At 45.3% G+C, this 65,138-nt stretch overlaps 1 protein-coding gene across 1 annotated transcript; it reads right to left on the reverse strand.

The window, feature by feature from the left end:
* Positions 1–8,720: 8,720 nt before the first annotated feature.
* LOC115466931 (p53 apoptosis effector related to PMP-22-like) lies at positions 8,721–40,877 on the reverse strand. The gene is made up of 3 exons (XM_030198522.1): positions 40,514–40,877; positions 15,072–15,209; positions 8,721–10,450 (listed from the first exon to the last, which is right to left on the reverse strand). Exons 1-3 carry the CDS (start codon positions 40,722–40,724, stop codon positions 10,218–10,220), a joined length of 582 nt encoding a protein of 193 aa, XP_030054382.1. The 5' UTR covers positions 40,725–40,877; the 3' UTR covers positions 8,721–10,217.
* Positions 40,878–65,138: the final 24,261 nt, after the last annotated feature.

The following is a 65,138-nucleotide window of genomic DNA, read 5'->3' on the forward strand; positions in this document are numbered from 1 at the left end:
GGTCATAGGTAGCGTATCGCAACATTTGCAAAACAACTCTTAAACTTCTTGTTACAACACTGTCAATACATCAAAGTGGGGCATCCATTCTGCCACCCACTTCCAACAAGAATACAAGACAAGCATCAATAGAGTAACAATGGCTAGCACCATCCCTGGCCCACCTCATTTTCTTTTCCTCCCCCCTCCCTGAGAGAAAGAAAAAAATATATATATATATAAATAAGTAAATGATAGTACCTCCCTCCTGATGCCTCCCCCCCCCCCCCCCCCCCCCGTCCACTGAGTTGAAGCCCTCTGTACCTGCTCGCTTAGTGTGCCGACCCGTACTCATCCCGTCCATCCCGCTGACCCCTCTAACATCTAGGAGATATACTACACGCCTGAGGTTGTGCTAATGGTCCAGCATGGGTACATTGTCAACCCTTTCCCACAACACTCTGTACTGCCGATGCCCCAAGGCCGTGGTGAACTGAAGGGCCATCCTCACCCAAATTAGCACATATGCTAATTGTGTAGGCGCCTATAGGGATAGTATAGGCGCGTACACAGTTAATGTGCATTTATGGTTAACACGTGTTAAAGATGCTAATGCGCCTTTAACACTGCTTAGTAAACAGAGCCCTGAGTCAATCCTCCATATAAAGAATTACAATAATCCAAATATCATAGAAGAACCAATTGAGCTATAGTATGAAAGCATTCCATGCTCATACTAGACCGTATGGCTCTTAACTGACATAATCTAAAGTTAAATTTTTTCACCAATGCTGTAATTTGATCGTCAAAAGAACTGAGTTGAGTCTAAAACTACTCCAAAAATTTTAGACTTATTAGTAACTAGTAAAAAAGGCCCGTTTCTGACACAAATGAAACGGGCGCTAGCAAGGTTTTCCTCGGAGTGTGTATGTTTGGGAGAGTGTACGTGAGAGTGACTGTGAGTCAGAGTGAAAGTGTGAGTCCAATGCATGCTCCTCTGTCACCTGGCCCCTCCATTCATCCCTATCCAGCAATTCCGCTCTCTCCCTGAGGCCTGCCCTGCAATCCATATGCATCCATGGCCATCTGTCCCCTCCATTCATCCCTATCCAGCAATTCCCCTCTCCCTGAGTCCTGCCCTTCCAATCCATGGCCATCCATGCTCCTTTGTCACCTGGCCCCTCCATTCATCCCTATCCAGCAATACCCCTCTCTCCCTGAGGCCTGCCCTGCAATCCATATCCATCCATGCCCATCTGTCCCCTCCATTCATCCCTATCCAGCAATTTCCCTCTCCCTGAGTCCTGCCGTTCCAATCCATGCTCCTCTGTCACCTGGCCCCTCCATTCATCCCTATCCAGCAATTCCCCTCTCTGCCTGAGGCCTGCCCTGCAATCCATATGCATCCATGCCCATCTGTGCCCTCCATTCATCCCTATCCAGCAATTCCCCTCTTCCTGAGTCCTGCCCTTCCAATCCATGCTCCTCTGTCACCTGGCCCCTCCATTCATCCCTATCCAGCAATTCCCCTCTCTGCCTGAGGCCTGCCCTGCAATCCATATGCATCCATGCCCATCTGTGCCCTCCATTCATCCCTATCCAGCAATTCCCCTCTTCCTGAGTCCTGCCCTTCCAATCCATGCCCATCCATGCTCCTTTGTCACCTGGCCCCTCCATTCATCCCTATCCAGCAATTCCCCTCTCTCCTTGAGGCCTGCCCTGCAATCCATATCCATCCATGCCCATCTGTCCCCTCCATTCATGCCTTTCCAGCAATTCCCCTCTCTCCCTGAGCCCTGCCCTCCCAATCCATGCCCATCCATGCTCGTCTGTCCCCTGCCCCCTCCATTCATCCCTTTCCAGCAATTCCCCTCTCTCCCTGAGGCCTCCCCTCCCAATCCATGGCCATCCATGCTCCTCTGTCCCCTGCCGCCTCCATTCATCCTTTTCCAGCAAGTCCCCTCTCTCCCTTCCATGACCCCCCCTCGCATCCATGCTCCTCTCTCTCCCATGTCCCAGCCTGGCCCGCCCTCTTCTCCCCCACCCCCCCCCCCCCCTTGGCATCCATGCTGTCGTTTCTCCCCTGCTCTCCCGCTCCCATTGTTGTACTTTACTGGCCACCCTCTTCTGTCCCCCCAACATGCATTTTTTTTTTTTCTTCTTGTAAAATTTACCTCCGTGGCAGTTCCGGCAGCGAAGCGTCAGGGAAGGAGGCGGCGCTCTCGACGTCTAGGTTTCCCTTCGCTGTGTTCCGCCTTCTTTTGACGTCAGAAGAAGGCGGAACACAGCGAAGGGAAGGCTAGACGTCGAGAGCGCCGCCTCCTTCCCTGACGCTTCGCTGCCGAGCGATGCGATTGGTTGTGTCATTGCTCCGCCCTCGACGTCATCACGTTTGACGCGTGGGCGGGGCAGACACAATGCGATCTCACCCCCTTCACTTTGCTAAGAGAGCGAGGCTTCATTAGAACGTTGGAGGTGCGTTTTATATAGAGAGATCTGTAACATTTCTCCTGTAATTGATTTTAAATATTTATGGGGTAGTGAATCATAATCAACAAACAACACAATATTTGTCTTTTGCTTATTCAGGTTCAGAAAATTAGCACCAGCCCTTGAGTCAATGAAATTAATATTTTCAATTAGCATAGATACAGTATCGTCAAAAGTATCCAGAGCAGGGCAGAGCAAAAACATGTCATCTGCATATGTCATTATTTGTAACCCAAGAGACGATAATCAAGCTCCTAAGGGTCTCATATATACATTAAACAATAGAGGCGACAGTGGAGACCCCCGGGGCACTCCACAACCAGGGAACCAAGACTCAGAAAAGACTCCATTCCTGCATACCAAATAAGATCTTTTTCCCCAAAATTCTTAAAAATGAAATTTTTTTTTCATTTGTACCCCGCGTTTTCCCACTCATGGCAGGCTCAATGCGTTTCAATACTTTTCCACCAACACCTAACTCAGCAAGCCTGATTTCCAAATTCTTCTTTTCTCTTTAATGTTGGGGACGGCCCTTCTTCTTTTTCAGGAGACCTTCTGAATATGGGACTATCTGTACACAAAAATAGAGGAAAGAAAGCTACCTTTGTATCTATATGTGTGCACATTAGCTCTGTGTTCCTGTCAGAAATCTGGATTCCTAACTATGGAAAACCTAATAATATATCACTTCCTTAATTATGTTTCCTGCTCTATTCTTTACTTATAGTCTCTAGTCTAATCTATCCATCTTCTGTTGGAACTAGATTCTTCAGAGAATTTCTTCTCCACATTCACCTATCATACTGATCACATGTAATCCTATTGTCTAACCAGTAAATTCCAAAAATTCAAACCTGATTAATAATATTTTCCTCATATTAATATAATAGGAAAATAATTAGTCAAAAGTATTTCCAGAGAAGAATATTTTGTTTACTCAAATCTTTAATTTAGATTCAGTCAGAATCAGTAATCTGATTTATAAATTTCTTCACTTCCGATTATAATCTTTCACTGGTGAAGATTTCTTTAACAATCATCTTTTAATTTTCATCAAATTCCTTTCAATGTCTGAATTTTTTTAAACAGACATTCAATTTTCTTCAGAGAACTTCTAAACAACTATATCAATTTTATATGAAATAACTTTTTGTTCTGTGCATCAAAATCCTGAAATACGTTCATTGTTTAAGTGGACTTCACTATTTTAAATGCCAGTCCAATATTTCTCCCACACTGACAAACTTCTCAGACTTCACTTAACTTCTCTGATGTTACAGAATATTATTTCCATTTTCATCTACTGGAAATTATAAGCAATCTCTATTAAACATCCAAAATGTATCCATGAATTTACTCTCAGCCTTAGAGACAATAACTTTTCAAATTCAGGAGTCCTTTTGCAAAGGCGTGTAAGGACCTATGCACATCCAGCATGTGCCAAATCGGCATTACTGCCTGGCTACCGCCTGCCCCGGGCAGTAATTCTGAATTTGGCAGACGCCAAAAACACAAGGTAGAAAATATTTTCTATTTTCTACTGTGTGGGGCTTACCCGGCAGTAAACAGCAGTGGGCGCATGCTGCATGCCTACTGCCCAGGTAGCACATGAGACCTTACCACTAAGTCAATGGGTGGCGATAAGGTCTCAGGCCGAAAATGGATGTGCGCTAGTTAACTGGCCCGGTACATGCCCAAAATACATGCTCGCCCTGCTGCAGGCCACTTTTTGCCATGGCTTAGTAAAAGGGCCCCTCAGGGAAGAACCACCCTTTCCCTGCTAAACACTTTCCTTAAACACAAATTTCACTCTCTTAGTTCTTTTCTCAATATAAGTTTTAAAACTTACTTTTACTCAAATTTCCTCAGACCAAACACACACAAACAGCAACCTCACAACTTCCTTCTTCTTTCCAATCCAACGGTCTTCTTCTCCCACGATGCTCTAAAAGTCCCCTTAGAAACAGGTTCTTTCTGAGAGGTTTGCAGCCAATCAGACCTCTGCTTTCATACACACAAACACTTCTGAATATTCCATTTCTTAGAAACTGGTTCCTTCTGAGAGGTTTGCAGCCAATCAGACCTCTGCTTTTATACACACAAACACTTCTAAACAATCCATTTCTCTAATTAATATTTAAAATAGCCTATAAAACCCTCGTTATTTTTTTTATTTTTAACAATATAAATCAAGTCAGAGCAATGCCCTTCTCTGTTTTATGTAAAATCTGCATTTTCCTAGGCTTCTATTTCCCCAAATGGAACACTATAAATTTACAGCGATCTGCATGAAAACGGAGCCCCCCAAAGGAAACCATGGCACATGTCTGCAGGCTCCCTACATCTGAATTCTTTATTTGGAAACTTTGAAAACCACTTTAAATTAAACATTTGTTTAAATTTGCAGAGGTTCTTACAGGTCTCACAAGATCACTGTGCATGCGTGATTCTTCATGCCATTTCTGGCTGTCTCTGGGATGCCTTGCCCCCCCCCCCCCCCCCAGTAAACAAAAACTATATATTTATATATAAAACCAACAGGTTACACATAGACATCCAAATCCCAATTATACAAAGGCAGTATATGGACCTCTAACACTGCAGTATGTCCAGATGACAAGGGGGCGTGTTCTGGGCAGGGTTGCCATGTGGAAAATTTTTTGCCCACCCAATCCAGCCTAAAAACAGCCCAAAACCCGCCCAAACTCAAACCCCGCCCCTGACACCCCCACCCCCGCGTCATCACCCCCGCCCCCGCCGTCATCACCCCGCCCCCGCCGTCATCAGCCCCGCCTCCCCCGTCATCGGCCCCGCCCATAACGTCACTAACCCCGCCCAAAACATCACTAACCCCGCCCCCGCGGCCGAAAAAACCGCCCGAAAAACCGCGGAAAAGAAAAAAAAGAAGCCCAAAAAACCGCGACCCGCCGCGGGCAAAAATTTCCCGCGGCAGGTCGCGGAAAACCGCCCAATTGGGCGGTAAAACCGCCCACCTGGCAACACTGGTTCTGGGTAGGACTAGGGAGGACCCAAAATATGGATGTCCAACTCCGATCACAGATGTCCATATTTAGACCTGGTACATGTCGCATCCAGGTTACAGAAAGGTGCTCTGATTGATCAGCTGTCCACTGGAAGGATTAAGCAAAAAGGTGTGAGCAAAGTATAAATAAATTAAGGCACAACACCTCCTTAATCCCCCTGTGGTTATTGTCCCTCTCCCTCTCCCCTGACTGTGAAACCTGCAAAGCATAACAGCCTGTATGACAGCTTCAAGTACTATGGACATTCTTAACAGAACAGCATACAACCTGAGGAGTAGCCTAATGGTTCATGCAGTGGCATTAGAACTGAGGGACCCAAGTTCAAATCCTACTTTTGCTCTATTTTTTTTATTGTGAGCCCTCCAGGGACAGAAAAGTACCTACTGTACCTGAATATATAAGACACCAGCAAGACTGAAGGCTATTAAAGGGGTATACATTTAGATACAGTAGGTATCTTTCTGTTCGTGGAGGTGTCATAATTTAAAAAAAAGACTACAAACAGCTGAAGTGGAATTGGAACCTGAGTCCCCTGATTCCCAACCCACTGTGTTAACCATAAGGCTACTCTTCTACTCTGCATTGACATCTGTGTAGCCATTTTATAAGATGAACATTCCTATGCTGCCATACAGATGCCCATATCCTTCTTTTCCCCTGTTCATAATTTGAATGTTTCACTTTGTAAACTGGATGTTCATGCTGGACATTTCCAGAACATAGACATCCATCTCACATGTATTTTAGAATAGGCTATATCCTATTCTTTCTAAAATACATGTGACATCCTTTCTAAAATGCCCCTCCACATTAAGCAAGTTCATTGTAGATTTCCTAAACACCAGACTGGGTGTGTCCAGGGCCACTGAGAGGGCGGGGGGCAGGGGGGCAAGATTCCCTAGGTCCATCCTTGGGCCCGAAAAAAACGCTTTTTTTCAGTGATGCTGCAATCAGCTTGATAGCCTCGCTCAGTCAGATCCAGGGTCTTTCCCTCCCTTCCAACCCCCCTCCCCCAGTCCTTAGAGTCATTGACTGGCAGGCAGCAGCGATCAAGAGAGACTACTCTGCCGGCCATGGGTCCTTGCCTTGTCCTGCCTATGCGGAATCAGGAAGTTACTTTACTGGAGGTGGGATGAGACAGAAATAAGGACCCATGGCTGGCGGAGCAGTCTCTTTCGATCACTGCTGCCTACCAGCCAATGATTTTAATTTTGACTGATGGTGTGATGGCAGGGGAGGCAGCAGGGCCATTAAGATTGCCCCAGGCCCAGTTTTGTCTCTCGGCGGCCCTGGGTATATCCCAGGGACTGAGCTGAGAATCACTGTCATGGATAATCTTCCCAAAAAATGAAAAATAAAAGAAGGAAATTTCACCTCACTATCTACTTTCTTGGCAAGATTCAACATATTTTGTCTCCAAGTTACTTCTTTATATATTCTTCCAGTTCAATTTAAGAGTCTTGTTTTATTTAATTCAAAACTGTTTATTGTTCAAAAGAAAACAAAAAAAAAAAGTAACAAGAGTCAAATATATCTGTACATGCATATAAAAGATATTAAACTCCAACAGTACAGTTACTATCGTTTCCATCAAACACAGGGGTATATCCTATCCAGAAACAAAGACGGTGACGGGCTCCCAGGTTTTAGGAAAGGAGGACAAGCAAGACAAACAAGGGGACCCTTTTACCAAAATGCGGTGAAAAGTGGACTTTGCGCATGCTTACGTGGGTCATTCCCGCATGCTAAAGCCATTTTTCCACATGGGTAAAATAGTCAAATTTCCTATTTCTTCAGTTAATGGCCACATGTTCATTTTCCCATTAGCGTGTGTCCATTAGCACGTGACCCCTTAGCACCATATATTTTGTAGGCGGTAAGGGCTCATACACTAAGCACGCACTAATCGGTTAGTATGCAGCAATGCATACTAACCGATTAGCACTGAATACGCCTACTCTGCACCCCAGCACTAAAAAACTAAATTCTATTTTGTGAGAAGCATGCGCCAATGCCAAAATTACCGTGTAACACCTGAGCACACCCCGCAGTAAGGCATTTGAAGCTGTGGTAAGCAAGCGTTCGTGCTTGCTGCAGCTTAGTAAATGGAGCCCAATATTCTGCCATATCTTAAAATGGTTTTGCAGAATATGGGCCCCTTTTACCAAGCTGCGGCAAAGGGGGGCCGGCACTGGCGTCAGCGTGTTTTTTACATGCATGCCAAGGCCACCTTTTACCACAGCTGGTAAAAAGGAAGTCTCGCCTTCTTGCAGGAAATGGTCGTGTGGCAAATAAAGCACTTGCCGTGCAGCCATTTTGGGGGGGAGCCCTTAACGTCACCCATTGAGGTGGTGGAAAGGGCCCCTGTGTTAACCCGGAGGTAACCGTGCAGTTCATGGCACTGCCCGATTACCACCAGGCAGGGGCATAGCCAGACACCGAATTTTGGGTGGGCCTGGGCCCAAGATGGATGGGCAGAAGAACCCCACCCAGTCCTACAGGTGATTTGGTCTCTCCTTCTCTTGCCTGCATGCCATATGGTCTCAAACATCCCCCCTCTCCCGCATACCTTTTAAATAACAGATTTTAACTGGCAGTGAGAAGCAACTAATACACACTGGTCATGTTGGCCCTACAGCCTTCCCACTGTTGCAACTTCCTGTTTCCGCATAGGCGGGAATACATCAGAGGGAAGGCTATGGGGCCGGTGTGAGCATTATGTATCAGTCGCTGCTTGCTCCAGGTGAAGATCTGCTATTTACAAGGTATGCAAGAGGGACAGTTGTTGGGAGTTTTCAGCTAGTGGGGCTTCAGAATCCCTGCCAACCACATTATAGATGTGCTGCTACTGGGTAGGCCTGAGTCCAAAATGGGTGGGCCTAGGTCCACCCAGGCCCACCCTTGGCTACGCCACTGCCACCAGGTACACTCCGGCGCTATAAAAATAAATAAAATTTTGAAGCACCGGAAATGACAGCAACAAATAAACCTTTGAAGCACTGGAAATGACAGCATGCTAAGGTAGCCCAGCGGTACTTCCTGTATAGTGAGCAGTAAGACCGCGTTGGGATTACCACCACTTAGTAAAAGGAGCCCTATCTTTGCAATTACTGAAAATAAGCTTCAAAGCAAATGAAATCAAGGTATCAAATAATTTTTTTTCTCACACATAGATAAATCTTGTGACAAAAACCAGAGATTTTCAAACATGTTTAAATTTTAGCTTTATTTTGAAACTTGCTGAATGTGTTAATTCCCAGCAATTGATATTCCAACAATAACATTCTGTAGCTTTTAATATAAATAATACAGTTCGTGCTTTGGACTCCATGTAGTTGATGGGTGGAAGGGGTACTGGTGGCAATGCCAAGTTACATAAGCAGTGACTGAACGTTTTTACCCCATTAGTAAGAAAAAAAGAGTTTATCAATAAGTTACTGCCTGATTAAAGAAAGCTTCACAGAGCAAATAAAGCTTCACAGAGCAAATATTTAAATACAAACATTTGTAATATGTTGTTATAATATGATTTGTATTGTGATGTATATTGTGTTTTACTGGGTTTTATATTGTGTGTTTTTTTGTTATTGTAATATTTTATTGCAATTTTAATTGTTTTATAAGGTATACATCACTTTGTATGTTCCAAAGAATGAAAAGGCAGATGGCAAATCTTGAAACTGAACCAAATTAAGGGGTCCTTTTATCAAGCTGCAGTAAAAAGTGGCCTGAGGTAGTGTGGATGTGTTGAATTGTCATGCGCCAAGGCCACTTTTTACTGTGGCAGTAAAAACCCTATTTTAAATTGAGGTCTTTAATGGCCTTACACTAATTTTACAATTAATGAGTGGCCATTTACTGCCTGAGACCTTACCGCCACCTATTTAGAAGGTGGTAAGGGCTCGTGTGCTGATCCAGCAATAACCGAGCAGTGTGCAGCTTTGCCAATGCACTGCCTGATTACCACTGGGCATATCTACTCCCCATCCTAGAAAATAGAAATTATTTTCTAGCTTGGGAAATGGTGCATGCCAAAAACACGCCCAGCAGTAGTGCTGTTTTCCCATACGCTAACCGTGTGGAAGCCCTGCCACCCTTTTGTAAAAGGGCCCCTAAATGTTATCTAAAATTGTGTTCCCTTGAAGTGCATACACTGTTACTTGCTGAGCTTTTCTGATAACTCAGTAACAATGTCAAGGTTCAAACTCAATTTAAAACAAGGGGATAATACTTCAGGAAACCAAATTTGCATATGGTTATGATGCCTATCCAATGGCAGGCCAGCTTTCAAAATGCAGGATGACATCACAAATTGCTAGGATTGCCCTGGGATTTCAACTGTACTGTTGTGGCCTGTTTTCTTAAGGGCAAGAAAAAGAAGCAGGGTTTTGAAGTGTAGGTGGAATCAAGAGCAAAGGAAAAATGTGAGCCATTATCACTGGGTAATCTACTGTCTATGGCAGAAATTTGCACTAAATTGAATGAACAGTTCAAATGTTAGTAGTGGGGACAAACACATGCAGAGATGATGATCTTATAAGACCAATTTCCATGTAGAAACTAGTCTAAAAATCAAGGTATTCTTTTCTGCTGTAGCTGCTCGAGGCTACCATGTGTCCAGGTTGCCTTCTCTTATTGATTCCATGGCATTTAGTAATCAGATAACTAAATATTAAGCCGAATTTGAAAGGATTCTACCTGTGCTCAGGGAGAAGTGTAGAAATATGTGGGCTTGGTGTTTCCTAAGATTTCATCCTCATACATGGGGATGCAGCAGAACGCAATGGCAGCACCAAACATGACAATCACAGTACCCCAGCCAAAGCCATAGCTCCAGCTGTAAACATAGAATGTTTCTGCCTTTGTATTTTCGTCACTGTACAGTTCCTGTGTGAGCATTATTGGGTAGATGATCAGAGCAATAAATTGAAGGATGACTGAAAAAAAAGAAAAAAGGGGAGGGGGAGACATGAGCACAAGTGCTGTTAGTTCATCACATTGTAATACTGTCCATCACAACATCTACAGATCCTCTTTGAAAACTGAAATAACTATATTTGCCTGGCTTAGATTTTCAGATCTAGACTTTGACACAAATATTTGCAGTCTCTCTTCCTATTAAAGTTTCAGGAGCATAAAACCACAATTTTCTGTAAAACTTTATTACATTTATTATCTGTACATAATCACATCATACATTAAAGAACTGTAGCTCAAATGTCATTCATAAAGAAAGGAATGGTCAAGCAGAGAAAAGGAGGTGACATTGCCTCTGTATAAGTCACTAGTGAGACCTCATTTGGAGGTCTCAGTAAAGACCATACCTTCAACAAGAAATAGGATGGATTTGGTCCAAAGGACAGCTACTAAAATGGTCAGTGGCCTTCATCATAAAATATATGGTTAGAGAAGTAAAGATCTCAATAGGTATACTTTGGAAGAAATGTAGGAGAGGGGAGATTTAATAAAGACATTTAACTACTCTGTGTTATAAACATACAAGAGGTGAGCCTCTTTCACTCATTATCTGCTGTATTTGCAGTTAACATACAGTAATAACCTCCGTGATAACTGTAGGGTGAAGTCCCTGCCCATAACACGCCTCCTAATAGGAGTTTCCATATTAGGTGTTTGACACAACAATTAGCATGCACTAATTGTTAACGTAGAGGTTGCACTGGTGGTACACATTAAAAGCCATGTAAAACACTTACAGAAGGACATAAGAACTAAAGGTCCATCTAGCCCAGTATCCTGCTTCCAACAATGGTCAATCCAGGTCACAAGTACCTGGCAGAAGCCTAAATATTAGCAAGATTCCATGCTATCAACCCCCAGGGATAAGTAGTGACTTTTCCCATGTTTATCTTAATTGCAGATTATGGACATTTCCTCCAGGAACTTATCTAAACCTTTTTAAACCCAGCTAGCTAACTGTTTTACCACATCCTCTGGCAACAAGTTCCACAGCTTAACTATTTGTTGAATGAAAAAATATTCTTATAATGAATAGGGCACAAAAGTGTGCCCTAAATGACCAGAAAACCACTGGAGAAAATCAGGGGTGACCCCCCAATACCCCCCAGTGGTCACTGAGCCCCTCCCACCCCCAACAAATGTGAATACAAATATGATTTAGCTGTTTCTATGACAGCCTCAGATGTTAGAGCCAGATCTAGTAGAGCAGTATGCAGATCCCTAGAGTAGTGTAGTGGTCAGTGCAGTGCACCATGGAGTGGGGGCTCTGGTCCCTATCTCCCTCTACCAGTCATATTTGGGGGAGAAACTACGAGCCCGCCAAAACTCAGCAGAAACCTACTATACTCACATTTAGGTGCCCCCTTTACCCATAAGGGCTATTATAGTGGTGTATAGTTGTGGGCAGTGGGTTTTAGGGGGCTCAGCAGACAAGATAAAAGGGAGTAATGGTGAGATGTGTACCTGAGATCATTTTTTTGAAGTCCACCGCAGTGCCCCCCAGGGTGCCCCATTTATCTCCTGAGATGTCTCGGAGACCAGTCTACTAAAAATACTGGCCCCTCCTACATCCCAATGGATTGATTTTCTATGTTTTTCACTTGGACTTTTTTTTTTAACCGACCAAAAAACAAAACGTCCAAAGCACAAAACCTTGTTAGAAACAGTATTTTCAAAAACAAAAGATAGACATTTTTCTTTCCTATTCAGATTTTGGACATTGTTTGCAAAACATCTAAAGTCGGACTTAGACGTCATATCAAAAATGCCCCTCCATATAAATTTTTGAGATGTGGTGACCAGAATTGCACACAATACTCAAGGTGAGGTAGCACTATGGAGCAATACAGAGGTATTATCACCTTTGTCTTATTTTTTTATTCCTTTTCTAATAATTCCTAGCATTCTGTTAGCATTTTTGGCTGTAGCCGCACACTAAGCAGAAGATTTCAATATATTGTCCATGATGACACCTGGATCTTTTTCTTAGGTGGTGACTCCTAATATAGATCCTAGCATCAGGTAGCTCTAATTTGGGCTTTACACTTGTTCACATTCAATTTCATCTGCCAGTCTTTCAGTCTCGTAACAGCTTTATCAATGTGGTTTTTGCATGGAAATTTAGACACTGATTAAAATAGGGAATGACTGGTGCAATTTTTAAGATGTTATCTGAAAAGGTAAGACTGAAACAAACTAAGGGGCCCTTTTACTAAACTGTGTTAAGTGCTAATGTACACGTGGAGGAGCATAATCGAACGGGGCGCACAAGTTTTCCTGGGGCCGTCCTCACAGGACAGCTCCGTGAAGGGGCGGGGAAACTTGTATTATTGAAATAAGATGGGCATTCATCTTTCGTTTCAATAATACGGTCGGGGACGCCCAAATCTCAAAATTTAGGTCAACCTTAGAGATGGTCGTCCCTAGGTCGTCCTTAGAGATGGTCGTCCCCGGCTTTTGGCGATAATGGAAACTGAGGACGCCCATCTCAGAAATGACCAAATCCAAGCCATTTGGTCATGGGAGGAGCCAGCATTCATAGTGCACTGGTCCCCCTCACATGCCAGGACACCAACCGGGCACCCTGCAGTGGACTTCAAAAATTGCTCCCAGAAACATAGCTCCCTTACCTTGTGTGCTGAGCCCCCCCCAAAAAAACCCACTCCCCACAACTGTACACCACTACCATAGCCCTAAGGGGTAAAGGGGGGCACCTACATGTGGGTACAGTGGGTTTCTGGTGGGTTTTGAAAGGCTCACATTTACCACCACAAGTGTAACAGGTGAGGGGGGGATGGGCCGGGATCCGCCTGCCTGAAGTGCACTGCACCCACTACAACTGCTCTAGGGACCTGCATACTGCTGTCATGGAGCTAGGTATGACATTTGAGGCTGGCATAGAGGCTGGCAAAAAAAAATTGAAGTTTGTTTTTAGGGTGGGAGGGGGTTGGTGACCACTGGGGGAGTAAGGAGAGGTCATCCACGATTCCCTCCGGTGGTCATCTGGTCAGTTCAGGCACCTTTTTGAGGCTTGGTTGCAAGAAAAAATGGACCAAGTAAAGTCGGCCAAGTGCTCATCAGGGACGCCCTTCTTTTTTCCATTATCGGCCGAGGACGCCCATCTCTTAAGCACGCCCCAGTCCTGCCTTCACTACGCTGTCGACATGCCCCTCGTGAACTTTGGTCATCCCCGCGACAGAAAGCAGTTGAGGGTGCCCAAAATCGGCTTTCAATTATGCCTATTTGGGTGACCCTGAGAGAAGGACGCCCATCTTCCGATTTGTGTCAGAAGATGGATGTCCTTCTCTTTCGAAAATAAGCCTGTTAGTGGTCCTTTTACCATGCTGCGGTAAAAAGGGCAGTGGGGGCCATTTTTCCCACGTGCCAGGGCCCTTTTTCCTGCAGTGGGTAAAAAGCCCCTTTAAAAAATGGTCTTGCAGTGGGGAGCACTTACCATCACCAGTAAGGGCTCCTGTGATAACCCAGTGGTAACCGGACAGCACTGCCAGGTTAGCACCATGGTAAAAATTACAAATATATTTTTTGTTGCACTGGAAATGGCACACACTCAAAGCAGAACTACCACTAGAAACTGCATTGGGCTGGCAGTAGTTCTGGGTTGCCACGCGGCAACCCTTTAGTAAAAGGGCCCCTTAATGTGGGAAAAATGTCCTAATGCAGGATTATTACCATTTACTGGTGCTAATAGTGCAGCATTTATTTGGGGGGGGGAGGGGCTTGTCAGGAGCAGAGTGTTGAAGCACTATTCAGCCAGTGTACTGACATTAATGCACACTAACCCCCAAATTCTATATAGTGTGATGAGTTGCGTGCACAAATCTGAGCGTATTCTGATTTGCATGCGCAAATCAATCGGTTAACAAGCCAATCAGCGCTTGGAGGTCCATATTCTGAGTAGGACATCCTTTCTAAAATGCCACTCAACATGTATTTAAAACTAAAGAACTGGATTTTAGCAATACACAAAACACAATCAGTGCCGGAGAATGTGGTTAAGGCGGTTAGCTTAGCAGAGTTTAAGAAAGGTTTGGACGGCTTCCTGAAGGAAAAGGCCATAGAATGTTACTAAATGGACGTAGGGAAAAATCCACTATTCCTGGGACAAGCAGTACAAAATGCTTTGCTCCGTGGATCTTGTCGGGTGATTGCGACCTGAATTGGCCACTGTCGGAGACAGGGTGCTGGGCTAGATGGACCTTTGGTCTGACCCAGTGTGGCAATGCTTATGTTTTAGTGCTTTTTTCATAACTATAAGCTACAACTGGCATAGTGTCAAGTAACTCATGATAAAATTAAATGATGGATGAGGGTTTTATCTCTTTCAAGGGACTATCCTGTTTCTATGTGGAGGGAAAAAACCTTTGATAATTCAATTCTTTAAGGGAGAAAATTATCAATATGGACTACTGTTAAGATGTCTTGATTAGCAACAAGGTCTCATTGTATAAAATGGAATTTGTGTTAAAATAGCACGAGTTAGTGGTAAAATAACCCATCTTAATGGTAGCTCATGTTGACAACTACAACCTTGAAAGGTAGTACAAAAGGACCAGGTCTTACCAGCAAGAAAGAGCAAAGCTCCAATTGGTCTTGCCAAGCGAAGCTGTGGTACACAGAAGGCCACTAAGGAGAGGAGGAAACAGATGACAAGGAATATGAAGCCAAGTACCATCAGGGCAGCTGTTGCTCTTCCCCAAGCTATGAAAAAAAAAAAGAACAGACAAATTATCATATTAAAATTACATAAACTCCTCAGTACTGTGAGTTCAGTGACAATTTCAGTTTAGTGTGTGGTTTTTATTTCTCATACCAAATTTTTAGTCAACACAGTCATTGCATCTTCAAACTTTGCATAAGGCTCCATCATATGCTTCCTTTTAGACAAGGTACAGACAGGCCAGATAGAATCCAGTTTTCTTTAAGACTATCTCTAATGTTTATGAAATGGTGATAAGTTGAAGAACAGGCTCACACCCTTGTAGATAATGTTGATGACATAAACAACCCAGCAGGCTTCACTCACCACTAGTACCTACTATTCACTTTCTATAAATCTCATATCACAAAACGCAAGCTTGGATTTGAAACTGGCAAATAAATAAAGAGGGGGAGTTATCAATGTGGGCTACCATTAAGATAAGTTATTTTACTGTTAACCTGGGTCATTGCTAACTAGGTGTGAGTGCATAAAATGGGACGTGTGCTAAAACAGCACAAGTTGGGGAAAAATAACCCATCTTAATGGTAGCCCACGATAATAACTTCCTCCCAAATCTCAAATCCAAAAAATGCACCTGCTAAAGAGAATACGCTCTTTCCTTCAGGTTCATTACATTTCACAGTAATTTGCAAATAAAGAAAGCAGAGTTGGCCTTAGGCTGAATGAAGAGCCAATGCAGTAATAATCTGTGAGGCTTAAGCTCTAATTTCTCCTTTCAATATGTACTAAAATACAAGCAAATGGGTACATAAGACATGCCATGTTCTGTCAGACTTTGGATCCATCAAACCCTGTATCTTGTCTCTGACCAGTCCTGGTCCTTAGGACGTATCCAGCAGTTTCTTGAAGCTCCTTTCTAGAGATGAGTGATAGCTTTCCAAAGTCTAATTGGCTAATAATTATTTATTATACTTATTATAATAATTTGTCCAAATTCATTTAAAACCCAACTATGCTGGATTCCTTCACCACATCTGTCAATAAATTCCACATATTTCTTGTTTATTGAGTGAAAAATCTACTTTCTCCATTTTATTTTAAATCTGCTATCTGTCAGTTTCATGGAGTTTTCCTTTTCCTGGTATAATTTGAAGGCATAAGGAGTAGCCTAATGGTTAGTGCAGTAAGCTATGAACTTTGGGGACTGGGTTCAATTCCCACTGTAGTTTCTTGTGACCCTGGGCAAGTTACTCAACCCTCAATTACCCAGGTATAAACAAAACAGATGGTAATGCCACTAGGGACAGAGAAAAAGTGTCTGATTTAAATATGTAAACCACTTTCAGTGTACCACAAAAAGGCAATATACAAAATAACTATTCTCTATTTGCCTGTTCCTTCCTACTTATAACTTTCTAACCTCTGTCATATCTTGTCTGTTTTTCTTTAAAATGAAGAGCCCTATTTAGTTTAGCCTTTATACATAAGGGAATCATTCTATCCCTTTATCATTTTTGTTGCCCCTCTGAGTATTTTCCAGTTCCACTATAATATATAATGGAATGTTCCATTAAAAAGCCTCCACAAACAAACAGAAAACAGAATGCTCTGGAGAAAGTCAAGTTATATGGTTTTAACTTGGCAGTATCCTATGCATCTGGAATGAAAAGGCTTAGGATGAAGGTGAAAGGGGATAGAGTCTGGAGTAATCTAAGGAAAGGGTGGTGGGTGCATGCAATGACCTTCCAGTGGAAGTGGTGAAGACGAAGACTGTATCTGAATTCAAGAAAGCATAGGACAAGCACATAGTATGGATGGAAAGACTTGATAGGCTATGTGGTCTTTATCTGCTGTCATTTCCTTTTTCTATTTTTTGTGAAATGGGACAACTAGGAAATCATAAGATATCATCTATATAGTATAGATGGTACTTCACATCTGAGAGAGGCTTGATAAGCAATACCCTGAAATTTGTAGATTTATGCAGGAAAAGGTGTGGAGATATGGAGTTCATGATGCATGCCTTTTAGAGATGTCCAAAAGTAGAGACCTTCTGGAAAGCAAGCTATAAAGGAAACCATGAAGACTCAAAGCCTGTGGAAGTTGCAACATTTTGTATTGGGCCGGCCAGTCCCAGAAATTAAGAGGGAAGCTGGGAAATTCCTAAAGCAGTTGCTTGCAGCAGTGAAATGCTGGCATAGCAGTAAACGGGAAAAGAGAAGAGGCACTGGAAAGGTATTGGAAGAGGTAAACTGGAACAGCAGTGTGACAGATTGAATAAATATGGCACAAGAGATCCTAATCAAAAACAAAATTTATATGCAAGGGAGGAACAACCAATGAATAAGAACTGAGTGAGCTTTTGCAGTAATTTGCAAACTGGCATGGATAGTGGAAACAGTACTTCAGAGATCTGAAAGAAAGGGACACAGAGACACCAGTGGGATATGTGAAGCAGAGGAACATATGAAACAAACACATAATCAGTATACAGATTCTGCCCAACATTCAGCATGCAGCAGTAAGTGGCATCTGAGTCACTCACAGCTCACAGCCTCAGATATTCATGAATGTCCAAAGTCTCAGGAATCACCTGGAAATTAACCGGGTGCCGGACGATATTCAGACCAGCAGCCATTTAACTTCATCACATAAAGTTAGAACAGCCTTTTTGCTATCCTAACTTTCCCCCTGTTTACTAAACTGTGCTAGAGACTGCCATGTGGCAATGCCAACGCAGCCTATTCAAACTGAATGGGCTGTGCTGGCAGCACACTGCAGCTGCTAGCTCAGTTTAGTAAATGGGAGTTCATGTGGTTACTTAGGAGGTTAGTGAGCTAAAAACTGCTGCTAACCAGCTAAGTTCGCATTCTGCCAATCCCTCAGCTCAGTCCTACCCTAACCTAACTAGTTAGGGTATGGTCAGTTAATGGGATAGTCAGTGGCACTAATCGATTAAGTGCTGCTAAATATTCCCAGATATCCTCGGGCAAGCCATTAAACAGCCTGGAACCTCTCCTGGTCACGTAAATGGCTTTGAATCTCATGCGGATTGTTTGTAGTGGAGTTTCAGTGAACTATAAGTTTTATCATAAGTAAGCTATTCATGCATATGACCTGAGAACCTCACCACAAGTTGAGAAGTCAGTGTCAATGTAGAATGAACGATGTATACTTTCTTTCATGTAAACAGCTATCAAAGACCACACCATTATTATATATATTGGAGTTAAAGGAGAGTGTAGACACACAAAACTCAAAGTACTGGATTTCAGACATGCTGGCTTTAATAAAATGAGGAAGCACCCGAGGAAAGAGCTAACAGGATGGCAGGATAAAAGAAAAATGGAAAGTCAGTGGTCCAAGCTGAAAGGAGCAATAAAAATGGCAATGGATCATTGGGTAAGGAAAGTAAACAAAAGCAAGAGGAAAAAGAAACCTATATGGCTGACCAAACAACTGTTTGAAGGAATAAAGGTGGCATTTATGAAGTATAGAAGGACATAGAAAGAAGAACATAGAACAGAATACGCATAAAACTCAAAGAGTCAAAGACAGAAATACGGCTGACGAAAGTGCAAGTGGAAAAAATGGCTAGAGACATAAATAGAGGAAAGCTAGAAATGGAGTTGTGACACTGAAAGTTGCTATGAACCAGTAGGTGGAGAGTAATGAGGAAAAGGTGGACATACTAAACAAATACTTCTGTTCTGTGTTCACGAAAGAAAATCCTGGAGAAGGTCCTCTGTTGGCTGACCCAGACATATATGGAAGTGGAGTAGATATTGCAGCATTCACAGAAGAAAGTGTTTATGAACATCTGGAAAAACTGAAAATGGACAGAGCTGTAGGACCAGATGAAATACATCTGAGAATATTGAAGGAGCTCAAAGAGGTTCTAATTGGTCCTCTTAAAGGTTTGTATAATAGATCCTTGGAGATGGGGGGGGGGGAGTTCCATAGGATTGGAGAAAGGTGGATGTGGTCCCTCCCCACAAAAATGGTGACAGAGAAGAAGTGGGAAACTGCAGACCAGTAAGCCTCACTTTGGTGGTAAGAAAAATTATGGAGGAAAAGCATGGGCACCCCGTATAAGAGGCTTAGGGAGGGCTAAGCTTCCCCAGCCTGAACTGTGACCTTCCCTGCCCACTGGACCCACTGCCTCTCCCCTCCCATCCACTGCAACACAGTTTGGCTCCCTCCCATGGTACCTCCGCTGCCAGAACTGCGCTAATAAACAACCATAGAAGAGCACGGAACCTGGATCTCTGTGGTGCTGCTAGTGCTGGTCCCACCTCCTCTGATGTAAACTTCCAGAACTGGCACAAGAAACACTAGTCTCGCTGCAGAGAGCCCAATCCCATGCTCTTCTATGGTTGTTTATTAGTGTGAGCCCGACGGTGCAGGTGCAATGAAAATGAGAGAATGAAACTGTGCTGCAGGGTGGCAGTGGATGGAGAGGGAGGGAGGGAGAGAGAAATGAGGCAATACTGGATAAAGTGGGGGGAGAGACAGAGGTTATGGGCTGGACAGAATGAGAGACTGCAGACAGAGTAAATGTTGCATAGGAGGGGAGAGTGAGATATAGAGAGGGACAATGCTGGATGAGAGGAAGAGAGATAGGCAGGGGCAATATTAAATAGTGTAAGGAGTGGAGAGGAGAAAGAGGCATTGCTGCATGCCAGGGGGCGAGAAACAAGCAATGCTGGATGACAGGGGAATGGGGTATGTGGAGAGACATAGAAGAGATGCTGGATGCAGGGAGAGACAGAGAGGAGGCAATACTGCATGGCAGGAGGAGAGAGGGGACAATGCTGGATGTGGCATGTGGGGAGAGAGACAGACAAACAAACAAAGGCAATGCTGGATAGTAGGGTAAGGGAACAGGAAAAGGAATGGGATTTGATATGCCACTTTTCTGTGTTTTTTACAACTATATTCAAAGTGGTTTACGTGTATATACAGGTACTTATTTGTACCTGGGGCAATGGAGGGTTAAGTGACTTGCCCAGAGTCACAAGGAGGTGCAGTGGGAATTGAACCCAGTTCCCTAGGATCAAAGTCTGCTGCACTAACCACTAAGCTACTCCTCCAGAAAGAGAGACAGAGGAGATACTGGATGGTGGAGGGAGAAGGAGGAGAGAAAGACAAGAAGGGATACTAGTTGGAAGGGGTAGAAAGAGAGAGACAAGAGATGGGATGCTGGATGGCAGGGGAGGGAGAGAGAGAGAGACAAGATAGGAGTTTCTGGATGGCAGGTAGGAGAGAGAGATGAGAGGTGATGCAGGATGGTAAAGGGGGAGAGAGAGAGATAGAAGATGCTGGATGGTAGGTGATAGAAACAGAAGGAGAAGAGATGCAGGATGGCAAAGGTAGAGAGAGAAGAGGATGTGATGCCGGATGGTGGTAGGAAAGAGAGCGGCAGACAAGATACTGGATGGCAGGTGATAGAAACAGAAAAGGAGGAGATGTTGGATGGCAGGGGCAGAGAAAGAAGAGATCCTGGATGGCAGTGGGAGAGAGGAAAGAGCTAGTGAAAAACTAGGGAATAAGAGAAAGGAGAACAGGAGGGCCAAAGTGAGGGAAAGAGATGAAAAGCTGTAGGTAGATGCGGTAAAAAGAGGGAGATTGAAGCTAGATAATATGAATGAAATAGAAAAAATGGAAGAAAGCCAATTGGAACAGATCAGTTTTGGCATTGGGTGTGGTGTAAGAGGTGAAAAAGACAGAAGTAGAAAAAAGAATTACATATAGAAAGGAGACCCTTGCAAGAAGAATTAGAAGCAGGGCTTTTTTTGAGGGGGTACTGAGTACCGGCACCTTTTCCAGTGTCTTCTAAAATTGACCCATGGACCACAAGTTTTAATGAAAGAGCTCAGTCTCAAGATACCAATTCTGCCTTATCATAGATTCTGTGACTGGTTGCAGGGGGCATGGCCATTGTGGAGTAAGTCCCTCAGTGATCACCCCACCCCTGAAGGGTGGCCTGGCATTTGAATACCGGCACCTTTTTTGCTAGAAAAATTGCACTGATTAGAAGAGGACAGGAAAGCAGTAACTAGAGACCAGGACCAACACAATTATACAAATTAAATGGCCAGACAGCAAAGGTAAAAAAAGATAATTTTATTTTTAATTTAGGATGACGTAATGCAGCAGCTATGTTAGTCCACTTTAAAAGTTAATAAATATAAATAAAACAAAAAACATGGTGACCTTTATATGGGACTAAATACATTTTTTTTCAAGCTTTCGGAGACCAAAACCTAATTCTCAAGGTCAGGACAGTATGCTGCTGTAACAGTATGCTTGTCCTGACTTACCTCCATGTTTACTAAGCCACGCGGCAATGCCAATGAGTCGACATTAGCATATGGCAGCCGCTAGCATGGCTTAGTAAACAGGGGGGTTAAAAAAGGAGTTTTTGGCCTGCAAAAACTAGTCAAAAATTGTAATAAGTTAGTCCAATAAGAAGGTATCACCTTATTTTCTGTTTTTGTTTTATTTGTTCATTTTTAATGTAGCAATTGGAATATGTAAGTTTTTGAAATTTACATCTGCTCACTGTGGGGCCCTTTTACAAAGCCACGGTACGACTACAGCAGCAGTGGCATGCAGCAAATTGGCCCTGCCACTGGGCTACTGCAGCAGCCTGGCAGTACTTATAGTGTGTTCCGTGTGTCATTTCTAGCACCAGGGGCGTAGCCAGACCTCACCAGGAGGGGGGGGGCCAGAGCCCGAGGTGGGGGGCACTGTTTAGCTGCCCCCCAGAGCCGCCACCGCTGCCACATTGGACCCCCCTGCCAACGACCACCTTGAACCCCCTCCCGCCACCAACCCTCCCCCGCCGTCGCCACCCACCCCGCCACCGCAACAGATACCTTTTTTGCTGGCGGGGGTCCCTGAACCCTGCCAGCCGAAGAGAGTCTTCTTCAGCGCCAGAGTAGCGCCTTCGTTCAACGAAGTTCCTGGTGTAATCAGCTGTTTCTGACGCCTTACGTCCTGCATGGGGCTACGTGCACGGTGCAGGATCTAAGGCGTCAGAAACAGCTGATCGCACAAGGAACTTGGTTGAACGAAGGCGCTACTCCGGCACTGAAGATTTGAAGAACAATCTCTTCGGCTGGCGGGGTTCAGGGACCGCCGCCAGCAAACAAGGTATCTGATGCGGTGACGGTGGGGGAGGGTTGATGGCGGGAGGGGGGTTCAAGGGGATTGTCGGCAGGGGGGCCAGGGCCAAATCTACGGGGGCCCAGGCCCCCTCAAGCCCCACGTAGCTACGCCACTGTCTAGCACTCAAAAAATAATGTTATTTTTTTAGCACAAGGGGCTTTCCCAGCAGTAGCCCGGTTACCGCCAGATTAGCATAGGAACCCTTTACTGCCTCCTAAATAGGAGGCGGTAAGGGCTTCCCAAGAAATGGCCACAAAGCAAGTGCTTAACTTATTGCACAACCATTTTCATTTAAAAAAAAAAAATCCTTTTATCCACTACTGTAAAAGAGGGCCTCGGCGTGCGAGTTTTGTCACCACAGGGGTTCTTTTACCACAGCTTGGTAAAAGGATCCCTATATTTTGCATGGTTCAAAGGGACATGTCACTGTTTCTGTTTCTTTGGTTTTGCACTGTATGCAGAGCATGGCTTCTTGGGGTTCAGTTTAATTTTTGTCTACATATTTTTATTTTTAGTTTGTGGTTATTCTGTTCTTCATGAGGGTCTACCTATGATCATGTGTGGAAAAAAGGCCTGGCATTCTGTTTGCATCAAGTGTCTGGGTAGGACTGATCTGTACTGTTCCAGCTTGTTCAGTTTTCCAATAGGTACATTGATGTTCTTCTGCCCGCTGCAGTGTTTACAGTGTTGTTGTTTTTTTTCTCTAGGAAGAACTTTGTGTGACACCTGGAAGTCAGTGTTATGTCATGGTAGAATCTATATATATAAAACTCACCCTCAATGTTCTATTTGCTCTGACGTCACTAAAGCCAGTTCGTATGTTCGAAGCTCTGAAGCCACAGAAAATCAGTCTCTGGGCCCCGCCCTCGCGTCAAACGTTATGACGTTAAGGGCGGAGCACATTCAAGGAGCCAACTGCAAATCCCTAGCCGGAAGCAACCTGCAAGTCCCTCCCGGCCGGGTGGCGCGCAGAGTAGTGCGGCGGTTGCGCGTGTGCACGGGGAGCATGCGCAGTGGCTGGGGGCCGCGCCGGTAGGTACTGTAGCGCAGGAGAGAGGGCGGGAGGAGGAGGCGGCCCGGCAGCGCTTCGGCCTGTGCGGCCGGGATGGGGAGGAGGAGGACGGGAGAACTAAGCCATCGTCGTCCTGGAGGTGAAGAGCAGCGCACTGGCCGGTAAGGGTTGCGGTGCTGGGAGGGAGCGGTCTGGAGGCGCTGGAGCAGGAGGTGGGGTACCGGGTACCGTCTGCACTGCAGGGGCGGCTGAGGGGATGGGATCTGGGGGGCTGTTGGGTAGAAGAGAATGAGCTGCAGCGCGTGTTGTGTCCAGTGAGTCCCCCCCCCCAGGGGATGTTGTCCTGCGATGGTCCTACCCCTCCCCCCCCAGGGATGCTCTCTCCCCGTCCGTCCGTCCCCCCCCTCCAGGCACTGAGCAATTCCCTGGGTGGCTGGATGGGGAGCAGGGGACAGAGGAGACTCGCTGGGTGGCGGGAGGGGGGCAGGGGAGAGAACAGCATCGCTGGGGTGGATACAGGGAGGGGGAACCCTGGCACATACTCTCATTCTCACACACACACTCGCACCCACTTTCACTTTGTCACACACACACACACACTCGCACATTCACTCTCTCTCACAGTCACTCTGGCACATACTCTCATTCTCACACACACACACTCGCACCCACTCTCACTCTCTGTCACACACACACACACACTCGCACATTCACTCTCTCTCACAGTCACTCTCACAAACGCTCTCTCAAACATACATACTCCGAGGAAAACCTTGCTAGCGCCCGTTTCCTTTAAAACAGAAACGGGCCTTTTTTACTAGTTGTTTTATAAGTCCTGAGTAATTTTGCAGGGTTTTGTACTACTTCACAGTATGCCTGATACTGGATTTTGAATTTGGATTTAGTTCATGCCTTTTTCAACTGTAGCTCAATGAGAGTTACTACTACTACTACTTATCATTTCTATAGCGCTACAAGGCATACGCAGTGCTGTACACCATACCCAAAAAAGACAGTCCCTGCTCAAAGAGCTTACAATCTAGATAAGACAGGCAGACAGACAGAACAATTAAGGGTAAGGGAATAAAGAGGTGAGGATAAAAGGATAGGGCAAGTGAGCAGTGGTTAGGAGTCAAAAGCAGTGGTAAAGAGGTGGGCTTTAAGTCTGGACTTGAAAACGGCCAAAGAGGGGACTAGACGTACAGGCTCGGGAAGTCTATTTCAGGCGTGAGGTGCAGCAAGATAAAAGCAACGGAGTATGGAATTAGCAGTAGAGGAGAAGGGGACAGATAAGACAGATTTATCAACAGACGTTCTACTGTCTTTTCCGGAGATGGGAAGGCGGTAGAACGAGAGGACATGAAATGAGATTGAAGGGGGGCAGACTCAGGAAAGATGTCAGGAAGTATTTTTTCACGGAGAGGGTGGTGGATGCTTGGAATGCCCTCCCGCGGGAGGTGGTGGAGATGAAAACGGTAACGGAATTCAAACATGCGTGGGATATGCATAAAGGAATCCTGTGCAGTAGGAATGGATCCTCAGAAGCTTAGCCGAAATTGGTTGGCGGAGCAGGTGGGGGAAGAGAGGTTGGTGGTTGGGAGGCGAGGATAGTGGAGGGCAGGTTGCCATGGAGCCTAAACTAAAAATCAGACCTGGTGCCTAGGTTTTGCTGCCTGAAGATACTGTTTTCATGCCTGTCCACAGTCCCTCTCTCTTCCCCCAGGTTCATGGCACAGACAAGAGGGCACTCTCCCTCTTCCTACCTCCAGCCTCCCAAATCCAGCGTCTCTCTCTCTCACCCTTCCTCCCCCTCTCCCCTTGAAGCTTACCTCAGTCCTCAGTTTTGGCAGCAGCAACCATCAAGACACACTGCTCTGGCCGGCATCAGGGCCTTCCTTCTGTCAAGACCTTCCTTCTGTGAGGTAACTTCCTGCTTCCTCATGGGCGGGACTCATCAGAAGGATGGCCCCTGGAGCTGTGGAGCCCAGGGCAGCTGCCCTGTTTGCCTCCCCCCCTCAATACCAGCCCTCGATGAACCCTACCCAAAGAAAAGACCCAACATTGTCCGTGTTTCAACCAAAGAGCCTTCCTCAGGAGTCGAATCGGTTCAAGTCAGTCAACTTCACAGAATCATAAAACTTGTAAAACAAAAGGACTCTCGTTATGCTAGCAGATGTGCTCTCTTCACAAGTGATATCATCACTTCAAGAGTCATTTTGTTCTACATGTTTTGATTCTGTGAAGTTGACCAATTTGAACCGATCCAACCCCTGAGGAAGGCTCTTTTAGCTGAAACACAGTCCGTGTTGGGTCTTTTCTTAGGTCTGGTTTACCATTGGCAAATAAACTTTTGGACGCTCTTTTTCCGTGGTTTCCCTTGGTTACTTAGTAAGTCCCACTTTCATCTTTGCTTTGTTTTTTTACTTTTCCTGTGGAACGTGTGTGGATTCCATCTGTGGCCTAAAGGTTAGTGCAGTAGGCTTTGATCCTGGCAACCCGGGTTTCATTCCCACTTCAGCTCCTTGTGACCTTGGGCAAGTCTCTTAATCCTCCATTGCCCCAGGTACATCAACTTAGACTATGAGCCCTCTAGGGACAGAGAAAGTACTTGCTTATAATGTGTACAGCGCTGCGTATGTCTAGTAGCACCATAGAAATGATTAGTAGTAGTACTCTGTTACTAAACTGCCCACCTGATATGCAAATGCTCATACAACCTCCATACAATAAGCATAGCCTCTGTTTGAGGATGCATTCCCAACAGTGGGGGAGGTGCTTGCACTTATGCACATACTTTTGAAAATTCAAATCTATGCACATATTTTAACCCAGAATTACGTGCTCCAAAGATCAGGTGCAAATATACACATAGTAGATGACCATAGATAAAGACCTAAATGGTCCATCTAGTCTGTCCAACAGTCATACTCATTATCAACTCTTAATTAAACCAACAATGAATGTGCTATAAAATACCTGATCCTGTTTTTTCTTTGCCAATTCTGGGACATAGACTGTAGAAGTCCATCTAGCATTATCCTTACGTTCCAACTGCTGGAGCTGCTGTTGAAGCCCTCTCCAACCTATCCCAATCTGTCTTGTCATATATGGGTCACAGACCATAGACGTCTGCCCAGCACTGGCCTTAGTTACTCACAGCCAGTCACCCTCTAAGCAACACTCAACATATCAAAACACAAGCAGTCATTAAAATTTTGTATTTTCTGCCATCCATTTTCTGTGTTGATCCCATGCCTTTTTGATCTCTATTTATGGGATCCAGTGTACCATGTGCAGTGGCCTAAAGACAGTACTACCCTCAGCATTTCTCTGTATTCCTGAAGTTGGCAGCAACAGCAGCAGTGGGACAGGTTTCCTACCAGCACAGCTGTGGGTGGGTCTCTTCAGGAACCAGTCCTACTTGCCTAGGAGTTCTTTCCATCTACTGGGAGTAACTCAAGTGTATTTTTCTCATCAATTGGCATGCTGCTGCTTGCTTTGGAGATGGCACAGCTGTAGCACTGCCAGTGAGAGATCCATCCCTGTGCTCTCTAATCATAAAAGAAGCCGAGGGAGGGGCAGAGAATGGCTCAGAGTGGGTGCTGAATAATAGGCGTCTCAAATAATTATGAGCATAATAAGTTGAAAATTATGCTCTCTTCCAGTCCTTCTTGACATTTCAGACCACCTGTCATCTTTCCATTAAACGTTTTTGAACCTTTGGTTTACATTTCCCATATTCAGATTACAATTTTCCATATTGACTAATTCACAATTGTCTATGCACCAGGATGAAGGGGTGCCAAGGTTAAAGCAGCATCTTGACTATCCTTATTACTTACAATTCCCAATTCTCTGCAGCCTACCCGTGTCTCAGTACAAACCTTCCCCAGAAGGCAACTAGCATATCTTGATTTAAATAAACTGAGTGCGCGATTAGGAACCTTGCCAATATCTACAATAATTCAGATGCACCAGCCCAAACAAAAACGAGCGTCCACACAACTTCCACAGAAGGACCAAAGGTACAAAACGAGGGTGGAAAGGAGAAAATGTTCCAAAAGACACAGGCAGAAACTGGAGTCCAAACTTCTAAAACAGTTTATTTGCCAAAGTTCTCAAGCAGTAATCCACAAAGCAATGAAAAGATGACCCAGGTGGCCCTACATGGACCATGTTTTGGCAAAAAGCCTTCCTCAGGGGTCTGAGCAAGCAAGCTGGCAGGTTCCTGAAAAAAACAGTTACTGGAACAGACAGACATCCTGAAAGGAGAAACAGGCAGGAAGCAAAGCCCAAGAAACTGGCCAGGCACACTTTGTAAATCTCTGGTTGTGTCTAATCTATGAAGTCTTTAGACCTTTCTGATCCTCCTCCTCCTCCCTTGGTGATTATTTCACTTTGGAGGACATTTCATCCACTTACTCATTATGCAGTAACCAAGATTGCCCAGAAAACTTCACCCAGCATCTTCTCCGTTGGATCATTGGCCTGCATTCCTGTTCAAAAAAATGTTACCTTGCATCTTATTCACTATTGTTAGCTTCTCATGTTTTGGTCAGGGACAGACACCACATGAAGATAGCCAGTGCCAGTCGGGTTCCCACCCCTGTGGGACAACACTTTACAGGACCAGAACACTGCACTAGTGATTTCACAGTAAGAATTCTGAAAGGTAACTTTAAAACAATACAGGAACGTAAGACCTTTGAAGCAGTGGCGTACCAAGGGGGGGGCGGTGGGGGCGGTCCGCCCCGGGTGCACGCTGCTGGGGGGTGCCGCAGCGCGCGCCTGTCAGCTCCGAGTTCGCTAACTTCGCTCGTTCGCTTCAGCTCCCTCTGCCCCGGAACAGGTTACTTCCTGTTCCGGGGCAGAGGGAGCTGCAGCGAACGAGCGAAGTTAGCGAACTCGGAGCCAACAGGCACGCGCCGCGGCACCCCCCCCCCCCCAGCAGAGTGCACCCAGGGGGGGGGTCATTTCGCCGGGGGGGAGGTGTCATTTCGCAGGGGGGGCTGCGCTGCACCCGGGGGGGGGGGCGCATCTGCGATCTGCCCCGGGTGTCATCCAGGCTAGGAACGCCACTGCTTTGAAGTTAGAATGATTGAATATTTTGACACCCTACAGACAGGACTTAACAAGGATCTGGGTTTTCTAGCCCAATGTAAACCATAAGGTTGTATTTCTCTGTTTATCACCCTCCTCTCGCCTACCCACACCCATCCTGTTAAAATATCAATGAAATGTTTTGATGCCCCCATGCATACCTCCTACCCACCCCCTTCCTCCCACTCTGCCAAACTGTCAAAGTAATGCTTGGATGTCTCACTCATATATACTATCTGCTACCACATTTGCTTTTTTCCGATCTGACGAAGAAGGGCAACCTTTGAAAGCTAATCAAGAAATGTATTAAGTTGTGTCCAATAAAAAAGGTATCATCTTATTTTCTTTTCCATGTTTTATTTTGATTGATTTCTATTGATAACGGTCAGGGAAGGAAAAGAGCAAGTGTAGATTGTATTTTTCAAGGACAGGACATAGGGTTCAATGGAACTTGGTCTTTCTCAAGAGGGCCTATCTTCGGCTTCTTATGTTCTTTGAAATTTCACCTGAACACAAAAGCAGGTGCATTGTGCACCGGTACTTTATATCTGTGGATAATTTTGAAAGGGAAAATATGCAGAAAAACTCTTCAAGGTCCATCTGACTTCATGTACCATTTGGCAACAAAATTTAAAAAAAAAAAAAAGCACAGAACCTGTTTCAACCTAGATGGCACAGATCTTCTAAAATATGCTCTTTGGGTGCCTAAAATTTGTGAAAAGGTACCTATGCGAAAACTCCAAAAAGTTGCCTATTTTACAAAGGCCTTCCAACAATGTGCCCATTACTATGTCATCATCAATTCACTATAATATTCAGGTGAAAAATCAGAAAACAGATTTTTAAGAATTTTAGTCTTTTACTAAAAACTTCCTCATCTGCTGAGAATGGGATATATATCTCTACTGAAGATGAGTATTTGGGACTAGATTCAGTAAATGAATTGTGCATTGAGCAGTATTCTATAAAGGCTATCCGTACTTTATACAATAGCACCTAATCCGTGCCTAACTAAAGTTGCCTGCATTTACAACTGCTGAAAGCACCTAAATTAGGCACAGATTGGGCATATTCTATAAGAATGAATGTAATTCAGAGGAATACCCCTAAAATGCCCCCTAAACATGCTCCTAAAAAAAGTATGGGGTCCTTTTACTAAGGTGCACTGAAAAATGGCCTGCGCTGGTGTAGATATGTGTATTGGATATGCACAGGTCCATTTTTCAGCAACCCTGCAAAAAAGGCCTTGTTTTATTTTTGCCAAAACTGGACCTGCGGATATGACGGCACGCTGTGGGTGGGAACTGCCACTGGGTTGCTACGGTAGCCTGGCAGAACTTCCTTTTTAGGGAGAGTTAAGCATGTGTTGGGCTTACCGCCACTTTCTGAAAGGGGCCCTAAATTATAATATTCTATATGTATACACATAAGTGGAAGTCCTGACCTGGCTCTGCCCCATGTATTGTGAATTTACAGAAGAGCAAATACGCAGAATATTGGCATGCAAAATGCATGTAAATGTGAGCATCTTTGTTATAGAATTTCCCCAGTGTACATATAAGTCTCCACCATTTCATCAGTATGCATATATAGAGATCTGGCTCCAGCAGGTTTTAAGTGTTTTCTTTCTAAGGCGATTCTTTTTGGCCTTAAAGCGATTCTTTGTTCCTGGCTGGAGGATTCCAGTCCAACTCTACAAAAATGGATATCCCGCTTCTTCTGGACTGGTGACTGGAGCACCAAGAAATTCCTTCCCTCAGTAGTTGCCCTGGTCGATGATTGCAGGAGCCCTGGGAGCCCCTGTGGCATTCTCTTTCTTTTAGAGGTAGTTATCTGTTAGATCGTTAACTGTTGTGTTCTGGCCATAGCCAGAAGGATGCTAGGCTATATAGAGAGAGGTGTGACCAGCAGAAGAAAGGAGGTGTTGATGCCCCTGTACAAGTCGTTGGTGAGGCCCCACTTGGAATACTGTGTTCAGTTTTGAAGGCCGTATCTTGCTAAGGATGTAAGAAGAATTGAGGCGGTACAAAGAAAAGCTACAAAAATGGTATGGGATTTGCGTTACAAGACATATAAGGAGAGACTTGCTGACCTGAACATGTATACCCTGGAAGAAAGGAGAAATAGGGGTGATATGATACAGACGTTCAAATATTTGAAAGGTATTAATCCACAAACAAATCTTTTCTGGAGATGGGAAGGCGGTAGAACTAGAGGACATGAAATGAGGTTGAAGGGGGGCAGACTCAAGAAAAATGCCAGGAAGTATTTTTTCCACAGAGAGAGTGGTGGATACTTGGAATGCCCTCCCGCGGGAGGTGGTGGAGATGAAAACGGTAACGGAATTCAAAAATGCGTGTGATAAACATAAAGGAATCCTGATCAGAAGGAATGGATCCTCAGAAGCTTAGCGGAGATTGGGTGGCAGCACCGGTGGTTGGGAGGCAGGGCAAGTACTGGGCAGACTTCTACGGTCTATACCCCAAAAATGGCAAGGATAAATCAAGGTCAGGTATACATATAAAGTAGCACATATGAGTTTATCTTGTTGGGCAGACTGGATGGACCGTATAGGTCTTTATCTGCCATCATCTACTATGTTACTATCAGGCTTATTTTTGAAAGAGAAGGACGCCATCTTTCGACACAAATCGCAAGATGGGCGTCCTTCTCACAGGGTTGCCCAAATCTGCATAATCGAAAGCCGATTTTGGGCATCCTTAACTGCTTTCCGTCGCGGGGACGACCAAAGTTCATGGGGGCGTGTCAAAGGTGTAGCGAAGGTGGGACTGGGGCGTGCCTAACACATGGGCGCCCTCGACCCATAATGGAAAAAAGAAGGGCGTCCCTGACGAACACTTGGATGACTTTACCTGGTCCTTTTTTTCTTACGACCAAGGCACAAATATGTGCCCTTAATGACCAGATCACCACCGGAGGGAATCAGGGATGACCTCCCCTTACTCCTCCAGTGGTCACTAACCCCCTCCCACCCTAAAAAAAAATTTTTTAAATATTTTTTGCCAGCCTCTATGCCAGCCTCAAATATCATACCCAGCTCCATGACAGCAGTATGCAGGTCCCTGGAGCAGTTTTAGTGGGTGCAGTGCACTTCAGGCAAGCGGATCCAGGCCCCCCCCCCTCCCACCTGTTACACTTGTGGTGGTAAATGTGAGCCCTTCTAAACCCACCAGAAACCCACTGTACCCACATGTAGGTGCCCCCCTTCACCCCTTAGGGCTATGGTAGTGGTGTACAGTTGTGGGGAGTGGGTTTTGGGGGGGAGGGGGTTGGGGGGCTCAGCACACAAGGTAGATCATTAACTGAAGTCCATTGCAGTGCCCCCTTAGGGTGCCCGGTTGGTGTCTTGGCATGTGAGGGGGACCAGTGCACTATGAATGCTGGCTCCTCCCACGACCAAATGGCTTGGATTTAGTCGTTTCTGAGATGGGTGTCCTCGGTTTCCATTATCGCTGAAAACTGGGGACGACCATCTCTAAGGTCGACCTAAATTTCACGATTTGGGCGTCCCAGACCGTATTATCAAAACGAAAGATGGACGCCCATCTTGTTTCAATAATATGGGTTTCCCCCACCCCTTCGCTGGGACGTCCTGCAAGGACATCCTCGGAAAAACTTGGGCGCCCCTTTCAATTATGCCCCTCCATGTTACTTGATTTATTGTTTACCTGAGGAGTCATCATTTGATAAGGGATTTGTTGGGTAAGGGGGTTGGGAGGGTTGAGGAGGGGCTGGCAATTTTATGTATACTGCAGAATACTGTTGAGCGATGTTTCTTTTGCTGGTTGGCTTTAATAAAAATGATTTAAACGTGCACACATGGCCGGCCACACAACTTTATAATAGCACTTTTCTGTAAAGCACAAAGGGGGGAGTTCCATAAACAGCACTCAAAAATGTGCGCCAAAAGAAGTTGATGCTAAGCACTATTCTAAAAAGAGTGTGCACCCTTTATAGAATAGCAGGTAGCACCGATTCCCACGTCTAACTTTAGGTGCCAGACTCCTGCTGAAACCTGGTGTAAATGCTGGTGCCCAAGTTAGGCACACTGACCTAGTATTGTATAATTGCACACATAACTTTTTGGAATTCCCCTGTCATGCCTATGCCCCTCCCATGGCTACCTTCCCTTTTAGGATATGCACTATGGGAGTTAGGCACCCTGCCTTATTCATTCCATTCCATTCATCATAACTAATATTCTGCTATATCTCCATGGGATTCATTGCAGATTGCAAGAAAAGAAACATCTCAATCAGATGGAATTACAAAACAATAACAATACAATAAAACCATACAGGCTATTTAAAACTTAATGTGCAAGTGGACCGGAAGCTAATGTAACCTTTTGAAAAGAAAAGTAGCTCTTTCAAATTTATTGACTCTCAAATTCAGTCTAGCAACCAGAATAGCATGCAGCCAGATACTTGAGTGTCAATTAACATCAATGATTGGTTGTTGGAACCCAATTAATTTGCACACACATTTAAGCAGTGCACCCAAATTGGAGCACCATATATAGAATCCGGGGAAAAAGCTTTATAAAATGACTCCTTTAAATATGATCCTTAATGAATGATATTCAAGGATGCCTGCTGTGTATGCTAAAAAAAAGGGCTTTTCCATTCAGAATAATTTATAAAATTTACATTTATTTATTTACCGCCTTTTGGAAAAATTCACTCAAAGTGGTGTACAACAAATATTACCCGGACATAGGCAATTACAGCAGTAGAACTGGAATGTGTGCACATTTATTGAGGGCTGGTGCAAGTGAAAGTGCCAGGACAGGTACCCATGTCCACCCCACCCTACCCCCATGTTCTGCCCAAGCTCCAACCTTGTGTATGTCCCTCTTACAAAGGTGCACTATGGAAGTTAAACAGGTATTTGCAGAATAGCACTTATGTGTATATTTGTTAGCTTGCTGCCTAAGTGTGCACATCCGTGTGTATATGCTAGAATTCTAAACATTTACATGCATTACACACACATTAATGCTAGCACCTAATTTATAAAATTACCCCATTGGCATTTTCTGTGTCCTGATTTATAAAATAATATAACTTTCATGTTGAACATCTGTCTATGTCCATCTTAGACAACTGTTGGCATCTATGTATCTCTTCTGGCCAGCTCTATTCCTAATTGCATGCTTTGTGCAAGATACTTACTATCTGTCCTGATTGCTTCAGCCAAATTCACCTCTTTAAAAGCTGATCTTCTTGGGTCTAAGTTTTCCTGTCTTCTAGAGAATTTGGACCTCCAGGAGTGGGAGGTCAGTGGGTTCACTCCTGCTGCCTTACACTGCTCTAGCCCCTGAGTCAGATGCCCATAGTGCACCCTCTCCATACTGATGATGGAGCCATTGGGTTTTGCTGCTCTTACTTTGTTCAATATAGCAGTATGAAGTCTCATCTAATGACATAGACAGATTTATTGTACTGTATGGTGTGATTGCACATTTCACGATGCCTGTCAGATAGAAGTTCAGTCTCAAATGCAACCTGCCACAAGTATATTACCAGAGAAAGTCTCAACAGACTCAAGAGTTATCAGAACAGGCTGTTAAAACAGTGATTTCTCCTCCAACAGTCTTCTTCCCCACCTCGTTTACATTTTAAAATTAATTTTTACAAGTGCCTTCTTTAAAATTGACTTTTAAAGAGAGTAAGTAAAGACCTTGTCTGCTCTGATACAACTTTTCCCTTGGAAAATACTACCTAGAAATTTGTCTTCTAGCTAAGGGGGGTCTTTTACTAAGCCGCGGTAGCATTTTTAGTTCGTGGTAGAAATCAGCTGGCGGTAAACGCCAAGACACCCATTATATTCCTATAGTTGTCTCAGCATTTACTGCCAGCTGATTTCTACCATGTGCTAAAAATGCTACTGTAGCTTAGTAAAAGACCCCTATGTGAGGGGAAAGAGTAACCTAATGGTTAGCACAGCAACCTGGGAAACTGGGTTCAAGTCCCACTGCAACTCCCTTGGACTTTGGGCACATCACTTAATCCTCTATATTCCCAGTTACAAAAATAGTGCCTGTATATAATACTCACTCATTTCAGTATTTATATACTGCTTAAGAGGTTTACAATTTCACTTTACAGGTGCAGGGTCTGTCCCATCTAAGTACTACATTGTACCTAGGGCAATGGAGGGTTAAGTGACTTGCCCAGGGTCACACTGAGCTGCAGAGGGAATTAAACCTGGTTCCCCAGGATCTCAACCCACTGCCAACCATCAGGCAGCAGTGGGAATCAAACCCAGTTCCCTAGGTTTGCAACTTGTTGCACTATTCATTAGGCTACTCCTCTACTCCACTTTGTATACCACTTTGATTGTAACCATTCCCTTTCCCACGCATGTTCAAGTGTTCTATTCCATCACTCCTAACATACAGCTAGAGTTACTGAGGTATTCTAACAGCAGTAAAGCACATTATTAGTAACCTGGTCTCACTGCATAAAATGTGACCTGCAGTAAAATAATGAGCACACAGTAATCTGCTAGCAAATGTTAGTAGCTCTAGCCATGAATGTAAGGTTTAAAGTAGTTTCTTGCCCAACCACATACTGGATGATTTATTCAAAAGTCTAAAGCCTGTAAGGTATAAAACATGGAGTATTTGGTTGTTGTACAGCTTAATGGATTGAGGCAAATATGAATGCTCCAACTCAGTGGAGGAGTGGCCTTGTGGTTAGGGTGGTGGACTTTGGTTCTGGGGAACTCAGGAACTGCATTCAAATCCCACTTCAGGCACAGGCAGCTCCTTGTGATTCTGGGCAAGTCACTTAACCCTCCATTGCCCCATGTAAGCTGCATTGAGCCTGCCATGAGTGGGAAAGTGCAGGGTACAAATGCAACAAAAATAAATACATTCTTGTATAATGTAAAGAGTAAACCCTATATAATAATTCTCACCTCCAACATTTTGTCATGCCTGGGATCGTGCCTCCCTTGGAGGTGGTGCAGTAGGCTCCGTAGATCAGACACACACGTCACTGGACGCATTATGACGTGGTCGTAGCAGACCTCCGAGGGAGCCACGGTCCCAGGCAACACACAACATTGCAGGTGAGAAGTAGTGATAGTGCTGGTGCCGCAAACGCCCCCTCACCCCCTTCTGTCGTTCAAGGACCCTCCTCCCACTCCCCCCTCTCTGGCCCTCCCCTTCATAACAGCCAGCTGCTTAAAAGTTTTTACCTCCTGCATGCAGGGATGCCGCTTCAGAATGCCTCTTCTTTCGCTTGTGTTTCGGCTGTTCCTGTGGCCCCGCCCTCACAGGAACAGCTGAAACACAAGCGAAAGAAAAAGCTGTGTGAAGCAGCGTCCCTGCGTGCAGGAGGTAAAAACGTTTCAGCAACAGCCGGCTCTTACGAGGGGGAGGGCCAGAGAGGTGGGGAGGGGGTCCTGAAACGACAGGGGAGGGAAGGGGGGGTCATGAATGACACAGGGGGAAGGGGGTCCTGAAACTACAGAGGGGGGTCCTGAAACAACACAGGGGGGAGGGGATTCCTGGAAATGCACTGGAAGAGGAGGGGCGGGTCCCGGAACTGCAAGGGGAGGGGGTCCTGCATCAAGGGGTAGCCAGGGGGATGGGAAGAAGGGGGAGGTAGAGGAGGAGGGGAGGGGAAGGAGGAGGGGGTCCTGGAACTCAGAGAGGGGAGGAGAGGCGGAGCAGGAAGGGGAGAGGGGGGATGGGAAGAAGTGGGAGGGGGGTCCTGGAACTCAGATGGGAAGAAGTGGGAGGGGTTTCTGGAACTTGGACAAGGGTGGAAGGGAGCGAGGGGGAAAGGGGTCTGCAAACTCTCGGTCTCATACACTCTCGGACTCGCACACATACTCTCACACTCGCTCTCACACACACTCTCTCTCTCACACACACTGTATCTGTGTGAAACACACTCTCTCTCTCTCTCTCTCACACACACACTGTATCTGTGTGAAACACACTCTCTCTCACATTCACTGTGTCTCACATATGCACTCGCACACACTGTCATTCTGACACACACACACTCTCTCACAGGCACACTCGCACCCAGTCTCACTCTCTCTGTCACACACACACACTCGCACAGTCACTCTCTCACACACAGTCACTCTCACACACACACTCTCTCAAACATACACACTACGAGGAAAACCTTGCTAGCGCCCATTTCATTTGAGTCAGAAATGGGCCTTTTTTACTAGTTGATAAACAACGCTTTCCAACATTCACATGTACATAAAGTGTAGAACACAGATGAATATCACCATCTCCACACCTTGTCTGTACTTACACAGCTCCTAGAAATTTAGTAAATTAGTATTAAAATGAACTTGAAAGTCAGAAAAAAAAGAAAACATGATGTTGCTCTCATTATCTGCACTGTGATAATAATAAGGAACATGAGAATGACATAGAGTTCATCATCCTCATCCCTTCTGGTGTGAGATCATGACGTCTTCAAATCCCATATTATGTTCAGTGCAATAACTTTATGAAATACATGCACTGATTCCTCAGGAGTGGTAAAACTCAGCCAATATACCTTACTACAGACAAGTTTCAGATTCCATATTATACATTACTGTAGCTAAACAGTTGAAATCAAATATAGCATTTAAATAATTGTACAGTTTGCAAAATTATTCTCATTTCTGGTCAAACATCTTCCCACAGTCTCCCATCCCTCTTATAGACCAAATGACCTGCTTTATCAAAAACTGCTATAAAATACATAGATTCTATAATACACTAAAGTATTATTCCCCAAAGTTACCCAGTATATTAATTATTATAGTGACCAAATTCTCTCAAAGAACTGTGACATTAACTATTATGAAAAAAAGGGCCACTGTATTTGATCTATTCCAACTAATTTAAAATATATTGGATTCATAATTTGGCTCAAGTTCATTGATAGAATTTGGATTAAACCCCTTCCTTCATAGGGACTCATTTGACGTTGCTAACACTATTGAGTGGTTCTCTCTCAACCATAACCAGATTGGGCAGTTTGATTGTTTCTAATGAATTCTGCTCTCTGTTCCTTCTAATGAAAACTCCTATTACGACCTCTACTACAGATTCCATCACAAATTCCACTATGGCCAAGACATTTGTTGAAAGGGATGAAGAAGAGAAGGAGGAAATGCTGGTCTAACAACCTGCCTGCACTTTAGGATTTATGTTTTCCCCCTAAATGACCATCTGTCCTCAGTCACCATCTGTCCTATGTGTCTGTACAGGAGCGTATTGCTTTTAAGATCTGCTCCTTAACACATAAAATCATCTATGGGGCTGCTCCGGAATACATGCTTCCCTTGATCGATCTTCCGCCTAGAAATGCCAACCCTGCTGCTCGGTCCTATCTCCACCTCCATTTTCCGAATTGTAAGGGAGTTAAGTATAAGAAAATCTTCGCCTCGTCTTTCCGTTATTGGAGTCCCAAATACTGGAACACTTTACCTCGTCACCTTAAAACTCAAGTGGACCATGCCCTTTTTAAGAAGTTGTTAAAGACATTCCTCTTTGCTATGACTTACCCCTCAATTTACCATGCTGATTAAAGCATCCCTTGTTCCTTACCCTATCTAGTTCACTTTGTTAGTTTCTTCCCTCCTACTCACTTCTTTATGCTTGCCTAAACTGTTAAGTTTGTACTCTTATTTAATTCTCTGTAAGCCACATTGCGCCTGCATGTGTGGGAAAATGTGGGATATAAGTCACAAATAAATAAATAAATAGCAGACTCTCTCTTCTATGTATCTGTAAAGAACGGCAAATATCTTGTAGCACTATATAAAGGTTTGATAGTAGTAGTAGCAGACATGGTTGATATATGCTGCTAGCTACACAAATAACATGAACTTGTCTCTAAATCTAAAGCAAGCTATTTGTTACAGATCAGATGTACTAAGCATGTCCCTTTACACATATTTTGGGCCAGATGAACTAAAGAGGTTTTCCTTTTCTTTAAGTCTCTGTGGAAAACCCTTTAGTCCAACTGGTCCAGAAACATAAATTCCAGTAATCACGCTGGCCCTGGAGTCTTTGTAGGTTACAACTACTTTTAAAGGGTCAACAAGAAATATGTTACTGTACAATCTCTGGAAAGCTTATGTCCTACAACTTCTTTTTGATAGTCTTGTAAAAGATGTCACAACCAACAGATTCTATGAAAGCTAACATGGCTGACTGAATAGCATAAGCATTGTGCAGCACATTTTCATTTTATTGCAGTTGGCTATTTGGGTGATTATAGGACAGGGTTTCATGCTTCCTTTGAGAAGAATCGATAGAAATCCATCTTTTCCAAAGTCATACATTGTACTGCTGATAAAGTGGCCTAGTGGTTAGGGTGGTGGACTTTGGTTCTGAGAAGCTGAGTTCAATTCCCACTTCAGGCACAGGCAGCTCATTGTGACTCTGGGCAAGTCATTTAACCCTCCATTGCCCCATGTAAGCCCCACTGAGCCTGCCATGAGTGGGAAAATGCGGGGTACAAATGTAACAAAAATAAATAAATACATAATGCTTAAATAAAGCATGCAAAAGCAAGATACAGCACTAAATGCCAGATTGTATTTTGATTCTATAACTTTGCATGTTTTGTTACACTCATTTGTCATTTCTAAATTAGATTATGGCAAATGTATTATATTTGGGATTACCAAAATATTTGTGGAGGCACTTAAGGACCCTGCAAAATAGTGCCATCAGATTATTGGGTGGAGTTGGTTATAAGGAGCATGTTACACATTTATATAAACATTTCCACTGGCTACCCATTCAATTTAGGGCATCTTACAAGGTTTTAGCTTTTGTACATCAGGTTTTACATGAGGGCTTGCTGCCATATTTGCAGCCTGTGACTCAGCTGCATATTCCAGGTAGAACCTTGAGATCAGGTGCTGCCCTTGCACTTGCTGTTCCTTCTAATGCAAGTGCGGGACTGGTTGCAACCAGGGCTCTTTCATTAGCTATATAATGAATACTTTTGAGAATGAGGGGTTGAGTGCTTGTTCTAGTGTGCTGTGTGCTTTCATTATCATTTTAATGGTGTTCCTTTCTTTTTTTTCTTTTATTGATTTTTATTGTAAACCACCTTGATTATTCGGAAAGGTGGTATATCAAATTTTATAAACTATTAAATTATGCAAACAATAACGTTCTTTAATAACCAACATGGCATCCTGTTTTACATTAAGGTGATGCAAAATAACATTCACCTATTTAAAAAATGAGGTTTCTAGGAAACAGTTTAGTGCCCCTATACAGTGCTTACAGTATTTTTTCTTCCAGAGTTTTGCATAAGGCTAAAGATCTGTTCTTAAAACGTATCTTGGACCAATCTGGAGGTTCATCTCGTAGGTACCCAAACATCCTGAAGACTATAAATAATGAACAGTGTCAACCCCCCCCCCCCCCCCCTTCACTGCTGGAAACATTCCTTTACTGATAACATACAAAATTATAGTTTATTTTCTGCAACTTATTATTTTTCACATGATAATTGTTTTTAAGGAGTCATAGATACAAGTTTCCTCAACTAGGATACAGAGACGAAGCCCAGGAATGGAACCCAGATTTACTATAGAGCAGCATTGACCCACTTCACTTTCCTATTCTAATTCTCATTCTCTAGATTTCCCTCCCTGTCCAAGAACAGTTATTCTCCCTTTCCACACACTCTCACACACATGAACACACGGAAATGTCTGTTAATTGCTGATTGCAGTGCTAAGGAACATGTGAAAATATTCATTTAAAAATGGGGCAGGGGAAATGTGTGGTAATATAAAGTTTGCTTCCTTTTTTATAGCTGCCTGTAGCAACATCTGCAGAAGGGCTTAATGTACCAGAACACCCATGGATAATTTATGCTCATCCAAGGGGAGATTCCACACCTTTTAAAGTATGGAGACTTAATGAGAATAAGACAATAGAGTCTTTCAGATGCAAACATTCCTCACAGTATTTAGCCCTTTGATTACAATATTGGCAGATTCTAGCAGGTCAAATTTATGAGCACTGGGACTTACCCCAACCCAAGATGGATATGCATGTCCACTCTTCATTCAATGGAGTTACCTTCCTGCACTTCTGCCACAGGGAGGCATCTTCCACATCAATGTCTGTTGTCTCCAACCACCGGGTCCCTGCAAGAGCAATGATGCCAAAGATGATAGCGCAGAGGAGCAGCAGTGGTAAAATACACTTGCAGCGTGGATAGGAACAACCGCACATCAGCATCTTGCCTGTCCTGCAGACCACACAGCAAATACTTGGTCAACAGTAATCAAATGAAGCAAAAAAAAAAAACTGTGAAAAGGAAGAGGCAGGAGCAGCAGAATTCACACTTGTCACAGAGAGCACTCCCTGTATCTGGAGCTGTTTGTCTGATTGTCTGTTATTTTATAAACAAGTCTGTTGGGATAGTACCAATTCAGCTCCACCTTCACATAAGTGGCTGAGAAATTACATGGACCTGTTGGACCAGAAATGGAATTGTAGGGTTGGGCTGATGTGGACTGGACTGGTTTGGCTACATGGTTTAATATTTATAAGATAAAATTGAGGGCTATGTGATTAAGAGCTGTATTTACTAAGCTCCCCCCCCCCCCCACACACACACACACACAGAATGGGAAAATAGCCTTAATAGATAAGGGCCTAGATATGATGTCATGCCCCTAATGACCAAACTTAGCTATTTTACAGGGGGTATCACTTGGCATTGTTATATAGTAAGACTGTGCATTATGTTCTCTGATAACATCTCTTTCCTCCCTGTTCCCCTTGGTTCCATAAAGACTAACAAATCATAACCCACCTACACAGAGCATTTCTCATGGAGTAAAATAAAAAGGCCATATTTTCAGGACTCTGTTCACTGAAGTGCATCACACTTATCCAGTTTTGTTCAGATTAATGCAGCTGTTCACACAGGCAGCAGGGGCAGCTCAAGACAATCTTTTCCCTGAGGTAGGGATGAGATGGTGCCACACATACAAGGGAAGCCAAAGAGAGGAGGGGCTAAGAGCTCAGGTCAGGAAGCAGGAGATCCTCTCATTCAGAAAACTGGTCAAACAGTTGCCCAAGAAAAAGACCACAATTTATCTTCTCAGGCTATGTAAGAAAAGCATGAAAACTTTGTCATCACTAGTGATATTAATGTAGCCACATCTCTCACTAAGGAGCTCAGGATATCCCTGGAGGCACTACATAAAGGAAAAATTATTGATGATTCCCAAAAATAAGTATAGATAGTGTTAAAGCAGAGTAACACAGGATGAGAAAATGGACAAGAAAGAAATGCACAGTTCATAGAATTCTTTCCAAAATGTATGTATGTGTCTCTCTGACCTGAAGGAGAGAAAGGGGCCGCTTGAATGGAGCAGTATCCAAATAGTGAAATGAAACCCTGTGATAATATATCAAAACCATTAGATGTCACAGCTTAAAAGGGATGGATTTTACAGTTTAATAACAGGGTGCCACTATCCCATAGCAACAGGTATTAGTTGGCAGCTGTGGTACCGTGAGAGAGGGCTGGCTGTGGGGCCAGGTAAGACAAGCCACACACACTCAGCAAGTTTGCAGTGAAAACAAACAATATTTATTAAAGGTATCTGGGAAAGGCCTCCTATTCACTTCACAGTGAAGGAGGATTCAACATGTATACTATTTCTGTATATATTCTAACCGGCACTTCCGGCACCTCAGCTGTAATTGTGTGCTCACCCCAAAATCAGGTGTTTGTAATCGGGCCTGGATGCGAGCACACTATAAGTTACCGGAAAATGTGTTAGAATCACTATCCTCGTCTTCCACTCTCTAAGAATGGAAGAGGAAAATGAAACTAAATTTAGGATTCTCCCTTTTGGGCTCCCACACAACTCAATCAGCCACAGAGTTCTTTTCAATGCAATAACTAGGTATTTATTTTAAATTCAACTTTAAAGTAAATTAAAGACAACTTACACAATTATACCATGTCCCACAATTTATGTACATAAATAACCCTTTTCTTTTAAAAAGAAATATAAACTCGCTTCTTTTCTCTTTCCAGGTATTATTACAGCAGAACCAGAACAGACATCAGATAAGTATAATGTTTTTGTTTTCACTAAATCTTTCCCTTGTTAACAATCCTTTGTACTCTCCCAAAAGATGTTTCTCCGGAATTTGATACTTTGTGTCCCCCTTTATGTTTTGCAGGAAATGTCACCTTTTTTTCCCCCCCTTCAGGAACAGGTAAGTATTTGATTTGGATTTTTTTTCTCTTCTCTCTTTCCCTTTTTTTTCCCTTTTAAGGTAAGTAACCCCCACTTTCCCCTTGATACTCAGTCCCAGTATCTCAGTCACTTAGCTGTCGGTGTATCAATTCCTTTGATTCCAAGCGTGCCGGTGAAATCTTTCTTGCGCCGGGGCCCTTGTAGATTTTCTTAAATGCACAGCTGGTCTTCCTCCTAAACCTCCCCTCAAAACCAAAATAAATGGAGAGAAAACCCTGTCTGCTCTGGGTAACGGCAGAAATTCTGCCTGCTAGGAAGGTTTTACACTGTGGTTTCTCTGATTATTAAAATTAAAATAAGTATAGTTTGTCCCTATCTCTCAAGTCTTCTCCTTGTCTAACTATTTTTTCTTTCCCTAACTAACACTAGTGTAATAGTGTTGGCCGGTCTTAGGCACTTTCACTACTCTTTCACAATAATTTATAACACTTTACATTCCATTCATACTTCTATATATTTTCTAACCACTTCAGTAATTTAACACTTAACTCCTAAAAAAAACTATTTTAAATTCCAAAAATTCCTTAACTATTACACCCTTACTATATTCCCAAACACCCCCTTATATAACTCACACCCTGCACCCCTTACAAACCCAATTACTATTAATCCTATTTCCTAAACTTAATAAATTTTAACCAAACTTCCCCACTAAACCACTATAACCCCCTCAATAATACACTATTCTCTAATTATTTTTTTCTTCAAAATTTCTCAAATTCCTACACTTTTACCCTTCAAACACCTTCCACTCTCTCCCCTCACACACCACACACCTCTCTCCTTGACTGACCAACACCTTCTGACCAACTGCCTCAACCACCGTTTCCAGGGAGACCAGCGCTGGCTTGCCATTCCGAGACCAGCTCAGCCAATCACTATCCCTTTTAAACATTCCAAGCTGGCTGAGCTGACCTGCGGAATGTTGCCCAGCGCTGCTACAGCTCCATTTTAAAAAATAAAACCCCATAGACTTTAATGGAAAATCATATTAATTAACCAAAATCACCTTAAAATTTTCTCAAATCACTCCAAACTTCACCCAAAAATTAAACTCCCCATTCCCTATCCATCCCTGTTTTCCAATTTTAAAAATCCCAAATTCTGACGTCCGCCTTCAAACAAAGTATCCCAGACCCCTCTAAAATTCCCAAATCCAATTAAAAACTATCCCAAAAATTTCAAACTTCCCTCCCGGACCTACCCTGTCGAATTAAAAAAATTAACCCTTTCCTAACCCTATAAAACCCACTCCTATCAAAAACTCCTATTTAAAATACAAAAATTGAAAAACTAAAATACTACAAAAATCCTAAAAAATTCCCTAACCCCAAATCCAAAAACAGAATTTAAATTAAAGAAATCCCTGATTTTTTAAAAATAAAAAACCAAATTTACACATTTTAAAAATAAATACATTAAAATTTCGGGTCAAAAGACCCCTTACCTTGACCGGGATTTTCCCCTCAGACGACCCCTGCCTTCAGTTCCGGTCCTCGCTGTCTTCCCGCAAAGACGGAGGCAAAAATAAAAAAACTCCGAAGCCGGGCCCAAAATTTAGGCCCCGGCTTCGGCCTAAACGGAAAAACGCGCGCTCGCGATGTGTGCATGAGGCGCGCCGCCTCATGCACTCTTGCCCCGACGTCCTCTTCTTCGGCCGCCTCTTCTCGGCTCCCACAACACACGCCTGGGACGCTCCCTCGACGCCCCGCCTCTGCGCCGGCCCCACAAAACGGCCCCAACCAACCAGCGCCCCGGAACAACGGCGCCACTTCCCCTCTTCGGCCCCGGGAACTCACTCGTCCCCGGAAGCCAAAAATCATGGCGCTGCCTGCCCCAAGCAGCGCTGGCTTGCTGCCACTGCCGCCGGCCCAAACGAGGCCAAACTCCATCGGGAGCCTCCGGCAGCGCTCCCCTCACTCTTCCCGGCCCCTTCCTGGGCCCGAACATCTCTTCACTCCCGGGGGCAAGCGCAAACACCCCCAGGAGACAGAAAAACGTTGTGCTGCCCTCTGCAACCCCCAACAGCCCCCAGGTAAGTATCAAATTTATTTTTTTTCTAAACCTAAACCCCCTGTTACAATATAACCGTATCCTCTGGTGGCCTGCTCCTGCTGGGCCACAGCATACATAAATGTCTTTCTCTCGGCACCAGTTCTTACTGGCCTGGTTCCTGGATCCAGAGATACCAGCACAGTTTCTAGCAGGCACACAAGGCTGGCTTACAGCTGGCCAGGCCAAAACACAAATTCTTCCAGGTTACAAGTTGAACTTGGCCTTCCTGAATATAGTGGTTGCAGTTTCTCATGTTCAGGGTAGAGGCATCTGCAGACTGTTTCTCTCTCTGGGCCTCCCTAACCTCTCTGGCCTGGTCTTTTATACTTCCTGGGTCATGCCCTCTTGGCTCCACCCCTCCATGTCACTTCCCTCATGGGCTGGGCTACGGGGTTTAAGGAGGCCCTGAGGCTGTGAGCAGTGTTGCCAGGTGGGCGGTTTTACCGCCCAATTGGGCGGTTTTCCGCGACCCGCCGCGGGAAATTTTTGCCCGCGGCGGGTTGCGGTTTTTTGGGCTGTTTTTGGCCTTTAGGGCAGTTTTTTCGGCCGCGGGGGGGCGGGGTTAGTGACGTTTTTGGGTGGGGTTAATGACGTTTTGGGCGGGGTTAGTGACGTGGGAGGCGGGGCCGATGACGGGGAGGCGGGGCCGATGACGGGGAGGCGGGGCCGGTGACGTGGGAGGCGGGGCCGGTGACGGCGGGGGCGGGGTTGATGACGGCGGGGGCGGGGTGATGACGCGGGGGTGGGGGTGTCAGGGGCGGGGTTTGTGTTTGGGCGGGTTTTGGGCTGTTTTTTGGGCTCGATTGGGCTGGGAAAAAATTTTCCACCTGGCAACCCTGGCTGTGAGGGAGTTTTCTTAAGGAAAAGTGGCTATTATAGTCTTATAGACTACCTCACAGCAGCACACAAAGCAACTATTAAGAAAGCTGTATGGTACGTGCAGTCAGTAGGTTTCACAGCAGAATTTTTATCATTATTATTATTACTATCAATTTCAAAAATTTAAATTTACATCTAAATCAACATTTGAAATAGCAGATGGGATATATTACAGAAATAAACATTAAGAAAAAGCTTCCATATAACAAACAGAAATCAGAGTGAAACTACTCAATATTAACCATGTCCTCAAAAAAAAAACAAAAATAAGAGGGAGAGTACCAAGAAACAAAAGAGGAGCATTCAATCAAGGAAAAAAAATACATTAGATTAAAAAAAAAACTGCCTTCTGTAACCATATCACTATTGGAGCTCAAAAATCATTAAGGCCCAAAAAGATCCCACCTAGATCACAATAGGAACCTCCAGTTCCCCCCCACCAGTCACTGGAGATTTCTTTATATACGCAAGGAAAACTTGAAGTTGGAAAAGTTCAAAGAGCACAATCTTTTGGGCATCATAAGACACTATGATGGTCATTTTACAAGCACTATTTAAATACCCCAATTCTGGCACACAGACATTTTTGTGGCAAATATAAGGCAGTACAGGGGCGGTGTGGGGATGTGTCATGGGCAGGGCGGCATCATTGACATCTATTCTAAATGACACGGGGACAGGGACCCGAAGTAACCGTGGGGATGGGGACAGGGACAGAGCCTGCAAGGACAGGGCGGAGACAGATCCCGCAAAGGATGGGCTGGGGACGGGGCAGGGATGGAGAAAGAGCCCATGGGAACTTTGAAGCTTGTTAATGAATTGGACTGTTATTTATGTTTGAGTGATGCAGACAACGATATTTTGATTTAAAAAAAAAAAAAAAAAAGAAAACATGCTGGCCACAACTAGCAAAATTTACATGGGGGATGCTGTACATTCCTGCTACCAGTACATCTTCTAAGAAGACATTTTCTATTGCAGGAAAGACTGTGAAAGACAGGACAGCTCGACTGAATCATGAGATTGTTGATGACTTATTATTAATCCACAGATTAAAATATTATAACAGTGCTTCATAGGGCTTATTTCTCTCCTGCTAGGGCATACAGAACAAGTTGTATTTTGTACCACTGGACATTTTAACAGGGTGGATTAGGATTCCTTGGGGTAGTAGAAGTCAGCTATTGGAAAGGTAGAGGGTGGGAGGGAAAGGGTTACTATAGTTGCTTGTTGTTATTATTGTTTTCCGTTTGTGATTTATAAACAGTTGCACAGCATATTGTTCCTTTTTATACTTTAATAAAAAAGATTTAAATATAAAATCACTAGTAAAACAGGCCCATTTCTGACACAAATGAAACCGGCGCTAGCAAGGTTGTCCTCGGAATGTGTATGTTTGAGAGAGTGTGTGTGAGACTGACTGTGTGAGAGAGAGAGAGTGAATGTGCGAGTGTGTGTGTGTGTGTGTGTGTGTGTGTGTGTGTGTGTGTGTGTGTGTGTGACAGAGAGAGAGTGAGACTGGGTGCGAGTGTGTCTATGAGAGAGAGAGTGTGTGTATGTGAGAATGAGAGTGTGTGTCATGGGCCCCCCTCCCTCCCTCCGAGTTCCAGGGTCATCCCCTCCCTCCCTCCGAGTTCCAGGGTTGTCCCCTCTCTCCTTCCGAGTTCCAGGGTCGTCCCCCCCCCCCCTCCGAGTTACAGGGTCATCCCCCTCCCTCTGAGTTCCAGGGTTGCCCTCTCCCTCCCTCCAAGTTGCAGGTTCGCCCCCCCTCCAAGTTGCAGGGTAGCCCCCTTCCTCCCGCCCTCTGAGTTCCAAGGTCGCCCCCATTCCTCCGTCCGAGTGCCAGGGTCACCCCTCCTCCCTCCCTCCGAGTTCCAGGGTCGTCCCTCCGTTGCAGGGTCACCCCCCCTTCCTCACTCTGAGTTCCAGGGTTGCCCCCTCCTCCCTCCAAGTTCCAGGGTTGCCCCCCCTTCCTCCATCCGAGTTGCAAGGTCACCCCCCTTCCTCCCTCCGAGTTGCAGGGTCACCCCTCCCTTCCTCCCTCCGAGTTCCAGGGTCGCCCTGCCCCTCCCACCCCTCCCCGCTCCCTCCCCCCCTCCCTCCCTCTGAGTTTCAGGGTCTCTCTCCCTCCCAGTTCTAGGGTCGTCGTCCCTCCCAGTTCCAGCTGCACTCACTCCAAGTTTTAAAAATCATCTTCACTGGAAAGCAGCGTTTAAAGACGTGCAACCTCGGTCCTTCTCTCTGTGTTAGCTCTGGTCCCGCCCTCATTGTGGAAAGAGGAAATGAGGGCGGGACCAGAGCTAACAGAGAGAGAAGGGCCGAGCCTGCACGCCTGGTGGTGGCGACCTGGGGGGGCGTGGTGTTGCGGCGAGGGTGGCAGGGGCAGGCCTCGTGCGGTTGGTCAGTGCTGCGGCTGACGTTCCCGGAACCACGTGACGTTCAGTAGCCTTACAGCAGAGTAGCATATGATTGCCTCAGCCAGACAGCCATGCAGTCAGCTTCAGAACGTTGGAGGTGCGTTTTATTATAAAACTAGTAAAAAAGGCCCGTTTCTGACACAAATGAAATGGGCGCTAGCAAGATTTTCCTCGGAGTGTGTATGAGAGTGACTGTGTGTGAGAGAGAGAGAGTGAATGTGTGAGTGTGTGTGACAAAGAGAGAGTGAGTGTGGGTGTGAGTGTGTCTGTGAGAGAGTGTGTGTGTGAGAATGAGTGTGTGCGAGTGCGTAAGTGAGCCACAGTGTGAGAGAATGTGTTTCACACAGATACAGTGTGTGTGAGAGAGAGTGTGTGTGTGAGACAGAGTGTGAGAGAGTATGTGTGCAATACACAGACTCTCTGTGAGAGCGAGAGTGTATGAGATCGAGAGAATGTTTGAGAGTGACTGTGTGACACAAAGAGAGTGAATGTGATACAGTGTGAGACATAGAGTGTGTGGTAGACAGTGTATGAGAGTGAGAGAGACACTGACTGTGAGAGAGAGAGAGTGTGTGTGAGAGAGTGTGTGTGTGACAGAGATACCTCCCCCCTCCCTCTCTGTGGTCTCAGGACCCCCCTACCCCTCCCTCTCTGGACCCCCTCCCCCCTTCGCCCTCCGTCTCTGGTCTCAGGACCCCTCCCCCCTCCTCCCCTTCCCCCTCTCAGGTCTCTGGACCCCTCCCCTCTGGTCTCAGGACCCCTCCCCTCTGGCCTCCAGACCCCCTCCCCCTCCGTGGTCTCAGGCCCCGCCCCTGCAGCCCTCGCCGCCACGCCCCCCTGAGGTCGCAGCCGCTCACCCCTCCACCCCCCCCAGGGTGCCACCGCTCCTCCCCTCCACCCCCCCCCCCGAGGTCACCGCAGCCACTGCTCCCCCCTCCACCCCCCCCCCCGAGGTCACCGCAGCCACTGCTCCCCCTCCACCCCCTCTGAGGTCGCCACCGCTCCCCCCCTCCGTCCGACGTCAGCTCAGCTGCCATTTCCGGACACTGCTGCTTCTCCTGTCGAGCAGCAGCGGCCGGTACAAAAACAAAAAAAACAAATTAGACCTGCAAAAATGCTTTTAAAAAGGAAGCGGGGCACCGCAGGCAGCCATTGGCTGTCAGCTCTGCATCCGCTCCTCCTCTCACCTCTCACGTCACTGCCCCTGGAGTAGAACCCCAGAGGAGCACAGCGACGTGAGAGGTGAGAGCCGGCTGCAGAGCTGACAGCCGATGGCTGCCTGCGGTGCCCCGCTTCCTGTTTAAAGGCATTTTTTCAGGTTTAAGTTACTTTTTTTGTTTTTGTACTGGCCGCTGCTGCTCAACAGGAGAAGCAGCAGTGGCCAGAAATGGCAGCTGACGTCGGACGAAGGGGGGAGCGGCGGCGACCTCGGGGAGGGGTGGAGGGGGAGCAGTGGCCGCGGCGACCTCGGGGGGTGGAGGGGGGGACCGGTGGCACTCGGGGGGGGGGTGGAGGGGTGAGAGGCGGCGACCTCTGGGGGCGTGGCAAAGGGCTGAAACTGCTCCTTCAACGTTCCAATGTTACGAACGCAGCCAGAGACATTGGAACGTTGGGAGTGCAAGATGAACGTTCGATGAAGCTGCCTGGGGCCAGGCCCACACTGCTGTTGCTTGGGCTCTCTGGATGACGTCATCCGAGGCTTCAGTCCCAGGCACAGCCAATCAGAATGGAGGCACGGGCCCAGGCAACTTCATGGAACGTTCATGGTGCAAATTATTATATAGGATCATAAGTGTTCAAGGCTTCTGCAGATGAGGACAGAGCTCATGGGGATGGGGCAAGGACAGGGATAGAACCCACGGGACAGGGTGGGGACAGAGACAGAGCCTGTGGGGATGGTATGGGGACAGAGATAGAACCTGAGGGGATGGGGTGGGGACAGAGACAGAACCCATGGGGATGGGGCAGGACGGGGACAAACTTTGTCCCCTTGACATTCTCTACACTGACTACATCCAACACAAGATCTACATCAGGACTTAGATTACATTAAAATCACAAATAAGTGCCACTGAAGCTTGTCTTTGTGACTGCTTGCATTGGTACTGACTGCAGCAGAGCTGAGAGTCTGGGAGCCTGATATTTGCTTCTGTTCACCTAGGTCTGTCATCTGTGACTCTTCTCATACCCAAACTGCCCAACTCCCCTCCCCCAACCTACTAACAGCCCACTGCCTTGTCTGTCCCCACTGCCCCTCCCCATTCACTCTGTCCCATAACCATCTGTAACCCCCTCCAGATTCCTCCCTGACCCTGTTCCATCTTGTGCCAGGGTCTGTCCAGCCTATCTCACACTCCAAACCCAACTTCAGACTGTGTCTGTGCCTGCATGTGTGTGCAAGAGCGGTGGTGTGTGAGATTTCTGTCTTTTTTGTTGTCAGTGTCTGTGTTATTTCACATGATCACTGTGGGTGTTGGTGATGGAATAATCAAACCATGAGAATTGCTGAACCTCTGGGCTGTAGAGACTATCCTGCATGAGGCACACCAGAACACCAGGGTCATCGTAAAAAGAGCATTTGAATTGCTAAAGACACACTTCAGGTACTTGGACAGGTCTGGATGGGATCGTCTCTACAAACCAGAAAAGTATGCAAGGTTTTCCTCACCTGCTGCATCCTGCAGAATCTCACACTAAGGCAAAGAATCACACTTCCTGAGGGACAGGAGGCACTCTCAGGAGCCCCATGACAGAGACCTGGGGAGGACGAACAGGCAGCAGCACCCACAAACCTATGCCATGCATATACACCAAGGGATAACCTCATACACAGAGCTTTTCTGTAATGGTAATTTGTACTTAGTACAGTGTGTAACAAGTACAAGACCATTCCTCTCCTACTGTGCCACACCTACCCTCACCCCTGTATGCGCAACAAGATCCTTCCACCATCACCTGAGCCCTTCACCATCCCCTGGGGTGAAACATGGCCATTCAGCCTGTCCATCACTCTGTCCAGAGCTCTCAGGACTGTCTGAGGCACTAGAAGAGTCCTCTGTCAGTATGCTTGCCATCTTGGTAGCTTGAGAAAATGGTGGGAATACCAAGGGGGATGTTGGGTACCTGTCTCTGTGACAGTGTGCTTTTCCTTGCCACCTATGTGACATGGATACCCCCAGGAATCCTTGGCACAAGCCCTGCGCCACCATGGAAGTGGTCTGGCTTCCCTGCTGCTGCCATGCAGCCATGGGATGGATAGGTGATGGATTGTGGCTGGTGGTTGCTGAGTTGAGTCAGGCCCCATAGGTAGTGTCACGTGGGCCAACCACTCACTCATTGTTTGCAGGAAAATGAGTGTCCACATGATGCCCATCACATCACAGCTGAGATCCATGTGCTCTGTGCTTTCTGCTACCTTCAGATTCTTCATGTTCACCTCCTCAGAGGAGAGTTATGTCTTGCAGGACATGAGCTGCTGTTGTGGAGTCATTACAAACCTCCCTATGCAGGTACTGGCAGAAAGTGTAAAATTGCAAGCTGTACATTTACATATGCTCTAGACAAATATCTAGGTGGGAGGTCTGTAAACGTTGATAATTTGTATGTTGAAGTTTCTGAAATTGGCAGCAGATGAAAATGTTTAGTGTTGCACATCTATGCCTGTCATTTTACAAAGCAGCTGCTAAATGTTTAAGGGAATTATGGGCAGGTGTTTTCTGAGTGCAAAGTGTCTATGACCACTATTTGACAAGTGACTGCAAAAGTTTATGAATAAATGCAATTGTAACATTAGCCATATGACCTGTATGAAGCAACATTGTTGCCTAGCCCATGTGTTAATTCACAAGACATGCTGACCCCCAATAGCCCGGCCAGTGAAGCATACCTAACAACACTGTGCACATCTATGGGATATGTGTGGGGCATCTGGTTGCTATAACTCAGCTGGAAGCTTTACAGGTTGCACCATGGTGGGAGATGCACCTTGATATATACAGTGCACTCCATTTAAGTGCATGTCGGATAAGCGTATGCTCTGTTTAACTGCATGCCGTACTTCGGTCCTGTTTTTTATGCCATCAATTTCTATGGGGACAAACTTCGGTTTAGTGCACCACTGATAAGAGCAAGTTTCACTTATATGCATGGTTTAAGACCGCTCCTCTGCAGGAAAGACTCCGCATAAGCACACGTGCGGAATATGGAAGCCGATTGGCGCGTGACAAAGGGGCAGTAAATTTGAAATCTCGTTGGTTAACTGCCACAGGCAGAAGAAGCAAAAGAATGTTGTTAGAGTGTACACTGGAGTTGTCGTCATCGTGCAACTGTAAGAGTTTAACACTGGCTGAACAAATAGAAGTTCTTAAAAAATTAGAAAACAAACAAAGTCAAGCATCTATTGCTAAAGAATATGGTGTCAATCCCAGTCAAATTTCACGTATCTTGAAGCAGAAAGACCAGCTTCTGGAAGATTGGCAAAACAATTCAAATCCACACCGGAAACGAAAACGGGCGGGAAAAGCTGAGGAGGTAGAAGTTGCTCTTCTTCGATGGTTTTCTCAAGTCAGGAGCAGACAGTTTCCTGTCAGCGGTCCACTGCTTATGGAGAAAGCTAATCAGCTAGCTGAAAGTCTTGGACTAACTGAATTCAAAGCCACTTTTGGATGGTTGGAAAGATGGAAGGAGAGGAACAACATAAAATTCAAGAAACAACATGGTGAAAAGCAAGACGCTGATGACTTTGGTGCTGAAAATTGGGTTGTTTAAGTTCTTCCTACCATCTTGAAAAGTTTGCACCTCGTGACATTTTCAATGCTGACGAAAACGGTCTCTACTGGCGAGCGATTCCTGATGGAACACTTGCATTCAAACAAGCCAAAACTACAGGAAGTAAAACATCAAAGGACCGACTGACGATCCTCCTTTGCTGCAATATGGATGGGAGTGAGAAGTTGGAACCACTCGTCATTGGAAAGAGCAAACAGCCCCGTTGCTTCAAGAATGTTAAGCGACTTCCTGTGTCATGCGAGGCTAACGCAAATTTATGGATGGCTGGGGAAATTTGGAAGCAGTGGCTAAAGAAGTTAGACACTAGAATGTGGGCACAAAAGCGTCAGATTTTGTTGCTTTGTGATAATTGTGCTGCACACAGGGATGATGTCAGGCTGTCTAACGTCAAGGTGGTCTTCCTGCCACCAAACACTACTTCTCTGATCCAACCTATGGATCAGGGCATAATAGCCAATTTCAAACAACATTATCGGGCTCTTGTGCTATGTCGTCTGATGAGCATTATGGATGACCAGACTGGCAAGGATAAACGTGCTGTTGAACTGGCTCGTAATCTATCACTGTTGGATTCCCTACATATGCAAAAAGAAGCCTAGTATCATGTTACACAGGCAACCATTGTGAACTGCTACAAGCGGGCAAGCTTTGTTATGGATGTGGAGAGGGACGAAACAGATGCAACTGTTGCAAACGCGTCAGATGAACAGGCTATTGACATCCCAGCCGGTGTTACTGAAGAGGAGTTTCATCACTACGTATCTGTTGATTACGATCTACAAACAGCTGATGACAGCACTGATTTCCAGATATGCGCCTACACACAGGCAATGGCTGATGATGAAGCAGATAATGAAATGAGCAGTGAGGCACATGCTGACGAAATTCAACAACCTCCTGTCACTTTTGCAAGAGCGCTGGAGAGTCTCAACACTGTAAGGGCCTATCTGGAGGCCACTGGATGTCAGTCCTATGACAGTTTTTACCGTCTGGCAGGCGTAGTCTATGGAACTCACAGACACAAGAGTGTACAGAGGACTATGATTGATTACTTCAAGTAAGCCTAACATCAGTTAACAGAGACTGTATAATGTCAGTTAACGGAGACCGTATACTGTACACAGTGCTTTTTTTGTGCTGTTATGCACCGGTATGGCGTACCAGCACCTTTTTCCTCCCCAGCAAGTCCTGCACCCTTCCTCTCACTCCCCTACTTACTACTACATCAGACTCGGCAGCGCGAACGGTACTGGCAGCGATTGAGAGAGGCTGGCAGTGTCGGAGCATCCCTCTGCGAGTTCCGCCTACGTTGTTTCAACTTCCTGTTTCCGCATAGGCGGGACTCACAGAGGGAAGCTCCGACCCTGCCAGCCTCTCTCAATCGCTGCACTGTTCGCGCTGCTGAGTCCGACGCTGGCAGCCCTTCTATCGCTTCGCTGGCAGGCAGTGGAGAAGGAGGACGGGCTGGGAGGAAGATGGGCTGGGGGGAGAAGAATCACTGGAAATGGGAGAGGAGGGGAGGGCAGGGAAGAGAGAATTGCTGGACATCGATGGGATGGGAGGGTAGGGAAGAGAGAATTGCTGGACATCAATGGGATGGGAGGAGAGGACAGGGAAGACAAAATTGCTGGACATGGATGGGAGGGGAGGACAGCCGGCAGAGAAGAATCGCTGGACATGGATGGCAGGGGAGGACAGGGGGCAGAGAAGAATCGCTGGACATGGATGGCAGGAGAGGACAGGGGGCAGAGAAGAATCACTGGACATGGATGGCAGGGGAGGACAGGGGGCAGAGAAGAATCACTGGACATGGATGGGAGGAGAGGGCAGGGGAAGGAGGAGACATTCTGGTCATGGATGGGAGGGGAGGTCAGGGAAGAGAGATTCGCTGGACATGGATGGGAGGGGAGGTCAGGGGAGAGAGGAGAATCATTGGACATGGATGAGAGGGGAGGGAAGGGGAGAGAGGAGAATCACTGGACATGGATGGCAGGAGAGGATAGGGGACAAAGGAGAATCGCTGGACATGGGAGAGGAGGGCAGGGGAGAGAGGAGACATGTTGGACAAGGATGGAGGGGAGGGAAGAGAGGAAGGAGATCCACATGGATGGGAGGGCAGGGAAGAGAGGAGAAATGCTGGAAATGGATGGAGAGGAGAGCAGGAGATAGAGGAGAATTGCTGGACATGGATGGATGGAGGGGTTGGCGGGGAAAGAGGAGAAATGCTGGATTTGGATGGAGGAGAGGGGAGAGAGAATTATTGCTTTATATGGATACAGGGGAGGGAAAAGAGGAGAAATGCTGGGCATGGATGGAGGGGAGGAGAGAGGAGAAGTGCTGGACATGGATGGAGGGGAGGAAAGAAAAAAAAAGAAGAAGATGCACATGGATGGAGATGAGGGAAAGGGAAGAGAGGAGAAAAACTGCACATAGATGGAGAAAATAAGCAAAAGCTGGATCAATTCCATGGAGGAGGACCCAGCTTTTACTTATGGATGCATGGCAAGAAATGAAGGAGGAAAGTAAAGAAATAAATGGAAAGGAAGCCCTGGAAATGGAGTTAAGGGAACAGATAGAGAGCAGCAGAATCAGAGACTGGGACCAATATGGATAGAAAAACAAAGTCACCAGACAACAAAGGTAGAAAAAATCATTTTATTTTCATTTTAGTGTATGAAATATGTCCAGTTTGAGAATTTACATCTGCTTTCTTATTTTGCACTGGGTATACTGGAGCTGTAACAGCTTACAGAAATTATTTATAATGAAAAAAAATCACCTTATTTTTTTTCTACTATACTAGTATAATATTTTCAATGATGTCTGTTTATATGAGCTATGGCTGGTATAAGGGGTGTGGCTAATGTAGGTGTGGCTATCATAGGGGTGGAGCCATATGTGGTGACCCCGCCCATAATGATTACCAGCACCTTTTTGTCTACAAAAAAAGCACTGACTGTACGTATAATAAACAGTACTGTACATACCCTGTTTCCCCGAAAGTAAGACATCCCCCGAAAATAAGACCTAGTAGAGGTTTTCCTGAATTGGTAGATATAAGGCCTCCCCAGAAAGTAAGACCTAGCAAATTTTTGTTTGAAAGCAGGGCCCCCGAGAGCCGGACAAGGCCGCCCCCGGGCCGCCCCCCCACCCAAGGTCGCCGGGCCCCCCCTCCACCCACCCTCCGTCGCTCCCGGAACTAACCTTAAACGCCTCCTTTCACCTTCGCAGCAAGCAGCAGCAGTGCAGATCTCTCCTTCCTTCCGTGCCCCACCCTCGCGGACATTATGTCAGGCAAGGGCGGGACATGGAAGGAAGGAGTGGCCTGCCCTGCTGCTGCTTGCTGCGAAGGTGAAAGGAGGCGTTTAAGGTTAGTTCCGGGAGCAACGGCGGGCGGGCGGGCCAACCCCCATCCAACCCCGATGTTTCCCCGAAAAATAAGACAGCCCCTGAAAATAAGACCTAGCGCACTTTTGGGGGCAAAAATTAATATAAGACAGTGTCTTATTTTCGGGGAAACACGGTATGTTTATCAGATGTCAAGCTTCTTTGGGTCACAATGGGTAAGTGCATGCTCCGGTTAACTGCATGTATTTCTTTGGTCCCAGACCCTTGCACTTAAGCGGATTGCACTGTATTTGTTCCCCCAGTGCTTTGGCAGCACTAGGTGTGATTTGATGACACTGTAAGCCCCCTGGTGGCACAGCCAAGTATTACAATGATGTTAACAAAATTGTCACGGTGCTTCCCCAAATAAACTCTACACCAACCAGGGAGTTTAACAATAAATATAAGTTTTATTAGTAAACATTTTAACAAACTAACAGCAGTTGTTACCCATTTTTCTCTTTTACAAGGTTCTCAGGTAACACCAGCAAAACCTTTACAAATATCCCAAGAAGATATTCAACATTTCCAAATCAGCATCAGATAAGTATCTCATTTCAGTAATAGTACAAAGTTAAATCTGAATGTTAGTTGATTCTTTTACTTAACCTTTGAGTTTGATACTTTGTGTTGACTTTTGTGCCAAAACAAATATTATAACACTAGTAAAAAAAAACCCGTTTCTGATGCAAATGAAACGGGGGCTAGCAAGGTTTTCTTCAGAGTGTGCATGTGGGAGTGTGTGTGTCCCTGCCCTCCCTCTCTCCCTCCCCCTCCCCCCCCTCCGAGTCCAGTCCTTCAGTGTTGTTTCCTGCTGTTCTGTGTTTTTGTTACAGAGAGAGTGAGGGCATCTCTCTCCCCTCCCCCCTCTGAGTCCTTCACTGTTTCCTGGGATTTCGTGCTGTGCTGTTTTCCTTCACTCATGGGGAAACCGGATATCTCTGGCGCTTCACACTTCCGGCTGGAGGCTTCAGTGGTGCCTTTTATATATATAGATTTTTCTCTCTTTGACTTTCCTCTCTTTTCCGTTCTTTTATTCTGTAGACTCTTGGTTCAGGAACTTAGCTGGACTTAGTGTTCTCTTGGATAGCTCTTCTTTCTTCATCTTTCTTTCGGTGGGTCCCAATCTTCCTCTCAGCAGTGGCCAGAAAATAGGACTATTTACTACTCTAACTACACAAACTAAAAAAACAAAACCTATTATCCCTAACCAAATAAATGTATTTGTCATTCAGAAATATATGAAATTACTTGTTAGTTTTTCTTTTGGGTGAACAAAAACTAATTCAGTGGCCCTAAGCTAGCCCACCCACTTATTATTAGAACTTAGTAACCACTCCTGCTCACTCTCAGGCCTTTCTTCAATTTTTTTCTTCTAAAGTAATTCACTTCTCCATAATCTCCTCTATTTCAAGTAAACAATAGGAAAATTACCCAAATATTATTTCAGGTAACTCAGAGCTTGTACTTATTTGATAGTATCTGTGATTATTTAATAACCCTCAATTCCATAAACGTGTCAAAACACTTTGCGCTCTCATTCAAGCAACACTGTCAACCAATTCCTTCTATATCATCCAGTTTTGTTGACAGTTCACTGAATAAAAGTTTTTGAAACTCTGTCAGCAGCTACAAATGTAGCAACAGCTATGGTCATTTCTTCACTAGATACTAGAGAATGCAACTTTTAGTTGTTGAACTTCAAAGAGATTTCAAATTCCACACAAAGAATATACATTTTTTAAATTCCTTTCTCAGCTGCTCCCACTCTGACTCACTCAGCTCTCAGCCTTGACCCCAAAAACACTGCGGGGCTCAGAGTTTTAACTAAAACACTCATAGTCTCTTAGCTCACACTCAGATTCTATACAAATTTAGCCATTAAAAACACCTTGACAGATATGCACACACGTACACACACACACACACACACACACACACACACACGTCTGTCCTTTACCAGATTCCCCTCCCAACTGATGATACAGTTTAGAATCATTTAGACTCCCTGCCTCGACCTCTGAGCCATGAGACCCCTTTGCAGCAGTTTTCAATAACAACCCTTTTTTTCTCCACAATTAAACTTCCTAAAATCTAATTAATTTAAAATACATTATTCATATTTTGATTCACATACCTTTCTTTTTCAAATTAGCAGTTAATGTCCCTCAAATTCGATCAGCATGCAATTGCTGCATGGCTCCGCCATGAACTGGCATGACAGGCTTGTAAATACATCCTCACACCGGCTCCTCCCGCCACTGTCACACCTTTGGTGCACATTCACGCACAGCGATTCAGCCTCTCGCTCTCCCAAAATTCATAACTCCCTATTACAGGTTTCTCCTTCCAACTCTGCCTCACACTGCCCGCACAGGTCTCCATAGCCCCGGGAACTTCCAACACTGCTGCCACACCCAGTAAGGCATTGGCCCTGTGACGTCTGCTCAATATGTGCGGCTGATGATGTCACCGCTGTGCATATGTAGTGACATCAACCGCCAGCATGCAGAACTCTCAAGCCTCCAGCCTACCCAAATGCTTCCTCCACCTTCCTCCCGAACCTGAGCCGCAGCCCTGCTCCTGCCAACATACCTGCCAAATTTCTGACCTGCTCCCTCAGGCTCCTGCCAAGAATTGGAATAACTGCGGTTGCACTACCTCCACTCCCAGAGCCAGTGCACAGCACACACCAGGTATATTAAAAAAAAAAACAATAAACAATTTTAACCCCTAGGGTTACAACACCATGGGGGTAGGTGAAGTCTTTGACATGGTTCCGCATAGACAACTTATAAATAAATTGAGTGCCCTCAGTATGGGACCTAAAGTGACTGACTGGGTCAAAAACTGGTTAAGTGGGAAGAGACAGAGGGTAGTGGTAAATGGAGTTTGCTCTGAGGAAAGGGATGTTTTCAGTGGTGTGCCGCAGGGATCAGTCCTCGGGCCAGCTCTCTTTAACATCGTAGTGAGCGATATTCTGGAAGAGCTGTCTGGTAAGGTTTGTCTCTTTGCGAATGATACCAGATTCTATAACAGGGTGGACACATAAGGAAGGATCTAGCGAAGCTTGAAGAATGGTCTGATAATTGGCAACTAAGATTTAATGCTAAGAAATGCATGGTCATGCACTTGGGTTACAAGAATCCAAGGGAACGGTACAATATAGGGGGTGAAGTGCTTCTGTATATAGAAGAAGAACAAGACTTGGGAGTGATTGTGTCTGATGACCTTAAAGTGGCCAAACAGATAGAAAGGGTGATGGTCAAAGCCAGAAGGATGCTTGGGTACATAAGGAGAGAGATGACTAGCAGGAAAGAAGAGGTGATACTGCCTTGTATAAGTCTCTGGTTTAGAGTACTGCATTCAATTCTGCAGTCCACACCTACGGAAAGATATAGACAGGATGAAGTTGGTCCAGAGGGTGGCTACAAAATTGGTAAGCGGTCTCCATCATAAAACATATAAGGACAGGCTTGTGAATCTTAAAATGTATACACTGGAAGAGAGGGGGGAGAGAGGGGATATGATAGAAACATTTAAATACCTCAGTGGTGTTAATGTACAGGAGGAGAACCTTTTTCAAATGAAGGAAAACACTGGAATGAGAGGGCATAGGATGACGATAAGAAGAAATAGGCTAAGGAGGAATCTAAGAAAATACTCTTTCGTGGAAATAGTGGTAGATACATGGAATGGCCTCCCGGTGGGGGTGGTGGAGACAAAGACTGTCAGTGTTTTTAAAAAGCGTGGGACAGGCATGTGGGATCCCTTTCTCTAAAAATGTGTTGCTTATGTCGGTCCTTCTACTTCACAGATCCCAAAGTGGAGCAGAGGATCCATGGGATGAAAGCTGTACTGACCAGTGCTAGGCAGGATTGAACAGTGGGATGGGGGAGGTGAGGAGGTTGTATATAGTTCTCCATTGTTTAGTTTTTAATGTTAGTCTATAAATTAAGTACATAAGTATTTCCATACTGGGAAAGACCAAAGGTCCATCAAGCCCAGCATCCTGTTTCCAACAGTGGCCAATCCAGGTCACAAATACCTGGCAATTGGGGAAGGGGGCTTGTAAATAGTTATTGTTTGGTTTTTAATATTAGTGTGTATTTTGGGGATGGTCTTTCAATGGAACTTGGTGTGTTTCTTCTTTGGTTTTAAGTTGTGGAGTGTTAATACAAGCTAGCATTAGAGAGGTGGGAATACACAGGTAGTTGTGATGCGCTGCCTGGGGATTGGGCACTTACACAATCTATTATCTGGAATGGCAGATGGGTAGCAGCAGAATGACACATGGTTTTGTAATGGGACTGCAGATTTCAAAATGAAGAAACATTAACACAGGTGTGCTGCATACTATGTACAACATTTGTACTATGAAAAATAAATGTATATAATCCCTTAAATGGTGTTGCAGTCCTACAAAAATAGATGTGTAACTGTAGACATCATAAATTAAGGTATGTACACAAACATGTTACCCACAACATAGCACTGAACCATATCGTTCTACAGCATGTACAGGTAGCTGCATGATGGCTACAGCTCTACTGGTGGTGCAACAGATATTACAATTGGTGGGGAGGAGGAATAAGATGGGGGAGCCAAGATAAATGCCTCTAGGTGTATCTTGGCCCACACCCCCTCCATTGTGGTGAGCATGAGGCCCATGATCCTGTGTAGGTGGGTTAAGGCTGACAGCAAGTTCCCACAGAGATTGGCAAATTCCTGTCAGGCTTCACCCACTCACTGTGGCTCCTGGGCAGTGGGCAGCAGGGAGGGGAACTAGTGGCAGACAGGGGGCATCGGCAGCAGGGGCACCCTCCACCTGCCGTAAATAACCCACCCTCATTATAGATGTCCAGGAAGGCAAGGTATTCTGATTCCTTGTCAGAGAGATATCTTTCCCTCCTGGCCTCCATCTTTCGCATTCATGTGAGGGATCAGTAATGGATGCAGTATATATGGCCCAATCATTACCGGAAGGGGCAGTATATGTATAACACAGAGCTAGACATTTTCCACTACAAACAAGGAAGGACTGTACATCTTGCACTAAATATTTTGCGCCATGCCCAATCCATGACAGATAGCGCTACATGTTTTGCACTCACGGACATTATTATATGTTTTGTACCTGCAGAGGATACAAAACATTTTTCACCCAGTGCAAGATGGCTAGTACTATATGTGTTGCACCCAGCACTCAACAGTTTCCCCTGCAGGCACTGAATAGACACTTGGGATGCATTGGGGACCTCACAGACTCAATGTGCTTGGCCTGTGAGATCAGAGTATGCTGGTGTGGGCTCATGTGGGATGTTTTCTACTTCATGGCACCCTTTGGTACACATGATTATTTATATGACTGACATTCCAACATTTTGAGACATTGCCACTGATGTGCTTTATGTTTTTGACAGGCTTTTAGACAGCTTGGTCAGGGGGCAGAAATATGTTGATTTTACAGTGGGCTTATACATTCAGCCCTGTATTTATGTCACAGGTTCAAGAGTAGCCTAGTGGTTAGTGCAGCGGACTTTACTCCTGGCAAACTGGGTTCAGTTCCCACTGCAGTTCCTTGTGACTGTATTGCCCCAGGTACAAAATAAATACCTGTATACTATGTAAATCCCTTGAATGTAGTTGCAAAAAAACAACAACAGAAAGGCAGTATATCAAGTCCCATCCCCTTTCTCCTTTTTACAAACGTGTCTAGATTCCCACTTATCTTAAATGGTGCTGTGCAAATTTACAAGGAAATCAAACAAACACTCGCAGGCCCATAGGCCTTGCATCTTGAACTTCAGTCAGAAACTTTTCTCGTGTTGTCTTACATAAATCTGGAAAAATCCACAATGTTTGTCCCAAAAGTAAAACAATTTGACAGAACAAATTAAAAATCCTCCTTTTAACTTGCTCATACACAAAAGCTACTAACAACATAGTTCTATTGAAATCCTCTTCCACTGAACTCTCTAATAAATCCAAATAAATGAATAACGCAGATATATCCAAACTGGTATCTTGGATAGTGCAGTTTATGGTTTATTAGACTTGATGTATATCCTGGCTTGATCTTGATGACAGAAAACAACATTTGGCTGCAGGAGGAAAGACTCTATTAGGAATCCTTAACACTTCCCCAAAATATTTATTTATTTATTGTGAACATTTATATCCCACATAATCCCACTGAGGCAGGCTCTATGTGGCTTACAACATTTGATGAAAATCATAACATATTAATTCTAGTACTAACAGAGAATAAGGTAGATGAGGGGAAGGGAGGGAAACAGCAGGAGAAAGGAATGCGGGATTGCAGGAGATCAAGCAGCAGAGGAGTATGATCGATCACATAGGTAGGTCTTTAGGGACTTCTTGAACAGACTGTGATATCCCTAGGCGACTCCAGCGAAACTTTAGAGAAGTTCACAAATCTCAGGTTTAAAGATCTCAATTTGTTTTCCATCACTTCCATCCTAGGATGGGATATCAGTTTATCTTGCACAGCTGATCCCACCAACAGTTTTACCAATAGTTCTTGTTGATCTAAACATTGTTCCAAAATCATGATTCTCCAAGACAAACCTTCCATCTTCTCCTCCTGCTGCTGGCCTAACTTCAACTCCAGTCTAGCTGTCAGAGTTCTAGCTTGTACAATTTCTGGATTATAGGGACCATACAACTCCAATACTTCAATCTCTTCACTGGCTGCATATCTTACAATGATTACAATTTAAAATATGCTCTCTTATTTTCTAATGTAAAATAATGCAACTGCACCCAAATATTTGAGAAAAAAAGCCCTGCTATTCACCATCATCCCTCATGAGTGTTATACTCCAGGTTACTGACTGTTCCCGCAGAAAAATCTCCTTAATTGATATCTGCTACGAATGGATTTATTTTCTATTGCTGGGCCAAGATTATGGAATTCATTGCCTGAGGCTTTGTGTGCAGAAAGTAATGTTACACAGTTCCAAAAGCAACTCAAAGCTTTCTTAGTTGTTGAAGCTTCTAACTGGTTGATGGTACACTTAACACTGATTTTATGACTGTATTTAAGATTAAAATGAGAGTAATTTATAAAATTAGGAGTGGAGGAGTAGCCTAATGCAGTGTTTCTCAATGAATTTGCATGAATGAGATTTGCATATAATGGAGACAGAGTATACAAATCAATTCCATGCAAGTACCTAAATTCCAAAGATATGCACTTATAGTATTTTGTCAGGTACCTTCATGAGAATACGTAACTGCAAAGTACATGCTATGCTAGATAACATGTCTATATACATGTGACCCCCCCCCCCCCCCCCTGAAAATGCCCATGCCTGAAGGGTGGAAGGATTTTCAGGGTGGTCACTAAGGAGACAGAGCTTGTATTGATAGCCTTGTGAAGAAACCAAAGTGAAGCCCAGTCCATGGGAGTAGGACAAAGTTAATAAAAGGGATTGCTTAAAGAAAATTCTGGCCTTGATAGCCCACCCCCGCCGAGACCCGAAGCTGAGAGGGGCGTCAACAGGAAGAGGAGGGAGGCAGGCAGGCTGCGTCCCTCCTCCAACAAAAGGTAGGGGGGCCAGCCGGGGGGGGGGGGCCGGAAGGGAGGGTGGGTGGGTGACCACGGACCACCAGGATTCCCCCTTTGTACATTGGTCACTTTTTGCGACTCCAAGCTGTCAAATGCATTTGTCGGCTCCCGATGCAGACCCGACCCCGACACCCCCTCCTCTGCACCCCAACAACTACCTGGTAGTCCTGTGGACCCCCATACCCCCTACCAGCCCCCCCCCCACCAACAAAAACAATCCCCAGTGGTCCAGTGGACCACTGATCTCCTCCTGACCTCCCCGAAGCAAGAATGGCCCTGGTGATGTAGTGACCCCAACCCCACAGGGGCCCCTGCACTTCCTTGCTGACCCCCCTGACCCCCCAAAGGCAACGATGGCTCTGGTGGTCTAGTGACCCCCTCCCTCCTTCCTCCCCCTGCACAAACATGGAAGCAGGGCAGGAGCAACACCTCCCACCCTCAGGGCTCACCCTGTACAAAATGGCAGCATCCAGCTCTGGCCCTGTGGGTGAGATGCTTATGCTTAAACCTCCCAACCTGGGGGGGGGGGGGGGGGGGGGCAGGGTCCACGGAACCACCAGAGAATATTTTAAAAAGATCCTGGGGTGGGGAGGCCGCCCATGGGGTCACGGGGGGGGGGGGGCTGTGAGGGAGTAGCTGGGAGGGGAAAGGTAAGGAGGTGCTACTAGACTCAGGGAGGTTTGAATGAAAATGGCGGTGCAGGACTCATGATGGAGGGGGTCTGAGGGAACAAGAAGAGTTGATTGGAGTCATGGGGGTCTGAGGGAACAAGAGGAAGAGTTGGTTGGACTTGTGGGGTCTGAGGGAACAAGAGGAAGAGTTGCTGGACTCACAAAGGGAGGGGTCACTGAGGGAGGGAGAAGAGGTTTTGGACTGGAGGGAAGGGGACAGGTGCTGGATCTGCAGGGGTAAGGGAATAGGAGAGATGCCAGACTATGGGTGTGGGAACCGTGGAGAGGATGATGGCAGATCATTTGGGGGGGGGGGGGGGGTGCTGGGCAAAGTAGATGATGGATCATAGTTGGAGGGAGAGAGTAAGAAAAGGAGAGATATGCAGGACCTACAAGAGATGCAGATACATAAGCCCTGATGCAGTGCTCCGTCCCAATTTGTGGAAGGTGCTGTTGGTGGGGGGGGGGGGGGGGGGGGGGGGGGGGGGGGGGAGAAGGGAGGACAAAATTGTGGTCGGTGCTGTTTATGGTTGGGGAGGAAGGGATGGCAGAATTGTGGAAGATGCTGCTTATGGTGA

This window comes from Microcaecilia unicolor, chromosome 3 (genome assembly GCF_901765095.1).
Source record: "Microcaecilia unicolor chromosome 3, aMicUni1.1, whole genome shotgun sequence".
Taxonomy (NCBI): Eukaryota; Metazoa; Chordata; class Amphibia; order Gymnophiona; family Siphonopidae; genus Microcaecilia; species Microcaecilia unicolor.

Excerpts from the sequence above, each read along its gene's own strand:
- LOC115466931 (XM_030198522.1), bottom strand. The coding sequence starts at position 40,724 with ATGCTGATGTGCGGTTGTTCCTATCCACGCTGCAAGTGTATTTTACCA. Across the intron at positions 15,210-40,513 it reads CATATCCATCTTGGGTTGGG|CTTGGGGAAGAGCAACAGCT; the intron begins GTAAGTCCCAGT and ends TTTTTTTCATAG. Across the intron at positions 10,451-15,071 it reads AGCTTTGCTCTTTCTTGCTG|TCATCCTTCAATTTATTGCT; the intron begins GTAAGACCTGGT and ends CTTTTTTTTCAG.